Source organism: Eubalaena glacialis, chromosome 19, assembly GCF_028564815.1.
Source record: "Eubalaena glacialis isolate mEubGla1 chromosome 19, mEubGla1.1.hap2.+ XY, whole genome shotgun sequence".
NCBI lineage: Eukaryota > Metazoa > Chordata > Mammalia > Artiodactyla > Balaenidae > Eubalaena > Eubalaena glacialis.
Genome location: NC_083734.1, coordinates 1,110,521 through 1,178,396, shown reverse-complemented (window position 1 = coordinate 1,178,396; position 67,876 = coordinate 1,110,521). Strand labels below are relative to the sequence as shown.

General features: G+C 45.1%; 1 protein-coding gene, 1 long non-coding RNA gene and 1 pseudogene across 2 annotated transcripts; 2 read left to right on the top strand and 1 right to left on the bottom strand.

The window, feature by feature from the left end:
- The first annotated feature begins 13,524 nt into the window (after positions 1 to 13,524).
- Positions 13,525 to 21,448, top strand: LOC133080690 (uncharacterized). The gene is made up of 2 exons (XR_009698581.1): positions 13,525 to 13,714; positions 21,126 to 21,448. It is a non-coding gene; the product is annotated as an uncharacterized LOC133080690 (long non-coding RNA).
- Positions 21,449 to 21,697: 249 nt separating this feature from the next.
- Positions 21,698 to 33,840, bottom strand: LOC133080394 (uncharacterized; annotated as a pseudogene).
- Positions 33,841 to 34,743: 903 nt separating this feature from the next.
- LOC133080393 (disintegrin and metalloproteinase domain-containing protein 29-like) lies at positions 34,744 to 39,050 on the top strand. Its single transcript, XM_061176284.1, has 2 exons — positions 34,744 to 36,705; positions 39,027 to 39,050. Exons 1-2 carry the CDS (start codon positions 34,744 to 34,746, stop codon positions 39,048 to 39,050), a joined length of 1,986 nt encoding a protein of 661 aa, XP_061032267.1.
- The last annotated feature ends 28,826 nt before the right edge of the window (positions 39,051 to 67,876 follow it).

The following is a 67,876-nucleotide window of genomic DNA, read 5'->3' as shown; positions in this document are numbered from 1 at the left end:
GGGTCCACGTGTCCTGCCCAGCAAAGAACAGGTTTTTATCAATATATGCATCGCACACACACACGGGACAGCTCAGTGAGGAAAAAAGATAGATAGATATGTACATAGATAGATAGACAGACAGGCAGAAAAAGCAGACACAGAGACAGATAGATAAAGTGACAGAACAAAGAACATACAGCCTGATAGATGGACCAAGAGATAGCATCAGAAGGACGGACACATAAACAGATATATTAACAAAAAGACAGACAGAAAGACAGATGGACAACACATAGAGAAAGATGGGCAGGAATATGGATCGAGAGATACAGGTGGACTAACAGACAAGTGAGGCAGACAGACAGTAAAACAGACGGACAGGTAGACATGTACATACACATCTGTACATAGAGTCATACACACACACAAGTAGAGACAGAGAGAGATGCACAGCCATTGGAACAGAGGGGCAGACAGCATTTTTTTCTCATTTTTTTTTTCTGCCTTTGAATAGAGTTCCTCTACTGGGGCCTCTGGGGACGAGGCCCTGTGTGGGGCACGGGGCCCGAGAAAGCCACTCCCACAAGAGGCGCCATTATAAGCTCACTGTTAACTGGGAGCCTTGGATTCTGGGTGAAACGTTTTGATGACTTCGAATGATGTGAAGGGCAAAACAGTGTAGATCTGACATCTCGTATGGCATCAGAATGCTTTCTGCTCTTTGAATATTTGACTAAGGATATACATCAAGAATTGTCATATTTTTATTTTATTTGTGCTTGTTTTGTGTTTAAGAGGAAACATCCAGAAAAATTCTACCCTGAAGCCTTTTTCCTGGAATATATCTACTGGAACCAGCAGAGGGCAGGAAATCATTAGTCACTAGATGATGTTTCTTGGTCTGTGGACAGTGAAGTCAAGGTTTTCTTGAGCACTTGGTTAATTAACTCCAGGAGCTGCGCACACCCATCCACCCTTAATGAACGTGCCGAGTCGTCAGTATTTATAGCACTCAGCGTTTGTGCCCCTTCTCAGCAGTGAGATATCAGAGGACACAGCTGTTCTTCAAAGCAGGGTGGAAAATCAACAAATATCCACTCAGTATTAACTTTATGGATGGTCCAATGGGGTTATATTGGATAGAATAAATAACAACCCAGAATGAATCTCCTACTGAGATTACCAACTTTAAGCTTATTCTTTTTCCTTTATATTGCATTATTTACTAAATTCTGCATTCACAGAAATAAGTTGGCTGTTCAGAAAGAACGACTTTTGGACGATAAGGAATCAAAGTGTATCTGAGCTCGTTACAATTGACGGCCCCCCAGCAGTGTGGTCTCTTCATCCAATTGCTGGCAACAATTAGACAGGTACTCATCAGTATTTACAGGTGACCCCTCACCCCCCCCGCCCCCCCCCCCCGCCGTCATCTCTAATGTAATTTGCAATTATAAATGCATCCTTAAGTTTTTACGACTTTGGAATAAGTAGGGATAGGCTGATCTTATCATATGAATAAGATCAAGCATGTTTCTCTTTGAACACGGAAATTACGAAACAGAAGTATTCCCATTAAAATTAGCTTAGCGTCAATAAAGTCTGCTGGAATACTGATGAATGTGAAGAGTTAAGAAACAAACAGGAGGACTCAAGCTAGAACAAGCAGACAATACGGTGCTTCAGGTAAAGGAAGGCACTCTGTGCCCTCTTGATGAACCTCACCCTGTCCCAAAGCTAGCCACACTTGTATTCTCTATTGGCCTTTGCCAGTTTCTGGACCTCCAAGCAATGCAAACACACATTAGGTACGTTTTTATATCTAGCTTTTCCACTCAAGGTTATGTCTGTGAAACTCATCCATATTATTTCATGCAGCAATCTTTCATTTCATCATTGCTATGCACTAGTGTTTGAATATATCAAAATATATGTGTCTGTTCGATTACTGGCATAAAATTTTTAATTGTCTAATTTTTCTAGCTTTTGCGTACTTGCACGTCTTTTCTTGGACATAAGCCATAATCTCTGTCGGGCTGTGTCAGAGGGGCTATGTATGTATGCTCAGCTGTATAGATACTGCCAAGCAGTTTTCCAAAGTTGTTGTACTAACTTACACTCCCATCAGCAATGCTTATCTTGCCAGTTTTAAAATATTTTATTTAGTCTGTTTAATTTTAGTCATTCTGGTGTGTGTGCTGTATATGACATATTCATTTGAATTTCCTGAACAGTAATGTTGTAGAATTGGCTGTCTGAGGCTTCTTAGCCATTTGGATATCATCTTTTCTGAAGGGCTTGTTCAAACTTTTGATTATTTTTAATCGGGCTCTCTTTAAAAAGAAAATTGATTTGTAGCAGTTCTTTAGACGTTCTGGGTATGAATCCTCTATGGGATAAATGCATTGCAAATACATCGTTCCCGTTTGTGTCTATTGTTTTTACCTAAAGTTCTTAATCTTAACAAAGTCCAATTTAGCAATCTTTTACTTTATGGTTATTGCATTTTTTGGGTCCCATTTGAGAACGCTTTTCTGACACCAAATTCACAGCTACTGTTACAGAAAGAAGACGCACTCCTATGTTTCTTCGAGAACCTCTGTAATCCCACCTTTCGCCTGGGCAGGACCTTCTCCAAGGTCTGCGTCCCGGCTCTGAGTAGCCCTCTGCCTGCCCAGCCACAGAGGTCTCAGCGCAGCCAGGTGACGGCCCTTCCCCAAGGGCATGGGCTCTGCGAGCCCGAGCCCTGTCCTTTGTCCCTGCGGCCTGGCGGGCGGCGCCAGCTCCCCAGAGTGTGGTCTTTCTTGTCTCGGGTCCCCCCTGCGTGCTTCTCCAGCTCCCTACGTGCCCTGGTCTCTGTTAGACTAACTGGTACGGTTTCTGTTTTCCCAACTGGACAATGACGAAACGATTACTAACCTGGAAAATGTAAACTAAAGCTACTTGCACTTCTTGCTACCTGTCTGATGGGTAACAACTGAGAAGGTCAGCAATATCCAGGGGTGGTCAAACCATGGGTAAATATATATACTTCTACGCTATTTTGAGTACATATGAGTGCTATTTTTTGAGGAGCCATTTGGCGGTACACAGTAATACTACAATGTGTATGGATTTGACCCGTAAATTTTCCTTCATGCCACCCCTGCCTCTAGAGAAAGACGCTCACCTGAGTAGGAAGACTCTTACTGGCATGATCACCTACACGTGGTGTGGATGTAAATCGTCATAACAGGACAGTTGTCAAACTGGCACCTCCGATGTACAACATGAGGTCAATCTATACGGACCGAACAGGGCAGATAGGGTATGAAAGTGTTGATCTGTACAGAGAAGCATCTGGTATAGTTGTATAAAATTATGGCCCACAAATGATCTTGTCCTGCTGAGAGTTCCAGGCACTAACCACTCAGTTCAGTAGATGAGTGGTGCCCTAGGTCATCTGATGTTTGTAGGGGACCGGGGCTCTCGTGGGGGTGCTGCTGGACCAGGGGACCACCCAGCTGTGCGGCCCCTGCAGCACGGCCGCTGGCCAAGCCCGTAAATTCAACACTGCTCAAAATCTTTACTTGGTTGTTCTGGTCGTCCTAATCATGCCGTGAGCAAGTGTGTCCCCGGGTAGTCTGAGGGCTGGGGCACAAGATAAGGAGCCTGCTGAAGGCCCAGCAGGCAATGCACAGCGGCCTCCGTGGACAGCTGGCAACACGGAGAGGTTTGCCTCCCAGCGTGGCTGCCCCTGCTGCTGCTTCTGTGATTATGTCATTTTACAGAGCGAAGGGATTTTGCGGATGTCATTAAAGTTCCTGATCAATGACCTTTGGAGGGATAAGACCCCAGTGGGCCTAATCTCATCACACGAGCCCTTGCGAACTGACTGCTGTCTCTGGCTACAGGCACAAGGGCAAGTCCGGAGCGTCCGGAGCTCAGCTGAGAGGGAGCTGAGCTGTTAGGTGTAAGTGATTAAAGCCACAAGCCACGAATGGAAGCGCTAAAGCTTTAATCACTTACTGTGATGAACGATGCAAGCATCTACAGCTGTTCCATTTTCCCCCAGGAAATGGTGCGCCTGTTGAGGGCTAGGCAGGGCAGAGCCGCGTAGGGGTCGTCTTACTGCAGGGGGAGGCTCAGCAAAAGGCTCTGTCGGTTCTACGGACCCAAGTATGAGGGTGGGTGTGAGGGGGTGGGCTCGGAGTGGAAACGTTCTGGGTACCAAGTCAGAGTTGGGAAAGTGCCTTCAAGGTTTCCCCTCCTCCCCGAAGGAGGCCTCATAGAGGCGCCTGGAGAAGACCCCTGTCCAAGGCTTCAGATAAAGGGACCTGGGAATGGAGGTGCTGGGGCTAGAAATGTACATCTGTGAGGAGCACTGCCAGCCAGGGGGCCTGAGTCCTTGACTGTGGAGGGGAGCAAAATCTGTCATCCCAGAATGTATCTCTCTGGCATGAGGATCCATTTAGGCTGATTATTTTAAGAAACAGAAGACTCAGGAAGTGTTTTTTTTTTTTTTTTTTTTTTTTACCTCCCTCTTAGCTGCCTGTAGAATTTAGATAAAGGCTCTGTTCCTGGAACAGAGCTGTCACCAGAGAAATCTGCAAAGAACGTGGGTTATGTGTGGTGGGGAAACTCAGCAGAGCCCGGGGGCCAGAATCCAGTCTGCGTCCCACTGTCTCCGCAGGGCCCAGGAAACGGCGATTTACCAAACATCTGCATGTCTGTCACCGGGTGAACTGTCTGCATTCCCTTTGAAGCCCCAAATCCCTACCCAACATCCTCTATGGTCTTTAGCTGAAGATGGTATTTAAGGTGAAGGTTTGGCCATTGGCGAGTTACTCAGTTTCCCTGAGTCTCTCCCATGTATACATGTTATTAAACTTTGTTTGATTTTCTCTTGTTAGTCTGCCTCATGTCAACTTAATTCTTATACCAACCAGAAGAATCTAGAAGCGTAAAGGAAAATCTTCCTCTCGGACAGCTGAGTATTTCATTATATTTCTATATATATGTATATATACATATCTCAAGTTTTCTTTATCCACTCATCCATCGATGGACACGGGTTGTTTCCATATCTTGGCTTTTGCGAGTAACGCGGCCATGAACATGGGGCACAGATATCTCTTTGAGATACTGATTTCATTTCCTTTGGATACATACCCAGAAGTGGGATTGCTGGGTCATATGGTAGGTCTATTTCTAATTTTTTAAGGTACCTTCCTACTGTTTTCCACAGTGGCTTCACCAATTTACACTTCCACCAACAGTGCACAGGAGTTCCCTTTTCTCCCAAGTGAGCGTTTTCAATCTGGGGAGATCATCAGTGGTGCCTCCACAGAACCTCCCTGCTGGTTCCTTCTGGGTCTGAGCACCAGACTTCCCAGCATCGCTGCCTTGGAAGAGACCCGTGGGCGAGAGGGAGCTTGTTCCGCAGAGAGAAGCAAAGGCTGTGGGGATGGGGTGCAGGACCCGTGTGGGGAGGGGCAGGGAGGCATCATCACCTCCTTCAGCTGCAGCTCCTCAAAGGGCCCTGGAGGGCGCAGACACGGCCTGGTGCTGTCTTGAGAGCCGCATTGGAAGAGTCTGCCTTGAGGGGTTTACTCCATGCTGGTGGCTGGGGTCTCAGTGAAGTCTTGGGGACTCTGGCGTCCATTGCAGGCCACTGGGAGAGCAGCCCTATGTCCCCCCGGCCCTGGGCCTATCTCCTCCATGCTGGTGGACACCCACCCTGGTCCCAGAAGCGCACCTACTCTGAAAACACCTGCTTCACATGCTTTCAAATTGGAAAACGTCTGATTTGGACTTTCCTGGGTAAGTCAAAGTTCCTCTTTCATTTTTACCTACATTAGCCATTATTTCAACGAAGCATGTCCCTGTGGCTGGGGGACTGAGGTCTCTAAGAATAAAGGACCATAGTTTAAAGTTTTTTCCTCTTCTTCCCGTGCCCCCACCATGTGATCATGAACTTCTAGAAATAAGTTGGCAACTCATGTTGTGTGTCTTTTGCTGCATCCAGAGAGATGGTTGTATCCATGCTCTAGCACGTGAGTAGATATGCATGTGTAGAACATTGCTTCCGGCTGTCACCTGCTAATAATTGACATCTAGTAAATGCTAGCTTTTTATTAAGTGGCTACAACACACATAAGTCGATCTTTAGGATAATGAACGTGACAGGTGTTGTATGTTCTTATCAAGACACTCTTTGCAACGCCTTTTAAAATAAATGTGTTAAATTCTATAATTAATCTACCTAGACCTCGTTAGCGGGCTGACATTTTCAGTCAATAAAGGGCAGTGAGATGTGTCAGATCCCTTACTCGGACCCCACTTAGGAGCAGCTCCATTAATTCAACGGTTCTTTATTGAGCACATACTGTGTGGCAGCTTCTGTGTTTGGCTCTGGCCCTGGTTAGCTCCTGTTTAATAGATGCTTAGATCTGTGGCTGGAGGACAAAGGCCAAGTGGTCTTGGGGATGTTGAGCCCATGAATGAGTTCTTTTGTCTCCTACACTACCTTCCTGCGTTCACTGCTCTCAGGAAGCACATCTAGGTTTGGGGGGAGATGGGCGTTCCCCATGGAAACCTGGCCCCTACTTGAGGTCACTGTTGCCTGACATCAGAACCCCTGGCCCGTCCCCAGACTTGGTCCGCAATTGTCACGTAACTTGTCTTGCACGTGCAGAACCAGGCACCTCTTCACATCTATTCTACAGTCTTTGTGTTCTTCTCATCTCAGTAGCACCGTTACGTGAGCATCTTCTCTTTGTGTGCAAAGGTTCCAGAGCGTTCCTTTATTCGTGCCATGCTGCTGGCTATTCCATTTTTTAAGCTATGATAAATAACATTAACCTTCTAAAAAATACATTCGAGTAGTATTCGGGATGAAGATATCATCTTAATAGGTATCAAATTGCTTCACCTGATTTTGCTTATCTTTTCCAAATAAAGGGTCCGTCGTGTGGGCTCCTCTCCTTGTGGAAGAGCACACGCCCGGTCCAGGCAGGGAGGCGGGATGCCCTGCCTTCAGGGAGCCTGCAGTGTTGGAGGCGTCGGCTCCCTCTCTGACTCAGACACAAGGCCCCAGTGGCATCTGTCCCTCTCGGTTGTGAACCTCAGGAGATGGTCACCTGGCGTACAGGTGTGCAGCCTCTCTGAGATGAGACGCTTTGTCTGATGAGACAAACGAGGGCAAGGAACAGCAGGCCCTCGCGTACGTGCACGTGACCAGGTGACGCCCGTGTGCAGCCGGCCCAGACATCCAGGAAGCCCTAAGGAGCCACACCACATCCCGACGGTCACAGTAAGGCCGCCGCTTTGCTCACAATGCGTTCACCAGGCACTTGTTCGCTGTGCTCTGTTATAAAAAGTTCAGCTGCAGCACGGCTGGAGCACAGAGAATGGAAGGCAGGAGGCATTCGCTGTTGTAGGAGAGGCATGCTGGCGGTGGTGACCAGAGGAAGAGACCGGGAAACTGTGAGCAGAGGATCTGAGAAATCAAAAAGCCCAGCAGACAGGGCAGGTGGTGTCAGGGCTGCTTCCTTGGGTCCAAGAGCCGTTCTGGCACTGTTGTTCAGTGAGCTGTGGCCTGATCTTGCAGACATGCGTGCCATGGCCCCGGTGGGCAAGGGATTTCCCAGGCTCTGTGCCAGGTGCTTGGCAGCCGTGACTCAAGCTGGTGTCCTTCTCACTGTCCGAGGAACAAGGGCATCAGTGGTCTCTGCAAACTGCACCCCAGGTCTCCAGGTCTCCGGGGGCTTCAGCAGAGACAAGGCCTCCAATGCAGCGCTTTCACGGGGTCCCCTCCTCGGCAACCTTTGTGCACTTTGGAAATGGGCCTGACGTTAGCTAATTCAGCCTCATCAACGTTAATAAGATCAAACTGGGTTCTATCATATTACGTTAGTTGGCAGCAAATCAAAGTAGATATTTTTGAAAATCTGAGTTGACAGAGAAGGCTGCCCCCACAAGTAAGTTTTCCAGAAAATAAAGCCACGACTTACGGAGCAGCAACTCACAGCCCAGTGACTTGGCTTGTAGCTGAGAACCTCCTATAAACTCCCCTCCATGGCTCGAGTCACACTTCCTGCTGCTGCCAGGTGGCGATCAACCCCCAGGGCTGGCCTCCGTCCATGGCACGTACACGGCCTGAGTGCAACCAGATGGGTCGCTGGCATGGAAGCTGGAATGGAGAACTAACAACCTCTGAGCACAGATGTAATTTCTAAGGGGATCCAGCCCGCAGAGCAGAGCTACCTGGGCGTGTGGCTCTGACACAAAGAGACATCCGTGGTGCTGAAATGACCCCCTTGACCTCCCGCTACCCCACCTCCTCCTGTCATAAACGGATGACTAGAAATTCCAGTTCTAGGTGAGTGAGGGGGTATTAACCCCGGGAGGTGGAGGGCAGCAAACTGCCCCAGGTCCGACTTCTCCCCACTCTGGCCCATCCCTGGCAACATCAAGTCATCTTTGGCCCCAACCTTCTGCTTCAGGACCAGAGGGAAGGAAACCACTTGAAAAAGCCAATCTCACAGAATCAGCATTTCTTTCCGAGACTCCAAGTCATGTCTGAGAAAGGAAAGACCACCTACAAGGCAAACAGGAGCTCTCAGCTAGTGCTTCTCCCCAGCCCTGGCTGGTGCTCCAGGGCTCCAGGTCCAGGCGGGAGGACTCATGGGGTCGGGGAGTGTAACCGAGCAGGATCCTATGGGGCCTTCCTGGGACGGACCCCTCCCCATGTCCTCTGCTGTAGCTCCTCCCTGAAGTACCTAGATGATAGCATCTGAGGCACATTCCTGAGTTGTTTTACAGATGCTGAAACCCCCACCAAATGGAAGAAGTTAACTACTGATGACCATGAGCATGTAGCCCCCAGACCTACTGGAGTCTGAGAATCGATAATGTTCACCCCTGTGAGCCCGCCCTGTGACCTCATCATCAGCCAATCAGAACTGTGCACAAGCTGATCCCACACCCTGTGACTCCCCTCCCTCACCTGGCCTTTAAAAATGCCTCCCTGGGACTTCTCTGGTGGCGCAGTGGTTAAGAATCCGCCTGCTAATGCAGGGGACACAGGTTCGAGTCCTGAGCCGGGAAGATCGCACATGACGCGGAGCAACTAAGCCCGTGCGCCACAGCTGCTGAGCCTGCGCTCTAGAGCCCACAAGCCACAACTACTGAAGCCCGTGCACCTAGAGCCGGTGCTCTGCAATGAGAGAAGCCACCGCAATGAGAAGCTCACGCAACAAAACGAAGAGTAGCCCCCGCTCACGGTAACTAGAGAAAGCCCGTGCGCAGCAATGAAGACCCAACACAGCAAATAAATAAATAAATAAATAAATAAATAAATAAATAAATAAATAAATAAATAAATAAAAACATAAAAATAAAAATTAAAAAATTTTAAAAAGTAAAAATGCCTCCCTGAAACCCACTGGGGAGTTCCAGTGTTTTGAGCATTGGCTGCCTTGGCCTCCTTATCTGCTGCCTTACAATAAACACTGCAGGTTCCTTCACCGCAACCTGGTGTCACTAGATTGGCTTTATTCTTGCACGGGTGAGCAGACACAAGTTTGGTTCGGTAACAGGAGGACAGCTGCTCCCAAAGGTCTAGGGCGTCTTCTGGTCATTTCCACCACTGGCTGATATTTTCTCAGCCGGTCACCCATTCAGGCTGCCAACCTGTTCACTAGAACATGTGGGGTCGCTGGGCACTTTGGGACTGCGAGGGGGTGGTGTGGGAAGGGCATTCCCAGGCCTGTGTTCCTTAGAAAAGGTGTCCCCATGGTTATAGACCCCAGTCCTGGGTGCTCTGGGGCTGGGCTGGCTCTGGGTGTGGTCAGAGGTCTGGGTCAGTACTCAGCGCTCTAGTCAGTGGTGGGTCTGGGGTCAGTGGTCCCCTTCAGTCCCCCCTTGAGGGCACTCCTCTGTCCGATCACAGAGACTGGGGGTTTCCTCTCTCCCCAGTGACTGGCCCAGGGCTTGATCCATGGTAGCTGCTCAGGAGATGTTAAAAATCTAGTAATGGAATGAGCCCAGCCCGGTATGGTCCCCACCTGCATGTGGGGCCCCCCATGATGCCTGCTCGGCTCCACACACCTGGAGGACCAGGGCCTGGGCAGAACCTGTGCCCCTGGGTGGTCAACGAGAATTCCTTGATCTACTGATGCATTAAGGAACTTCCCTTATCCTGGTGTGGAGTCTGAGGAGACACTTGCTGGGGGAGAAGGTCAGGCAAGCAGGGGAGGGATGGGGTCCAGCAGCTGGAACCTTCTGAGTCCTTGACACTTGGAGGGGCCCAGAGATGGCATCCCTCCCGGTAAGACCTGCACACTCTCCTTCCAGCCCACTTTACCCCGCTTGGACCCACCTCTCAGAGGTCTTCATGGGAGGGTCCCCTTGGAGGTGGCCTTTGATGTATCACATGACCAGAGTGTCCCCTGGAGACACGTGCTGGGTGAGGGGTCCCCCACCCCAACCCAGACTCCAACCCCAAACCAGGAGATGCGTGTGGTTCTTGGGACCGCCCTCCTCCAGGAGGGCATACTCAGTCAGGAACGAGGTCCTCTGTGGTCCAAAATGGCCCATGTGCGAGGGAGGTGCTTGGTGGAGGCTGCTGTCCACCAGTTCCCTGCTTTTCCATCCCTGCCTCTCCCAACAGGGGCCCTTATAGGAAAAGCTCCTCAGATTCTTCTCTTTCAATTTCACTCTTCTCTCCCTCATTTTGGAAGGTTCTGAAGCACGTTCTCTTATTTCCTTGTAAAGCTGTTGTGTCAGGGTTTGAGACACCACCAGGAGACTTCTGGGCCCAGTGTTGCTGTGGCTTCATCAAAAGGGCCCGGCTGGAAAATAGAACCACTGCAGGCCCTGCAGATGTCCCCACTGGGAATGAATCCCATCAGGGCACCAGGGCTCACAGACTTCAGGGAACCCCTACCCTCAGGACTGGCCTCCTTTCTTCCAACCAGCTGCTGGTCAGAGGCCCAGGCACCCCCATCCTGGTTCCACCCTCCAGGGCCTGGATTCTGGGGCAGCCTAGGGGTAATTCAAGACCCTCACGTTCCTTTATCTGGGGGCGAGAATGTCTTAAAAGCTGCATTTGGCTGATTTCGGAGGTCTGATTGTTTCTAGCCCATGTGGGTGGAAAGATGGGGTGTGATGTTCCTACCTCTGCAGGACCTTCCCAGCGTGAAGATCTGTGCATTTCCCCAGCCAGTAAACTCCTGACACCATCCTCCCAGGAAGCCCAGATCCAGGATTACGAGGGCAGAGGCTCTCCCCTTGCTTATCTGTAACTTCCCACTCCCACAGCGAGGAGCCTGGCTCCCACCATCTGCCATTTATGTATACATTGCTCCTTTCTAGGTTACATGTGCAGAGGTTTCAGAGTTGTTAGCTACTACACCCTGGAAAGAACTTCGTAAAATAAAGCCCACTGTTTATGTCCGGTCCATTTTGCCTTTAGTCTACAGATTCCATTCATTTCCACAGGCAACTTAGGTCAGCACCTTTGCCCCCACCCTTGACAGTTTTTTCCATACATTTCTAATACAGTTAGATTCTGTCACATCATGTATCCCATCCTGCAACACTCCTACACCCTAAATAACTAAATTTGAATAGATTATGATTGACCCCTTGAGCTATACAAATCTATGGATTTGGGCAAATGCTTAGCGACAAGTATCTGTCCTAAAGAGTCACATGGAATACTTCAAACCCCCCAACACATGGTCTGCTTATCATCTATGTAGCTTTGCCTTTCCTAGAGTGTCTTAAATGGGGTCGTACTCCGTGCAGCTTCTTCAGACTGGATTCTTTCACTTAGCAATAGGCACTTAAGATTCATCCATGTCTTTCCGTGGGTTGATGGTTCATTTCTTTCTATTGCTGAGTCGTGTTCCATTGCATGTGCATGGGAGGAAAAACAATTTTCCCTCTACCTTTCTAGGTTCTTGGTTGAGATCCTCCATGTAATAAAAGACTAATAGGAGAAAAACAAACAGAATTTTAATAACACTCATACCTCTTGTATATATGGGAGATACCCAGGAAAACTGAGTAACTCCTTGAAATGGACCAAGCCATCACCTTAAATACCATCTTCAGCTAAAAACAAACAAACAAAACAAGACTTTGGGGGAAGGGGAGAAGCCAGTTATGACAGGTTATCATGCAATGCACAGTAAACAAGGGTATGGTTACTATGCAGATTTAACTCAGGACTTCTCCATTGATGAGGGTTTCTTGAGATTTAATCATCCTTCTATTCTATTCTATTTAATCATCCTTCTATCTAATTATCTTTCTACAGAGAGGGACACACCCTTGAAATGGAGATTTCCCTTATAAATGTAAATGTCCCTCAAAAAGGGCAAACTCTACTCAGTTTTCTGAAATTCTTCAGTGTCATTTTATTATAAAGAACCAATCAGATCAAAATAATCCCTACGCCTAAGAGCATTTTGGGGTGGCATATTCTGTTCCCCATGACATGGATGTACCCCAGTTTGCTTATGCATTTATCTATTGAAGGGCATCCTGATTTCTTCCAGTTTTTAGCCATTATGAGTAGAGCTGTTACGTATAATTCCATCCTTGTTTGTGTTTAGATATAGTTTTTCAAAGCAGTTGCCTAAATACTGGAAGCACGATTGTTGGATCCCAAAGTAAGACTTGTTTAGTTTCGGAAAAAACTGCCAAACTGTCTTACAAATTAGCTGAACATGCATTCCACCGGTAAGCAGGGAGAGTTCCTGTTGTTCCTCACCCTGCAGTAACTGGTATTGTCATTTTCTTGGGGTTCAGCAGTTCTAATAGATGTACAGTGATATCTCATTGTTGTATTAATTCTTAATTCCCTAATGGTGTATGATATTGAGCATTTTTAAATACTATCTGTATATCTTCCTTGTCCAGGTGTCTGTTCATATCTTTACCTATTTTTAGTGGGGTTGTTTGTGTTAGAGGTCTTTGTATATTTGAGACAAATCCTTTATTAGATATGTGTTTTCAAATATTTTTCTCCCAGCTTCTGGCTTGTCTGTTGATTTTCTGAATAAGGTCTTTCACAGAGTAGAAATCTTTAAGTTTATAAAGTCCATGCTATTACTTGCTCTTTTTTTGTGGATTTCCTTTTCGTGTTGTGTGTTAAAACTCAAAGCTCATGATCTACCTAACCAAACACAAGTTCATGTAGATTTTCTTCTATGTTTTCTTCTATAATTTTGAAGTTGTGCCTTTTAAATGTGTCTAAGAATAATTTTGAATGAGTTGGCATAAGTTGTAAAGTTCGTGTCTACCTCCATTTCATGTCGTACGGTTTCCAGTTAACGGTTCCTTAACTATTTTTGGAGAAGTTATGGGACACAGTCTCCGTTTCAGTGAACGCCCAAAGTTGAATGGGTTCCGCAGTTCTGCCTGCAGGGAGCGCTGTGTCCCGTGAACTGTGAGGGACGCGCGGCCTGCAGTTCCTGCACTGACCACACGGTGGCGCTGAGCTAGCCTCTCTGACCCAGGGCGCATGCGTGTTCTCCCCCACTGCCTGCAGCTGGGAGCAGTTGTGTCTCCTCAGGCACCGCCGAGGCTTCGGCCGGGACGCCCGGCTCAGCGTCTCTGCTGACAGGAACTCAGTCTCCTTAGGACTCGCTGGGCTTTCGGTTTCAGGACGACGCAGGGCTGTGTCCACGCTGACGGAAGCTGGGTTTCCTGAGGACCCAGGCGACGCCGGGAGGAAAGGGTGAGAAGAAGTGGGGAGAAGCTTCCTGTGGGCGGCTGACGGCTGAGGGGGTCCGTCTTCCTGCGACCCAGGAAGGGCTTGGTGTGGAAAGCTGGGTTTTTAGTCACTTCGGTGTGCTGTGTAGCCAGCATGTGGTATGGGGTGTCCAGTTTTCCCAGCACCATTTACTGTGGGGCCTGTCCTTCCCCTCGGTGTGTCCGTGGCCCCCTTGTCGTAACTTAACGGACGCCCCCCCCCACCCCCCCAGCCCCCCTGCCCCCCCGCCCCGTGTGGGTTGGATTCTGGGCTCTCTGTCCCGTCCCTCTGGACCGTGTGCCTGTTTCTGTGCCAGTTCTGCCCTGTTTGGGGACTGTAGCTTCTCAGCAGAGTGTGAAGTCGGGGAGGGAGGTGCCTCCAGCCCGTTCTCCTTCCTCAGGGTCGCTTTGGCTCTTCGGGGTCCACTGTGGTTCCACACAAATGTTAGGAGGATTTGCTGTTTCTGTGAAAAATACCCTTGGAATTTCGGTAAGAGTTACGCTCACTGTGTACATTGCTTTGGGAAGCATGGACATTTTAACAATATGAATTCTTGCGTTCCATGAGCACGGGATATTTTTCTATTGATTTGTGTCTTCAGTTTCTTCACCAGTGCCTTAAAGTTTTCAGCGTGCGGGTCTTTCACGTCCTTCGTTAAATTTATTCTAGGTATTTTGTTCTTTTTGATGGAATTGTAAATAGCTTTTGTTTGTTTTTTCCCTCTTTCTGATGGTTCATGATTAGTGTTCAGAAATGCAGTTGATTTTCTGTGTATTGATTTTGTAACTTTACTGAGTTCATTTATTATTTCTAATAGTTTTTTGGTAGAATGAGGTAGAAAACTGGAACTGGAAAATCCCACTGTTTCTATCATATTTAGGTCATCCACAACACCAAAGACGCAGTGTCTCCTACCAGAATCTTCCCACAGTGCCTGTCAATTCCGCGTGGACTCCTATAAGGGCAGTTAGGTTCCTGACTTTGTGGGAAGTGGATCTGGGTTAAGGCTTGGCCTCTATAAGAAAGTGCGATATTTTCTCTACCTTTCTGGTGTGGTCTTGACATGGTGTTTTGGAAAGTTATTGACTTTGCAGTAACTCCAAACCTACAGAAACTTGTAATAGCAGAACAAGGTACTGTGTATCTGCACACTCAGATTACCCAGCCTTCCTTGCTTTACTGCTTTAGCCACTGAACACAAAATACTCCAGTGCATTTTACCCAAAACGGGGGCACTCTTCCAGGGAACCAACACGTAACCTCCAAATGAGGAAATTATGATGGTTTCCGCATTGCGGTCCAGAGTCCATAGGCCCACTTCAACTTTCACCAGCTGCTCCAGCTCTAGGGCAATGTCTTTTTTAAAAATTAATTAATTAATTAATTAATTAATTTTTTGGTGCACTATATACATTTATTTTATTTTATTTATTTATTTATTTAAACATCTTTATTGAAGTATAATTGCTTTACAATGGTGTGTTAGCTTCTGCTTTATAACAAAGTGAATCAGTTATACATATACATATGTTCCCATATCTCTTCCCTCTTGCATCTCCCTCCCTCCCACCCTCCCTATCCCACCCCTCTAGGTGGTCACAAAGCACCGAGCTCATCTCCCTGTGCTATGCAGCTGCTTCCCACTAGCTATCTATTGTACATTTGGTAGTGTATATATGTCCATGACACTCTCTCACCCTGTCACATCTCACCCCTCCCCCTCCCCATATCCTCAAGTCCATTCTCTAGCAGGTCTGTGTCTTTATTCCCATCTTGCCACTAGGTTCTTCATGACCTTTTTTTTTTTTTTTCCTTAGATTCCATATATATGTGTTAGCATACTGTATTTCTTTTTCTCTTTCTGACTTACTTCACTCTGTATGACAGACTCTAACTCCATCCACCTCACTACAAATAACTCAGTTTCGTTCCTTTTTATGGCTGAGTAATATTCCATTGTATATATGTGCCACATCTTCTTTATCCATTCATCCGATGATGGACACCTAGGTTGCTTCCATGTCCTGGCTATTGTAAACAGAGCTGCAATGAATATTTTGGTACATGACTCTTTCTGAATTATGGTTTTCTCAGGGTATATGTAGGGCAGTGTCTTTTCCCATTCTGATCCAGGTTTCTTTTTCTGGAACAATTACTGGTACTTTCCCTCATTTTCACAACCTTGATGGATTTAAAGCACACAAGATGAGTATGATCTGGGTGGCTTTTCTGTATTGTAACATGTATCAGTACTTCATTTATTTTGTGTGTGTGTGGATTAAATGTACCGATCATTTACCATTTAAACTATTTTAAGTACACCATTCTATGGCATTAACCACACTCACATTGTTGTACAAATATCCTCACCATCCACATTCAGATCTTTTCAGTTTTCACTGGTGAAACTCTGTAGCCATTAAACATGAATTCCCCTCAGCCCCTGGCAACCACATTCTACTTTCTCTCTCTGAATTTGACTTTTCTGGGTACCTCATATAAGTGGAATCATATCATTTTTGTCCTTTTGTGACGGAGTTATTTCACTTACCTTAATGACTTCAAGGTTCATATATGTTGTAGCACGTGTCAGAAGTTCCTTAATTTTTAAGGCCAAATGACATTCTTTTGTGTGTATACCACATTTAGTTTATCCACTCATCCATCAATGGACACTTGGATTGCTTCCACCTTTTGCTATTGTGATTAATGCTGCTGTGAGTATGGGTGTACCCGTATCTCTTCCAATCCCTGCTTTTAGTCTTTTGGGTATATACCCTGATGTGGAATTGATGGATCATGTGTTAATTCTGTGTTTACCTTTTTGAGGAGCTGCCATACTATCTTCCACAGGGGCTGCACCATTTCACTTTATTCCTTTCATGGCAGAATAACATGGCGGTTTATGGATCAACCCCATTATGTTTATCCGTTTACCCACTGATGGACGTTTGCATTGTTCCTTCCTTTTGGCTCTTGTGAACAGTGCGGCTATATATATATATGTACACCTGTTTTCAGTTCTTTGGGGTCTCTATCTAGAAGTGGAGGTGTTGAACTATATGGTAATTGTACATTCATATTGTAAACATAGGTTGCACCCTTTTCCATTTCCACAAGTCATGTTTAAAGGTTCCAATTTCTCTGCATTGTTGGCAACATTTGTTATTTTTAATTCTCTTGATTATAACCATTTTAGAGTGTGTGAAGGAGTTATTGCATTGCGGTTTTAATTTGCATTTCCCTCCTGTCTTGTCATCTGCTTGTTGACCATTTTCATGTCTTGTGCAAAGAAGGGTCTATTTAAGTCCTTTGTCCATATTTAAAATTGGGTTGTTTGTTTTTGTTGATGAGTTATGAGAGTTCTTGATATACACTGGATAAATAAAGACTCATCAGATATATAATGTGGAAATATTTTCTTCCATTATGTGGGCTGTCTTTTTACTTTCTGTATTGCATCTGGTCATTGTCAAGCCACGGAGAGAGGCTTGACAGACAGGGCTGTGAGGGACGATTATGTTTGACTTGGCCAACACGTCAAATCGACTTGGCCGACACGTCACATTTCCTTCAAGCCTCCAGATCTGTGAGATAATAAATTTCTATTGCATATAGCTGCTCAGTGTGTGGTATTTCATATGGCAGCCCAGGAAAATAATAAAGATTTTGGTATCAGGAAGAGGAAGGCTGCTTAACACTTACCTACACATGTGGAAATATTTTTAGATTTGGGTAATGCAAAGAGGCTGGTGTTGGTGTGCTTAATAGGAAAAGCTCAGATAGACTGGAAGACCTGTTGGTAGAAAATGTACGTTGATGGAGATTATGGTGAGGGATCAGAAATGAAAGAGGAAAGCTGAGAGAAAGCTTCTGTAATCTTAGAAATATATATATAAGCATAAACAAATGAATGTTGGTGATACCTCAGATGGAAATGGAGAACATGCCACTGAAAACATGTGGAAAGGTGAATCTTGTAATAAAGTGGCAGAAAACTTTTCTGAATAGTATTAGGTTGCGTGTACAAATTAGAACTTGAGTGTGATGATTTTGGATGTTTAGCTGAAGAGATTTCTAAGCAAAGTATTGAAGAAGGTATGGCCTGATTTCTTCTTGATGCTTGCAGTTATGAGAAGAGAAAGTACACTGAAGAGAAAATTGTTAAGAAAAGCAGAAAGAAATCCTGAAGTTTTGGAAACATCTCAGTCTATCCAGATAACCTGCTTTTGAAATAGAGCCAAGGGTGTGCCTGGAAAAACTTTTGCTAAAGGGTTGATGCGTGTGATTCATACAGTCAACCATCTCAGCAGAACCAGGAATAGCTATGTGGTCATACAGGAAAGGCCTGTGGAGGATCCTCTTGTCTGAAGACCTGAATCTCATGAATTGCATAGAAGGCCAAGAAGGGTTTTGAGAGTCTGACAGTAGCAGACACAATGTTGCTCTGGACTGAAATAACCAAATCGGATGAAGTAGAGAAAGACTGATTTGAGGACAGGGACAGACGGAGTGGCTTGCTTGGTTGCTACTGCCACCAGGTGTTCAGAGGGCACAGGCTGAGGTACCAGGGTCACAGACAGGGGGGCCCAGAGGACAGAGCATGCAGATGAAAGGGAGCAAAATTTGCCACCCCAGTGTGTCTCATTATCTTGAGGATTAAATTAAGGTCATTCTTTTTAAGAACAGAAGAGTCAGGAAGAAATTTTGACCTCCCCCTTAGCTACCTATAGGATTTAGATAGAGGACCTGTTACCAAAATGGAGCTGTCAGCAGAAATATGTGCAGAAAACATGGGCTAGGTGTGGTGGTGTGGGGGCCAGGAGACTCAGCAGCGCCTAGAGCTCAGAGTCCACTCTGTGTCCCATTGTCTCCACTGGCCCAGCAAGTATTTACTTATCAAACATCTGCTTTTCCATTTTCATGTGAATTGCCTTCTTCCCCTTTGAAGTCCCAAACCACTAACCCCAACCTCCTCTTTCGTCTTTAGCTTAAGATGATACTTAAGGTGAGTTACTCAGGTTTCCTGGGTCTCTCCCATGTATACATATTATTAAGTGTTTATTGGAATTTTTCCTTTTAATCTGTCTCATGTCAATTTAATTTTTAGACCAGCCAGAAGGACCTAGAAACGTAGAGGGAAATTTCTTCCTCCTTGATAGAGCCAGTACATTTTTTTTCTTATCTTAAAATCCAATAGAATTTGCTCTGTTTCTTTCTGACTTGCTTGACACCTTGTTTACATCATTTTGCTTTTTTACTTTGGGAATGGGAAACTCTATCCTATGCCTGCCCCACCAGTGTAATTTGAAAGCAAAGAACTTGGGTTAAAGAACAACAAATTGTAAAACTTATAAAAATAGCAAGTGAGACTTTATTCAATACTACTGCAACACGAGGCAGACTGGACTAAACTCCAAATACAACAGGGACGAGTGGGGATTTATACCAACTGGCAGAGTGATGAGATGGAAACTCACTTATAGGAGGTAACAGAGGTCAGAGGATCTTCTTAAACTGGCTTAAGAGGTTCTTGCTAAATGCAGTCAAGGTCTTGTATCTCAAAGGTGGAAGATCAGGAATTTGATCACATATCAAGGGTGGAGAAATTCTCAGTAAATTGACTTAGCAGGAGTCTTACTAAAGGCAGGCCAAGGTTGAGGTCTCCTCAAGAAGAGAGCTCAGAGGAGCCTCACTAAAGTTTGATCAAGGAAGGAGTCTTTGTCCATCCGCCTTTCTGGCTCAAGATAAGAAGAGGCATTCTTCTTTCCTCTGTACAATAGAAGTCCATTTCTTGTTCAGTGGTCTTTTGATTGTTAAGGGCCTCCTGTACTGTATGTTGAGAGTTTATAGTAGAGGATATTGTTTGTATGGTGTGAGCCTTTAAACCTGCAATAAGGGGGATTATCAAGAGAGTAAAATAAAAGCAAAGATTAATGGTTGAGGCAGACTGAAATGACAATTTCTGAGTCCAGAGTGCAGCTAATCAAGAAAATTTCTAGACATTTGGCACAAAATATCTTTAGATGGTGGAGTGACAACATCAGTGCCAGTCTGATGGATTTCTTGGATGGATTTACTGAATGTTCCAGGTGGTGGCATAGACATCAGAGAGATTTTGATAAGATTGTCCACAGTCATGGTATTTCCTGGAGCAGAGACTAAAAGGTGCAGAAATTAGGTGAACTCCCTGAGGGGCCTACACAGCAGCAGCTCCAGGCACCAAGGTTATTCGCATACCATCTTCTGAAGTTTCTTTGAAGTTTTTGTCAAGTTGTCCTGCATCAGCTCACACGGCTTCATTAGGTACCGGGTCAGGGGGGGAGTGGGAAGATCAGCTATAGACAACTTAGAGTCACAGTGAGGATCTGGGTAGTCACGTTTTGGTTCTTCATGATGTGAATTCTGGAGGGTGGGATAAAATTCGGAACATTACTTTGGAGAGACGTAGCCAGATAGTGAAGGAAGCTACAAGAGGTGAGAATTTGTTAAGGACCAACTAAATATGAGAAATGGCAGGATCAAGACAAATTTACAGGTAGATAAATACCTTCTAAGAAAATTAACTGGGCTAGAATCTGATAACCCAAAAGGATTGGCTGTAGTTTTCTACTGAAACATAAAATTTCTCCATATAGTCACCCTACTTGTGATCAAACCTTAACAAAGTAAGGTTATCCTTTTTCACAAAATTCATCTGTTCTAATTAGATTTGGCCTGATTATTCACACATGTTCAGCAAGAATGATTACTGACCACATGAACATTTTAGTTTGTTTTGGTTGAATTTTTCATAAGGAATCTCAGGTTGTAGTCTTAAAAGCCTCTTGAGGTTTGGAAGACATGCCAAGAACTTACCACCAGACCTCATATGCAGTAGCTATAGATTTGGGTGAATTCCTCTCTTCTCTCATTATTATCTCTTCTGTAAAATATTCTAAGGTTCCTGGTCCTATCAAGAAGTGCCTTTCCTTACTTTCCTGTAAGGCTGAGTACCACATGAGCCAGGATGCAGGCCAGTTATCCTGAGATGTCTTTGTAACCATTGGCAATAAAAATCAACCTTAGTGTCTTGAACTCTCAGGACACATCTGATTTTATACACATCACTAAAATGTGACAGTCCAGTCAAAGCCTTGGTTACATGGCCAATATTTCCAAGTGTATTCTGTTATAAGGAGGGTAGATTCTGAATAAACCCATGCAAAAAATCAAATTCTGGTAAAAGTGGAGGATTACGAACTTGGAAGACATTTTAACAGTTTCTTATGGAGTTAAACATACACCTACCATGTGATTGAGGAGTGGGCTACAAAGTACTTACCCAACTGATTTAAAATTTTATGTTTGGACTTTTCTGGTGGCACAGTGGTTAAGAATCTGCCTGTCAATGCAGGGGACACGGGTTTGAGCCCTGGGCCGGGAGGATCCCACGTGCTGCGGAGCAACTAAGCCTGTGCGCCACAACTACTGAGCCTGCGCTCTAGAGCCCGCGTGCCACAACTGCTGAGCCCGCGCGTCACAACTACTGAAGCCCGCGTGCCTAGAGCCCGTGCTCCGCAACAAGCGAAGCCACCGCAATGAGAAGCCCACGCACCGCAACAAAGAGTAGCCCTCACTCGCCGCAACTAGAGAAAGCCTGTGCACAGCAACGAAGACCCATCGTAGCCAATAAATAAATAAATAAATAAATAAAATAAAATTTTATGTTCACACAAATGCCTTCATGGGAATGCTTATATCAGCTTTATTTATTTGAACCATTTTCCAGTCTCTGAATTTTGCTCCTATGGTGATTGGTTTTTGGAAAATTTCCAAAATAATTAGTGCATACTCATATCTATTGTGTAATTTCAATTACATAAACCCATTTTCTGAGGCACCTTCAACCTAAACATCTCTGTCACCTCCTCAGCCCCAGCACAGCCAACCTCTCCCTCGGGGTTTCTGACATACTCAGGAGGAGGTTTATCGCACTATGTGTCTTGCACAGTAATAGTACATGACTGTGACCTCAGATCTCAGACTGCTCAGCTCCGTGTAGGCTGTGGATGTATCCACACTCATGGTGATTGGCCTGGAACTTCTGGCCATACCTTGTTTCACCATCTTTGGGGTCAATTTGTGCCATTCACTAAAGCCCTTGTCCAGAGGCCTTTTGAACCAAGTGCATAAAGCAGCTGGTGAAGGTGTGTCTGAAAGCCTTGCAGGAGACATTCACTGATGCCTTGGGCTTCTTTGCCTTAGTGCCAGACTGCAGCAGCTGGATGTGGGAGTGGACACCTGTGGAGAGGGGTCAGGAGTGGATGAAATCCACTTGACTTGTCCTGATTCCCTCCCCAGCCCAGGGACTGGGAAGTTCCTTACACGTAGCCACTGCCACCAGGAAGAGGATCCTCCCGGTCCAGTCTGTGGCGAGGACTATGAGACTTCCGTAGAGGACGCTGTATGGTTGTTGGATGATGCTCTTAGGGCAAGACATACCCATATTTAACCTAGGGTATCTCAACTTATTTGCCCATTGACGAGGCAGAATATTTCATATTCAGTGCCTGTCTAGCCAGGAAAAGATGGACATCCCATGGGCCATGCTCAGTGGGATGCCAAAGGCCCAAGTCCTAATCCTTGTCTGAGAATATGTGTCCCCCATCACATCCTTGACCTCTGTGCAGACAGAGGTCTTCAAACTGAGAAAGAAGCCCCACACGACATGCCCCTCTTTTTGAGCCCACCTTTGAATGACAGGGAAACAACCTGAACATGTTCTGAGCTTTGATAACTAAATGTTACTCCTAGGGTCAGACTGTCTCCCCAAACTCTGCAACCATTGGATTAAAAAAATCCTGTTTTCCACTTCTAAGAATTAGGATATCTAGAAAGCCTACAAATTTACCTGTTAAACACAGTTCTCATTGCCTCATTGAGTTGGGTATGTGTTCCCAATAGAATCCAATATTAATCACACAGGAGTAAGCAGTCCTTAACAACTCTTAATTTAGATTTGTTTTAGCTGAAAAGAGAAGACTCAGTGCCTGAGAGGAAACCACTCCCCTGTTCCTTCTGCATCTTCTCCTGGGGCTGCAATCCTGTGCTGGGTGGGTCCTGAGCACCCCCAGTACCACCCTGCAGGGAAGGGTCCTGCCTGGTCTCACATTGTATCTACCTCAGTATCTCTAGTCCAGTATTCAATGGCTGTGCCCTGCCTTCAGAATCCTTTTACAGTGACACCATATTCTTTCTACATCATCTCTTGAAATAGTGAATCGGCCTTACTAAACCCACATACTTTACAGGGAGACCCCAAGCAAGGATTTTATGAAACCACAAGAGAGCCCTTTCCCTGGAGGTGCCAGATGCATTGATACAGTTGACAGTCGTGTGAGTCCAGAGTCTATCAGGGGCTTTGGGGGTTCCTCTCATTTCCTTTGGGCTCCTCTGGTTTTAATATTATGTCAGAGAACACCTGCACATAGAAGCCATGGATCTCAATGCACACATAACATCTAATATTCCAATAATACAGACACACACACACACACACAGTGGCTAATTATCATAGTAATGTACTTGAAATTTCTTCTTTTCTATACCTAGCACATGGGCAGTGCCCTCCGTGCCCTGACACACACTGACCCTAGGCTTGAGTGTGTGACTTGCTTTGACAAACAAAAGCAAACACAGTAAAGTGGAAACTGGCGTGTGCATGCACGTTGGGTTTGCCTGTTCTTGAAGAATCTGGATACGGCAGTTGCCCCATGGGAAGGGTGCAGGCTTGCCCCACATTGTCAGAAGCGGGGCACAGTCACAACATTTCTCACTCATAGTGCCTGCACCTGAGGGACCCCAGAGACCCCCCCACCTGCAGGAAGGAAGACCTGAGAAGTCTGAGGAGGAAGAGGAGGATGAGGCAGCCTTGTTGTCAACTGACTCAGGTGATGCTGTTCTACTGGGTTACCAGGTGGGTGGGGCAGTAGCGGGAAGATGAGCTGGGTCAGCTCCATGAGGGATGCCCTGGCCTTTGCAGGGCACCTCGTCACCAGAAGTTTCTCCGTCCTCGGGCTCAATCCTGCTGGTCATCTTTCTTCTTGACCGCCTGCCCTGTGGACCTAGGACCCCAGCATCTGACAGGTAGATAGACTCACTGCTTAATCACCCACAACCGCGCCAACTGTGGGAAACCTGCGTCGTCTTCTACGTCTGGTGGAACCCGGATTGTGATTACACCTGGATCCACCAAAAACTCCTGGAAGAGGAGGGAAACTTTGTCATAGAACACTAAGGAAAGAGAGAAAAACAGCCTGAGGCTGATGAGTGAGGATCCTGAGTTTGGTCTGTAAGCTGCAGGTGTCAGAGGCTTCGACCTGATCTCCTTTTCTGGACTTTGTCTCACTGTGGTCTCTGGGCATCCCTAAGTTCTCCTCCTTGGAGAGTCTGCATCTTGTAGCACTTACAGCTTTCATCCACTAGTGTTATCCTGGAGCCTCATTACTGTGGTAGTCGTCTGGGGGAGAGGGGTCTTATATATTCTTATGATTAAATCTCAGTGAGGCAGTTATCCCGTGTCTCTAATCTGTGATTCTCACAGGGTTTCCGCAGTGGTGTCAGGGTGGGACTTGTTCCCTTCTGATTACCCACCTGATTCACAAAAAATTATGACCAGGGAGCTTGACATTATTAGTTGCACAAAAATGTTTCCTAATTTTAGGGAGAAAGAAAATAGAGATATGTGACTCATGAATACTTAAAAAACTTAAAAGAAAGGCATTTCATAAATATAAACAGTATCAGAAATTCTCTTTCAAAAAGAAAATGAAACATTATGCATCTGTTATTTTTTTAACTTGTCAAAGTATGTTTTCTGCTAAAATATACGTAAAAACCTGTGTGTGTGTGTTAAAATGTAGCCAGATTTGTTTTCATCAGGTATGGTGAGACACACGGACGTGGAAGTGATTGTCAGTTTACACTCACAGACCCCTAGAAACAGGGGGCACACACCACACAGGGGCCACTCAGGGAGGCACTGGGGTTGGTCAGGAGACAGAAGAGGGGGCGGGACATGCATCAGAGACCTGACTGGGGTTTTGGAATGGATGAGGCAGGGTAGGTATGCTGAGTAAAATTAGCACTGGATAACTTGAATAATTTTGTCAGGCTCTTGGGCAGGTGTGGTCTCTGGTTGTCAGAGACCTGGCCCTGGGGTGACCCAGGTCAGGAGGAATATGGAAAGGTGTGTGAGAGCTTGTAAGAGAGATAGAAAATAGAGATGTGCTCTGGATTGGTGGCTTGTACATCAGAGGTACACCTACAGGAAGGTGTCTGATATCTGCAGGAATTTGCAGCCCAGGAAGGGGCAGTCTGTGCAAGATCAAGGCCCCCCATATCAGAACATTGAGAATACAGAAATAGGAAAATATAGTTGCTACAATTGTCCCTGTGGCGCTCTGGCTTCAAATTAAGGGAACTTTGGGTGAGTGAGTTTCAGGGAATATGGCAGAAGTCACTCTAAATGGAATAAAACATTTTACTGTGAGAATAGGAAGAACAAACACAAGTAAAAGTATGAAGATTCCTTGTAAACTGGCTCGTCACCAAGTCCCCACTTGTATGGCATTAGCCAGGAAAACAGATTTGAAGTTTTGGGGCTCTCTAAAAATACCTGGGCGGAGTTGTGAAGAGTATTAGAATATGCTCAGGCCAAGGAGACGGGTCCAGAAGTTACGCCCTTTGAGAGTATGAACTGTAAGTAAGTTTATGCAAAGACAGTAGTATTTGTTTATAGCCAAGGCTGTAGTAGGAGCGGGTGGTCCTACTCCATAGGGGTCAAGGTGTTGACTGAAAGGAGGCTGGTGCTTCCTGGAGACAACATTTATGTCCATTATTTTCTTTCTTTTTTAAACTTCTGCTCCCTGCATTCATTCATTCATTCATTCATTTATTTATTTATATTTTTGGCTGCGTTGGGTCTTCGTTGCAGCGAGCGGGGGCTACTCTTTGCTGCGGTGCGCAGGCTTCTCATTGCGGTGGCTTCTCTTGTTGCAGAGCACGGGCTCTAGGTGCGCGGGCTTCAATAGTTGTGGCTCGTGGGCTCTAGAGTGCAGCCTCATCCGTTATTTTCTTTAAATTAAGACTTTATTTTTTTGAGAGCAGTTTTAGGTTTACAGCATAATGGGGGGGGCAGTACAGAGCTATCCCATATACGTACTGACCCCCCACATGCACAGCCTCCGCCATCATCAGTACCCTCAGATGGCACATTTGTTACAGCTGATAAACTGTCATGACACATGGCAATTACCCGAAGTCCATAGCTTACCTTAGGGTTCACTCTTGTACATTTCACGGGACTTTACAAATGTATGACGTGTGTCCAGTATTAAGGAATCATGAGGAGTATTTCTCTGCCCTAAAAGTCCTCTGACTTCACCTGTTCATCCATCTTCCTCTTCCCGAACTCCACACAATCACTGATCTTTTTACTGTCTCCATAGTTTTGTGTTTTCCAGAATATCACAAAGTTAAAAGCATACAATATGAAGCCTTTTCGGATTGGCTTCTTTTACTTAGTAATATGCATGCCTCTTCCATGTCTTTTCATTCTTTTATTGCCAGATAATATTCTATTGCTTGGATGCACCACAGTTTATTTATCTGTTCACTTACTGTAGGACATCTTGGTTGCTTCCAAGTTTTGTCAACCATGAATAAAGCTGATATAAACATTTGTGTGCAGGTTGTCACGTGGACCTATGTTTTCTATGTCTTTGGGTAAATACCAAGGTGTATGATTGCTGGGTCATATGGTAAGAGCATGTTTCCTTTCATAGAAACTGCTGAAATGTCTCCCAAAGTGGATGCACCATCTTGCGTTACAACAAGCAGTGAATGAGTTCCTTTCCTTCTATAGTCTTGCCGGCATGTGGCGGGTAATTGCGATGTGTCATGACAGTTTATCAGCCTTGCCGGCATGTAGCGTGGTCCATGTTCCAGATTTTGGCTGTTTGAATAATTGTGTACAGTCATCACATCATGGTTTTACTTTGCATTTCCCTGATCACATGTGAAGCAGAGCTTCTTCTCATATGCTCATTTGCTACCTGTTTATCTCCGTTGGTGAAGTTTCTATTCAGGTCTTTGGCCCCCCTTTTTTTTTTAAAATAAATTTATTTATTTTTTATTTTTTTTTATTTTTGGCTGTGTTGGGTCTTTGTTGCTGTGCGCGGGCTTTCTCTGGTTGCGGTGAGTGGGGCTGCTCTTCGATGCAGTGCGCAGGCTTCTCATTGCAGTGGCTTCTCTTGTTGCAGATCATAGGCTCTGGGCATATGGGCTTCAGTATTTGTGGCACACGGGCTCAGTAGTTGTGGCACGCGAGCTCTAGAGCACAGGCTTAGTAGTTGTGGCGCAGGAGCTTAGTTGCTCCGCGGCACCAGGGCTCGAACCCGTGTCCCCTGCATTGGCAGGTGGATTCTTAACCACTGCGCCACCAGGGAAGTCCCTTTGGCCCATTTTTTAATCAGGTTTTCTGTTTTCATATTGTTGAGTTTCAAGTGTTCTTTGTATAATTGGGTAACAGTATTTTACCAGATGAATCTGTTACAAATAATTTATCCTAGGCTGTGGCTTGTATTCTCATTGTCTTGACATTGTCTTCCACAGAGCAGAAGTTTTAAAATTTAATAGAATCTAGCTTATCAAAGATTTATTTTATGGATCCTAAAAAGTCATCATTCATTCTACCCTAAATCATCTAGTTTTTCTCCTGTGTTATCTCATGGAAGTTTTAGAGTTTTGAATTTTACATTCAGCTCTGTGAACCATTTTCAGTAAAGTTCTGTGAAGACTATAAGGTCTTTGCCAAGACCTATCCACTTTTTTGCATGTGGATATCCAGTTGTTCCATTTGCTAAAAAGCCCCATTAATTTTCAGAATGGCACAGATAGGAGTAATCTCTTCCAGACTTTGCTTTAATCTTGGGAAAACGGGGGTGTACATTTTGGCAGAGAGCAAGGATTATACCAGGATTGTGGTCTAAGCAGAGAGTGAGCCCAGACACATAATAGAAATACCAATATCAAAAGAAGAAAAGCAGTAAAAGTTATGTGTTCATCATTTGTGTTTTAAGAGGGACCATCCACAGGCTTTACTGGGGCTCAGGATTTAGCATCCAGGATGAAGTCATCACCAATGGGAAGGTCTTGAGTTGGACGGTTATCATCTGGGATGTGGACTGGAGAACCTCCAAGTGAGTTCCTGCTGCAGTGGATGTGGGTCTCAGCATTTGCCATGGTTGTCTGAAGTAATGTCTCTGTGGCAGAGTGGGCTTCCAATTATAATTTAATGAAAACAACTAGACTGTTACTAATTAGATCAGCAATCATCAGGATGATGTGAGCTGTGCTTGACCAGTCTCTGTTATTGTTGTTGTTTGCGGACATATAGGGTCCTGTATCAAATGAGCCACCTGCCCTGTAGGACAGGTTATGGTTAGTGCTTCCAGGAGAGTATGTGCCCTAGATCTGGTGTCCAACCCTTTTGGTATGGGGGAAAGATAGTAAAATATATTAAAAAATAAATCAAGCCATGGGGAAAGGGAGAGAAACATTCAGGGGATTATGTGCCAGACTGGAATTTGGAAAGGAATTATTTGAGAAGAGCATTATGTTTCTAATAGCAAACATCTGTCTAGGACTTATCAGGGACATGATGGTTCTACTGAATGATATTCCAAGACCCTACATTGTGTGTATTGAAAATGAAATGTGTAGTTTAGTTACTATTAGTAAAGTCTATAACTCCAAAGGAAATAAGTAGTGCCCTACTTAGTGCCCTAAGTAGGTCTTAGCATACATGGAAATATGTGTCATTTTGATTTATGTTTTAGGTATCTTTGAGGCAAGAGATTCCCAGATACTTTTACACCAAAGGGGACAATTTTTGGACAGTGGCCCAATAGTTTATTATAAATGAGCAGATGGGGTTATTTGTTGTCCAGGGTGTCCACTGCTAAGGCCACTGCACCTGCCCTGTCCCTGGGACTTGACCTCGTGCTCCTGAGTCCAGAGCACTCCTTGGTGTCCTGATTACACCCTGCAGCCCAGCCCCTCCTGTCTCCCTGCAGGGAGGTTTGTGTCTGGGCTCACACTCATCTCCCTTTATTGTGTCTCTTACACAGTAATGCATGGTCCTGTCCACGGCTCTCAGGCTGTCCATTTGCAGATACAGCATGTTCCTGGCATTGTCTATGGAGATCACAAATCAGTCCTGCACAGAGTCTGCATAGTTAGTGCTACCAGTACCAGTATTAATGGATGAGACCCACTCCGGCCCCTTCCCTGGAGCCTGGCACACCCAGCTCATCCAGTAGCTACTGAAGGTGACTCCAGAGGCTGCACAGGAGAGTGTCAGAGACCCCCCAGGCTACACCAAGCCTCCCCCAGACTCCACCAGCTGGACCTCTGCAAACACAGAGACATCCTGGTCAGGAGACTGTCACACATCCACTGATTCCCTCACTCATATCCCCTCACATCCTCAGTATCTCTTGTTGTCCATCAGTTACCTTGTAAAATAGCAACAAAGACAAAGCAGCTCAGCCCAGACTCCACGGTGAGTTGTCTGTATTCAGTCCTTGCACAGCTGATGCCGAGGCAGGGCCATAACAGTGAGGTGTGGGGGTCCTCCGAAGGACGACTTGGGCTCGAAGATGCCCCAGCTGGTCCTTCCTTGGACTGAAGGACACTTGATGTCCCATCCAATCTTACTTCTCTCTCTATCACTCAGGGTCAGAGCTGCATCAGGACTGACATCACTCAGCATCACAAACATACTTTCCTAAAAACAAATTCCATGCAAATGGAATCCATTTTCGATGACTGCTTTTTAGGTGACCTGAAATAACTGAAAAAATACCTTAGCATAGTTATTGATAATATGAACCTGCTTCTTTAGGCAAATATAAAATATAAAATAACAACGGCAATGGTCAGTTTTATGTGTCAGCTAGCCTGGGCTCCCTCTCCAGTTATTCAGTCAATCCCTAATCCAGGTGTTACCCTGAAGGTATTTTGTAGATGTTGTTAAATTCTATCATCATTTTACTCTAATCTAGGAATATTATCCTAGATAACCTGGTTGGGCTTGATTCAATCACAACAGACCTGAAGAAAATGCAGTTCCACAGTGGACAGCAGCTTCATCTGCTACTCGAGATTTCCAGCCTGGCCTTCCTGACGTCTGGCCCCATGAAGGTTGTATGTCTCCAACCGGCCACATAGCCTCCATCCTCCAGAGCTCGCAGCACAGCGGGGTGTCCATCAGGCTCTGCTGGAAGCCACAGGTCAGGGTGGTGACCCCACAATAGTTTGATCAGGACAAGTTCAAACTCCACATCCCGTTGTGTCTAAACAAACATCACTCCCTTGAGTACTTATGTCCACTTACCTTCCCCAGCGAGTGCACGTGCAAAGGACAGCAGGCACATCCTGGTCCACAGCAAGTCTGAAAGTCCCATCACACCTTCCCAGGTGCCTGCAGGAGCCACAGCCTGGGCCACACCTGAGCTCCAGGTAAAGGGTCTGCCCCTGGGGTTTAGACCACAGAAAGGGCATGACCCCTTTTCAGAGAGTGGAAGGAGAAAGGGTTTGGGGACAAAAAGATGAAGGAGAAAGAAAGCTGATTCACAGAAGAGACAGCCTGATCAGTGTTCACAGTTCAGCGTTGAGTCTGGTGAGAGGAGGGTTAGATTTAAAATCCATCAGCTTCTCTCAGGGACTGGCCCAGCCTTAGGCTCCGTCTGGCTGGGACCAGGACAGCAAAGACTGTCCTTGTGTAGGATTTCTGTTGAGGTCTGCTCTTCCAGTCTGATAGGAAACCAGCAACCAGCTTCCTCAGGCTCCCTCACATCCCTGCTCCTGGTGACCATCAGCAGTCATTTCTGGCTCTGTACGTGGCACTCTGCATTGGTGCACGTGAGACTGTGTGCTCGTGTTAGAGCAGAAGCTTCTAATCAGAAATCTGTAGTTGACAAACAATTACAAACGTAGAGAGGGTCTACGAGAAATGGTGAGACGCAGAGGGAACCACAGGCTCTGGCAGGAAACCTCTACCTTCATCCGCACCTGCTCCTGTGGCTGGTCTCTGTGCTCAGTGGGTCCTGAGCATCCCCTGGTGGCCTCAGCCCTGCCTCATGGTCCTCAGTGAAACCTGCAGCCCAGCCCCTCCTGTCTCCCTGCAGGGAAGTTTCTGTCTGGGCTCACCCTGACCTCCCCTCCCTGTGTCCCTCGAACAGTCTGCAGCCATGCCCTCGGTGGTTACAGAGCTCAGCTGCAGGGAGAACTGGTTCCTGGATGTGTCTCTGGAGATGGGGAGTTAACTCCTAGGGGCTGGGGCTGGGGCTGAGTCATCATTCTAGCATATTCCTGATGACCAGTGCAGCCCCTACCCCAAGGGCTGATGGATCCCAGCTCCAGCAATAACCACTGGTTGAGATGAGGAATCCAGAGACAGCACAGGTGAGGGAGAGGGTCTGCAAGGTGTAGTCCTGGGCCCAACTCCTGTACCTGCACCTGGGACAGGACACCTGGGCACAAGGAGAGTCAGTCGCCGTCAGTCACCTGTGGCCACAACCATCCCCGCAGACGCGTGTCTGACACCTGCGACCCTCACTTTGGGGAGGTGTCACCAGGCGGAGGAGAAGAACCCACAGCCTCCTCTTCTTCCGGACCACAGCTCTGCTTTCCCCAGAGACCTCAGCCCTGTCTGCGGAGGGAGCTGTGAGCTCCCGCAGCCCAGGGGTGGACTTTACCCTCGAGCTTGAAGAGGAATTTTCATATTGGAAGCCTTGTCCTTAGAAGTGGGGAGGGACTGAAGAACTCCTTTTCTGTTATTTCTTATTATTGCTAACCAACATATAATCATTCTTCCCACTTTCTAAGGACTCAGATTGTTTTCTATCCATAATGGTCCTTTTCTCTTTTCTTTTCAGTTAGTTTCTGCAGGTGTTAAGTGGAAGAAATAGTCCTACTCTATTTTCTGATGTTTGAGAGCTGACACCTTAAAGTTCACTCCTCTCTTCTTCCTCTGCCCACTGCTGGGAAATTTGGTAAGAAGCACAGCTTCTCCCTCCTTCCATGCAGGTGGGAGATCAAAACCACATGAGCCCCGCCTGTGAGCACAACACTTACCCTCCCACGCCCAGGAACCACATTAAAAGCCCTAATCCGTCTCCATTGCTGGTGCTATCAAACTATTTCTGATGTGCTTGAGAGGTCTGCCCTGCTCTCAACAGACACCTCAATAATGGATGTGATACATTTTTCAAATTCCTTTCATGTGTGCCTGTGGCATCATCAGACTGAACTTCTATCTCGAGCTTTGGTCGGGGGTGGGTGTCACTGTGCATTGCCTTGATGTCCACTATTAGTACTGTTGGTGCTGTGAGTGTGGTGTCGAGTCAGTAACCACCACCACCAGGGCCTTCCTTCTCTCGCTTTGGGTGTGTGATGCCGGTGTTGCCTGATACCCATCATGCACTTTAAGGCGCTGCTTGCTGGCTCGTTGTGCTCTGAGCTGCGCCGTGCACGGCCACGTTGCTGACTGCAGCAGAGCCTCTTGTATGGATTCAGCCAACTTCCTTCAGAAGGTTTGATAATTAATTGGTATTTATGGACAGGGGTAAACAGTCATAAGAGACTCTGCCTTCTGTGCATGGGAGTGTTTTCCTCCTATGGCAGCACATCTTCCTAATTCAGAGGTTTCAGAGTTAAGCATAGAATCATGAGGCAGAGATGGGCTGGGGGAGACTGCTCTAAGGAGAGGAAGCCCCAGACCCCGGCAGGGAACAGCCCTGAACCTCCGTCTGCGCCTACTCCCGCGATCAGCCTTGTGTTGGCAGCGCTGACCTCCCTCTGAGGCCCTGAGATCTCCTGGGAGACCCTGGCTGTTACCCGCAGCCCCCACACCTGTCCCTGCGAGGAGGCTTGTGTCTGGCTCACCACGCACTCGGACTGCAGTGTCTCGGGCACAGCCGTACCTGCCTGCACTCCTGGCCTTGGAACTGCACAGCTGTGAGAACACTTGCTTCTCGGTTGTGTCCCTGGAGATGCTGACTCAGGACTGGAGGTCATGCTGTCCTGAGTGTGCCCCTGAGCCCAGGCCAGAGCAGCCGCTCCAGCCCCTTCCCTGGGTGAATGTGGATCCACCACAGGGAATATTCTGAACCTGGGAACATGTAGATGACACAGGTGAGGCTGAGCCTCTCCATGGAGACCACCTCTCCCTCATGCCTTTGTACAATGTGGTTCTCAGCCTGGGTACCTGGGAAGAGAGAAAACTCCTGAGTCACACAGGCACATGGCCTCATCCCATCATCCCATTTCTGAAGGAAAAGTCTGATTCTCTTCAAGTGGTTTAAGATACGCAGCTAAGTCAGACTTCTCATCATGATGTGTAGGCAGACAGAAGGGCTTGTGGCCTCCGGATTCTGAGGGGGGAATTAGTGCAAGTCTGTAGTACTGTACCTATGAAACTGGGCCTTAAGAAGGTATTTCATGCTGAAGAAAGCACTTTAATGGAAGACATAGGATGAAAAAACAAGTTGGAGTTCATTGTCAGCTAACAGGCACCAAAGGAGATTGTGAGATGTAATTTTACAGTAGAATGAAAACAGGCCCAGATAGAAGATGGGAGAAGAAGAAAGAAATGAGAAGCAAAAACGTAAAAGCCATATGTGTAAGCATAATTAAATGGTGAGTAGAGGGAAAAGAGTACATCATCTTGTACAGGGTATAAATTAAAAGCGTAGAATTAGCATTCGGAAGGTCAGTGGGAACTCGTTTGAGAGAGCAGGACTGTGGGCACTCAGAGCGAAGCCCTGGGGCTGCACGGGGGGTAAGGGGAGCATCATTAGATTTTATGGGTCAGGTATCCTCATCCTATGCTCTGCGAAAGCCCTAATGTGGGAGTGAAAGAGCGTCTAACTCTCGCCCTATCAGGGGGGAAGATTGGCCAATGTGTTAGGTCCATCAGGGAGGAGCAGGCCCAGTTGGGATGGGGAGGAATACAGAACAGCAGGCAGATGGCAAGGAGTAAATGTCCTACCTTGGAAGTTCATCCCCGATCACATTCGGTTTAAATGGCGGGACTATGTTTGTAAATTAAAAGGGAAATATTCATAGTCTGGAGGACAATGAAATTTTTCTTCTGATCATGACCTGGTACTAGATTTTTTTCCTCCTCTCAAAACAAGTACAAAATTTCACAAGAGTGAAATATTTGTTCTCTCACATTGGGCACCAACAGAAAGAAGGGATCAGCACATGCATAGGAGGAACCTACCACGTCCAGGAAAGAACCACGGAAAAGGGCAGAGGGAACGCCCCCTGGGGCTCTCACGTGGTCAGGAGTGGTGTCTCTTCTCACCCGCTGGGGCAAGGAAAATAAAATCTGATGATTAAGGGAGCATTAGATGGTGCACTCTGAAGGGTTTCACAGAGCACTGAGGAACGATGACTCCTACTCTAGATGCTGACCCAGTAAGCCCTCAATTCCACGGTAGCACTCATGGACATAGCCCTCCGCTCTCCCACCTCAGCCCTGGCTGAGTTCATATCCAGACCCATCCACTGCCACGCCCTGGGACTGTTACCTAATCCCATTAGGAGACCCACCCAGCAACCTCTTTTTCTCTGTCACTGTCTCCTTTGTAGGAAGTGGCCACAGCAGATGGTGTAGACTTGGCTCCTCTGGGATCCTGCTTTTAACTCTTTGGTAGATGTCCCTGAGCAGGGCCCCAAGGCTGGCAGAGGGCCAGGTCACCCTGGGGGCAGCCGTCTTGCTGCTTGGACTCTGGGCAGTACTGGCTCCAGTCCAGTGCTCTCAAGGCCGTCCCTCATGGCGCTACGTCTCTTCGGAGTTGGTGATACCCAGGAAGGAGTTGCACCGAGGCAAGGGTGTTCAGACGCCGGGCTGGCTCTCCTACAGCCTGCGTTTTGGGGGCCAGAGGCACGTTATCCACATGCGGCGCAAGAAGTTATTTTGGCCCGGACACCTGCTGCTGATGACTCAGGATGACCAAGGAGCCTTGCAGATGGACTACCCCTTCGTCCCTTCAGATTGTTACTACCTCGGCTACCTGGAGGAGATTCCTTTTTCCATGGTCACCGTGGACACATGCTATGGGGGTCTTGAAGGTATTATGAAGTTGGATGACCTTGCGTATGAAATCAAACCCCTCAAGGATTCGGAAAAGTTTGAACATGTGGTTTCTCAGATAGTGGCAGATGCCAATGCAACAGGACCTGAGTATGGACCGGGACACAAGGAGGATAGACACCCACTGTTCCCTGAAGCAGATGTCAGTGTAGCCCCCAGGAGTGGTGCTAGGGTGTTTGCAGCACGTAAGGGAATTATGAAAGGATTTTTTCAATATTCTAATTCAATGTATCGTGTATACAACAATGTGTCTAAGTGTATAGAAACCCTGGTACATATGTGTAGTATAGTGGACTCCTTTCAACAAGGTCTTGCTGTAAGGTTCTATCTAGTTGCAGTGGTACTATTTAATCAAAGAGATCCAACTGTCATGAATGACTATAGAGTACCAGGTGGTGCATATGCTCGTTATCATGCAAACAATTTCAGACTAGTTAGAGAAACCACTTCATCCTTGATAGTAATTCGTGATGGACCACGACAAGGTCTGTTTGAGCCAGAGGCCAATACTGTGTGTACAACTCATCGTAGTCTACTCTTCGTTGGTTATCTAGGCAGACATTATTTAATATTAGCTATTGTATCAACCCAACTCATTGGGAGAAGTTTTGGTCTGCAGTATGATGGTGGTAACTGCTATTGCATGAGAAGGAGCACCTGCCTTATGGCAAGATACCCAGCCTTGACAGATGCCTTCAGTGACTGTTCCATTGGGCAGTGGTGGAACATAGTAGGACTACACGGCAGTTGTATATTTAACACAACGGTGAGCTATTTTAATGAAAGCCTGCTACAGATGCGTTGTGGAAACTATATAGTGGAGGATTGGGAGCAATGTGACTGTGGCTCCTTCAAGCAGTGTTACAGCAACAAATGCTGTGCGTATGACTGTATGTTGGAGGGAGGGGCTACTTGTAATGAAGGACTATGCTGTACAAACTGTACCTACTCTGAACCTGGGACACTCTGCAGACCAATCCAGAATACATGTGATCTTCCAGAGTACTGTTTTGGAACAACCAGTCAATGCCCAGAAGATTTTTATATGCAGGATGGAACGCCCTGTACTGAAGAAGGCTACTGCTATCATGGAAACTGCACTGACCGCACTATGCACTGCAGAGAAATCTTTGGAAGACACGCTATTAACGCTCATGACGTCTGCTATACAATAAATAGAAAAGCCAATCGATTTGGACACTGTACAAGAAATGATAGGGTGTTGAACCATGCTGCTTGTAGAGAAGCAGACATAAAATGTGGAAGGCTGCAGTGTAGCAATGTCACTCATGTTCCCCGGTTGCAGGAACATGTTTCATTCCATCAGTCAAAGATCTCAGGGGTCTGGTGTTGGGGAGTAGGCAGTCACTATTCCCCAGAAACAACTGATGTTGGTCATGTGAGAAGTGGTACCCCCTGTGCTCCTGGGAGGTTCTGTCGCAACAGCACCTGCAGTGCTCAAATAGATGCAATAACTTATGACTGTCCCCCTACGAAATGCAATCATAGAGGAATTTGCAACAATAGAAGGAATTGCCATTGCCATGTAGGCTGGCAGCCTCCACTGTGCTTAAAGAGAGGTCCTGGAGGGAGCATGGACAGCGGACCCAGTTCAAGAAGAATTCGCTCAGTAAAAACAAGCCAAGCATCGATCCTATATTTGAAACTGGTCTTTGGTCGCACTTATGCCTTCATAGCTGCACTCCTCTTTGGTGTGGCCACCAATGTTAAAAATGTCAAGACCTCCAGAGTTAAGGAAGTGACAGTAGGTGATAAATAAATTATAAACCAGCCTCCCGACCCCTGTACAACCATTGGTAATATAGAAGTAATATCAATATATATGATGAAATCAGTAATAAGATGGCAAAGCTGAATATCATGTTCTAGAAGTCTGCAGGAGATGACGGGGGATTTCCGTACATCAGGGGCGGTCAGGAGGCATCGATGTTCTCACATCAGGTCTCTTTGATAGGTCGCTGATCAGCGCTGTGAAATAAATCTTGAAAAACCACTTGTTGGTGCCCTCTAATGTTTTGTAAACTCTAAGAGAGCAAATTGAGCTTGAGACTTTGGCCCGGAGAGAGACCTGAGTCAGCAGCTGGGTCTTGACCTGAGTTCACTGGTCCCAGTAATAACAAAAATTTTCATGGGCTTCTTTAGGGGCAGATTCATAACAATTCTCCAAATTAGTGCTCTTGAACACTGGGGTTTTCCGCTTCCTCTATTTAATCTCTTCTTCTCTAAACCCAAAGTGGGTTCAGGGTAATAGAGGGCCCCTCCCAACCAGCACTGTCTGTCTCCTTCTGGGGTGGCTGTGGTCTGTGGGGTGAGAGTGATGTGGGCTCAATTCCCACCTAGCATAAACTAGGACACTCTGGAGAGCATATTTCCCAAGGTGGGACACGGAGATCAGGAGGCTGAATGTAGCATTCACTGAAATTCCATCAGAAAGTTAGGTAGAAATGGCTATCAGTGACTCTGGCATTCAGAGGGAGTCCTGTGAATGTTAACCCCTCCCTTCCTTCTTGCATCTACATTTCAGTGCACTTTCAGTGAATGTAAGCTGAGTAATTCCTGATGAATAACAGACACTAGTCTTTATTTTATTTTTTATTTAACATCTTTGTTGGGGTATAATTGCTTCACAATGTTGTGTTAGTTTCTGCTGTATAACAAAGTGAATCAGCTGTACGTATACATATATCCCCATATCCCCTCCCTCTTGTGTCTCCCTCCCACCCTCCCTATCCCACCCCTCTAAGTGGTCACAAAGCACCGAGCTGATCTCCCTGTGCTATGCGGCTGCTTCCCACTAGCTAGCTATTTTACATTTGGTAGTGTATATATGTCCATGCCACTCTCTCACTTTGTCCCAACTTACCCTTCCCCCTCCCCATGTCCTCAAGTCCATCCATTCTCTACCTCTGCGTCTTTATTCCTGTCCTGCCCCTAGGTTCTTCTGAACCATTTTTTTTTTTTAGATTCCATATATATGCAGACACCAGTCTTTACCCCTGTGGGGGAGGAAAACCAGTCTCCTTCTGTATCTAAATAATGTTCAATGAACTAAATATTATTTTATAATATGATGTAAAATTAATAAAATAAAATGTATAAGTAAAAAGAAGCATTTTTATTATAAATTAACACAAAATTATATTGACTTTTCCCCATGTAATACAGGTACATGACATAGAATTAAAAAGACAAAAATCTCCCACCAGCCGAAGGACTTACACTTCCCACATAGTCCACAGAAAACCAGTTTTGGTCATAACATTTGTTTCCAGGGTTTTCCTAAATGCACACCGTTATAGCTGTGCTGCTTCTACACACACTTTTGAAACCCTACCCTCTCATCTTCAAGTGCATCTTGATGGCCTGTCTTTGAAACTCCTTCCAATTTCCAACGTTCCATCTGCACTGAAGTCCTCCATTGTTCTGCCGCTGCCAGTGCGTTCCATTCTTTCATCGGTGAACATTAAAGAGAAATTTAAATGAGAGATCAGATGAATTCAGTACCCACCCACTTCCGCACCCTTGACGTTAATTGTGTTGTTGATGCAGCGCCACCCTCCTCCTGCCTTTTGCTCCTGCAGCCTTCGGAGCAGACCTCCCCACCGGCTTGTGTGTGTGTGTGTGTGTGTGTGTGTGTGTGTGTGTATGTGTGTGTGTGGGGTCTCCCTACCGGGGATCATCTGCCCTCTCCCTGGGGCTCTTTTGCATTTCAAGCTCAGTGTTGGATGAACACCAAGTCCTGATCTCCTTTGAACTCTTTCCGTTGTCCCCTTTTCTTCTCTTTCTGACTTTTGGTCCTCACATCATGTCTCATGGTTTGGCTAACAGATTCAGACTGAAGTCCAGAGATGTGTCTGAAAATTTATGGAGGTTCTGAGTAATGTGACTTTCCTCCAGAGAGGAATGACCCCACCAACCCCCGTAGATCACCTTGCTCCAGTTAGGGGCTGAGCTACTTCAGGCTGGGTTCCAGGGTGTTTGAGGGCTGCTCTGTTGATGGTTTTCTCTCATTCACAGCACAGCCTTCCAGGGACTCCAGTGAGAGTCTCGGCCTTTTCTCCTCAGGAAGCAGTGAAGTCCAACGTCTGACCTAATCTCTAACCAGACTATAGAGCACTTGGCTTGGGCTGGCTGTTTACTTCCCTTTGAACCGCCTTTTATTTAAACTTTATTTATTTAAAATTAATTTTTATTGAGATAGAATTGACATATAACATCGTATAAGTGTTCGTGTACAAAGTGGTGATTGCATACATTTATACATTGTAATATGATTACCACCATAGCTTTAGCTAACATCTCTATCACCTCACATAATTATCATTTCCATTTTGTGGTGATAACACGATTTAGTCTCTTAGAAACTTTTAAGTTTACAATACAGTGTTGTTGACTATAATCACTGTTCTTGCCTTAGATCTCCAGGACTTGTGTACCTACAAGTTGCAAATTGTACCCTAAAACCTGTCTCCCCAATTCCCCCACCCCCTAGCCTCTCTTAGTCATAATTCTACTCTCTGTTTTTACATTTCATCTTTTTTTTACCTTTCACATAGAAGTGGTATCATACAGGACTTCCCTGGTGGTGCAGTGGTTAAGAATCTGCCTGCCAATGCAGGGGACACGGGTTCGAGCCCTGGTCCGGGAAGATCCCACATCCCGCGGAGCAACTAAGCCCATGCGCCATAACTACTGAGCCTGCGCTCTAGAGCCCGTGAACCACAGCTACTGAGCCCACGTGCCGCAACTACAGAAGCCAGCGTGCCTGGAGCCTGTGCTCTGCAACAAGAGAAGCCACTGCAATGAGAAGCCCGTGCACCACAACGAAGAGTAACCCCCGCTCGCTGCAACTAGAGAGAAAGCCCTCATGCAGCAACAAAGACCCAACGCAGCCAAAAAAAAAAAAAAAAAAAAGAAAAAGAAGTGGTATCATACAGTATTTGTCTTTCTCTCCACATCCTCACCAACACTTGTCATCACTTGTCTTCTTGATGGTGGCCATTCTAACGGGTATGAGGTGATAGCTCCTTATGATTTTGAGTTACAATTCTCTGATGATTAGTGTCATGGAGCATTTTTATGCACCTGTTGGCCTTATGGATGTCTTCTTCAGAAACATGTCCATTCTGTTCCTCTGCCCTTTTTATAATTAATTGGTTTTGGTTTTTTGTGATTGAGTGCATGAGTGCCTTATATAATTTTGATATTAACTCCTTATCTGATATATGGTGTACAGATAATTTCTCACATTCCATAAGTTGCTTTTCATATTCCTGATGGTTTCTTTGGCTGTGCAGAAGCTTTTTAGTTTGATGTAGTTTCCCTTGATCCTTTTGCTTTCATTGCTTATGCTTTTGGTGTCATAGCTAAAAAATCATTGGCAAGACCACTGTCAGAAGCTTCTTCCTTAGGTTGTCTTTTAGGAGTTTCATGGTGTCAGGGCTTATGTTCAAGTCTTTAATCCATTTGAGTTAATTTTTGTAAGTGATGTAAGTAGGGGTCCAATTTCCTTTTTCTACATGTGGTTATCTAGTTATCTCAACACCATATGTTTTTTAAAAAATATTTAATTAATTAATTTATTTTTATTTTTGGCTGCGTTGGGTCTTCGTTGCTGCATGGGACTTTCTATAGTCGCGGCGAGTGGGGGCTACTCTTCATTGCGGTGCACAGGCTTCTCATTGCAGTGGTTTCTCTTCTTGCGGAGCACGGGCTCTAGGCACGCGGGCTTCTGTAGTTGTGGCTGGTGGGCTCTAGAGCTCTACAGCTCAGTAGTTGTGGCGCACAGGCTTAGTTGCTCCGTGGCACGTGGGATCTTCCTGGACCAGGGCTCCAACCCTGTGTCCCCTGCATTGGCAGGCAGATTCTTAACCACTGTGCCGCCAGGGAAGCCCCTCTCAACACCATATGTTGAAGAGACTATTCCTTCCCCATGGATTGTTCTTGGCTCCCTTGACAAATGTTAGTTGACCGTATACCTGAGGGTGTGCTACTGGGCTCTCTTTTCTGACCCATTGGTCTATGTGTCAACTTGTATGCCATTACCATACTGTTTTAATTACTATAGCTTGGTAGTATATATTAAAATCAGTAATGCAGTGCCTCTGGCTTTATTTTTCTTTCTCATGATTGCAATGGCTATTTGTGGTCTTTTGTGGTTCTGTACAAATTTGAGGGTTGTTTGTTCAATTTCTGTTTAAAAAAGGGATTGCATTGCATTTCTAAATTGCTTTGGGTAGTATGGACATCTTCATAATATTAACTTTTCCAACCCATGAGCACAGAATAACTTTTCATTTATTTGGGTCTTCAATTTCTTTCATCGATGTCTAATAGTATTTCAGTGCACAGATCTTTCATGTACTTGGTTAAATTTATTCCTAGGTATTTTATTCTTTCTGATGAAATTGTAAAAGCATTGTTTTCTTTTTTAATAAATTAATTAAATTAATTAATTAATTAATTTTTTGGCTGTGTTGGGTCTTTGTTGCTGCGCATGGGCTTTCTCTAGTTGTAGTGAGCAGGGGTTACTCTTCGTTGCGGTGCATGGGCTTCTCATTGTGGTGGCTTCTCTTGTTGCAGAGCACGGGCTCTAGGCACACGGACTTAGTTGCTCCACGGGATGTGGGATCTTCCCAGACCAGGGCTAGAACCCATGTCCCCTGCATTGGCAGGAGGATTCTTAACCACTGCGCCACCAGGGAAGCCCCAAAAGCATTGTTTTCTTAATTTTTAGTTCTAAAAGTTTGTTGTAAATGTATAAAAGTACAATTGATTTTTGTATATTAATTTTGTATTCTGCAAGTTCCCTGAAATTGTTTATTAGTTTTCACAACTTTTTGATGGGGCCTTCAGGGTTTTCTATAAATAATATCATGTCTTCTGCAAACAGAGACAGTCTTTCTTTTTCCTTTCTGATTTGGATATATTTTGTTTATTTTCTTGCCTAATTGCTCTGACTAAAACTTCTGGTGCCCTGTCAAATAAAAGTGGTGAGACTGGGAATCCTTGTCTTGTTCCTCATCTTAGGAGAAACACTTTTAGCTTTTAGCTGTGGAGTATGACGTTAGCTTTGAGTTTATCAAATGTGCCTTGGTTATGTTGTGAAATATTCTCTCTGTACCCATTTTTTAAAATATTTATTTATTTATTTTTATTTTTTGGCCATGCTGTGCAGCTTGTGGGATCTCAGTTCCCCAACGCCAGGCCCTGGCAGTGAAAGCCCGGAATCCTAACCACTAGGCCACCAGGGAACTCCCTCTCTGTTCCCATTTTTAAAAGAGAGTTTACCATGAGTGGATGTTGAATTTTGTCAAATGCTGTTTCTGCATCTATTGAGATGATCATATGGAATCACCGTCCCTGGAATAAATCCCACTTGATCATGGTGGATGGTCCATGCAATGACTTGGTGAATTCAGTTTGCTGAGAATTCATGCATCCATATTCATCAGCTTTATTGGTCTGTACTCTTTTTTTCTCAAGTAGTGTCCTTTGTGGTTTTGGTGTCAGAATAATGCTGCCCTCATAAAATTAGTAGAAGTCATTCCCTCTTCTAGTTTTTAGAAGAGTTTGTGAAAAATTGGTATTAATTCTTTTTTAACTGTCAGGTAGAATTCATTAGTGAAGCCATCTGGTCATAAAATTTTATTTGTTTTAAGGTTTTTGATCACTGATTCAATCTCTTCACTCATTATTGGTCTTTTCAGATTTTCTATTTCTTCATGAACCAATCTGGGTTGGGCCAAAAGTCAAGGAGTTTGTCAATTTTTTTTTCTAGGGTATCCGCTCTGTTGGTGAGTTATTGTTGATAGCAGCCTCTCATGATCTTTTGTATATCTGTGATATCAGTTGTAGTGTCTCCCCTTTGATGTCTACTTTATTTATTTTGAGTCCTCACTCTTGGTGAGTCTACCTAAAGGTTTGTCTATCTTCATTACCTTTTCCAAAAATACAGCGTTTAGTTTCATTGTCTTTTTATCTCGATTTCATTTATTTCCACTCAAATCTTTGTTACTTCCTTCCTTTTACTAACTTTGGGCTTAGTTTGCTCTTCTCTTTCTAGGCCTTGATGTGCAAAATTAGTTTGTTTCTTGAAGATCTTTCTTGTTTCTTAAAGTAGGTATTTATTGTTATAAACTTTCCTCTTAGAACTGCTTTTGCTGTGTCCCACAAGTTTTGGTATACTGAATTCCCATTTTTATTTGTCTGTAGATGTTTTTTAATCTCTCTTTTGCTGTCTTCTTTGACCCACTGGTGTTGTTCAATAGCATGTGTTTTAATCTCGAATATTTATGAATTTTCTACTCTTCTCTTTCTAATTGATTTCTAGTTTTGTACACTGTGGTCAGAAAAAAATGCTTGATGTCATTTCAGTCTTCTTAAGTTTATTAGGACTTGTTTCGTAGTCTAACATATGGTTATTCATCTTGGAGAATGTTCTTTGTGTGCCTGAGAAGAAAGCACATCCTGCGGTTTTGGGGTGCAGTGTTCTGTAAGGGTCTGCTACGTCCGTCTGGTTTCACGTGTAGTTTAAGAGCATTGCTTTTTTAATTGATTTTCTGTCTAGATGATCTGTCCATTCTTGAAGGTGGGGTATTGAAGTTCCCTACTGTTATTGTGTTGCTGCCAATTTCTCTTTTGAGGTCTGTTAATATTTGCTTAATATCCTATGTTGGGTGCCTAAGTATTTACAAATGTTATATCATCTTTTTGGGTTGAGCCTTTTTTCATTATAGGCTGAACAGTCTCTTATTATAGTTTTAGGCGTAAAGCTTTTTTTTGCCTGAAATAAACATGGCTACCCCTGCTTTCTTTTGGTTTCCATTTGCACAAAAGGAAATGCAAATGGAAATTCCTTCACTTTCAGTTTGTTTGTGTCTTTAGAGCTGAAGTGAGACTTTTATTGGCAGTGTATAGCCAGGTCTTGTTTTTAATCCAATCTGCCACTCAGTATCTTTGCATGAGAATTTAGCCCAAGTAAATTTAAAGTAATTATTGACAGGTAAAAACTTATATGGCCATTTCATTCACTGCTTTCTAGCTCTTTCGTACTGCCTTTGTTTCTTTCTTTCTTTTTTATATCTATCTGTCTATCTGTCTATCTATCTATCTATCCATCTATGTATCTATCTATCTATTGGCTGCACCACCTGGCTTGTGGGATCTTAGTTCCCCAAGCAGGGATTGAACCTGTGCCCTCGGCAGTGAAAGTGCCAAGTCCTAACCACTGGACTGCCAGGGAATTCCCATGTTTCTATCTTCCTTATTCTCTTCTGTTGTGATTTGATGATTTTTCTATAGTGATATGCTTTGGTTTCTTTCTCTTTCTCTTCTGTGTATCGATTATAAGTTTTTGCTTCATGGTTCCTATCAGGCTTGTATAAAATAACTTACAACACTCTATTTTAAACTGACAACTTCCTAAATTCGAATGCATACTAGAGCTCTCCTTTTTTATTCTCTCTCCTACATTTTATGTTTTTTATATCAGAATTTACATCTTTCATCATGTATATTCACTAGTAGTTTATGCAATTATAGTTAACCTTATCACTTTTGTCTACAACCTCCACGCTAGATTTATAGGTGATTTAGCCACCAGCATTATAACATTAGAGTATTCTGAATTTATACATTTTCCTTTGCTGGTGAGATTTGTATTTTTATGTTTTTCTGTTACTAATTAGCACCTTTTGTTTTGGCTTGAAGCATTTTCTTTAAGAATTTTTGTAAAACTTCTCTGGTGCTGATGAGCTCTTTTATATTTTGCTTGTCTCCAAAGCTCTTACTTCTGTTTCTAAGCTGAAGGACTGCTTTTCTGGGTGGAGTATTCTTGGTTGGCAGGGTTTTTTTCTTTCATCACTTTGACTATATCGTGCCACTCCTTTCAAGCCTTCAAACTTTCTGCTCAGTAATCTGTGGATTGTCTTATGGGGGTTCCCATGTACATAACATCTTGCTCTTGTTGCTTTTAAATTTTGACAATTTAATTATAATTTGCTTCAGTGTGGGTCTCTTTGGATTCATCTTATTTGGAACTATCTGGGCTTCCTGGATCTAGATATCCCTTTTTTCTCCAGGTTAGGTAAGTTTTCAGCCAATTAAAAAAAATAAACTTTCTGCCCTCTTCTCCCTCTGTTCCCCTCTGGAACCTGTATAATGTGATTATTGCTCCACCTGATGACGGCTGTATGTCCCTCTAGCTAGCTTCACTCTTTCATATATTTTGCACCTCTAATTGAATATAATCCACTGCCCTGACTTTGAGTTCACTGATTCTTTCTTATGCTTCATCTAGTCTGTTGTTGAACCTCTTTACTGAATTCTTCAGTACAGTTATTGCATTCTATAGCTCTGTAGTTTTTGTTTGGTACTTTCTTATATTTTCTATCTCTTTGTTGAAATTCTCACTTTGTTCACACATTGTTCTCCTGACCTCAGTGAGCATCTTAATGACCATCATTTGGAACACTATCAGGTAAATCACCGATCTCCATTTTTTTTAAGGTCTGTGTCTGGACTTTTATCCTGATCTTTCTTTTCTTTGGCACACAATCCTCTGTTTCTTCATTTTCCTTGACTCTCTGTGTTGGTCTGTGCAGTAGGTAAAACCCACCTTCCTGTCTTGAAGGAGTGGCCTTGTGGAGGAGACAGAGCTTATTGTTCAACCTGCCCTAGTTCATGGTAAACTCTCAAACCTGTGTGATTGTCCAAGCTGTCATCTGTGTTCTCGGAGGCTCCTAGTAGTTGAGAGTGTGCTAAGACTTGTCATTATCCCAGAGTGATGGATCTCAGTCATCACTTAAAAGCAGACTTCTTGGCAGATGTATCTCTCTTTGTGGTATGGAGGCATCTTTACAACACAGTTTTCTCTTATGCTTATAAACTTCCTTGCAAAAGGGGAAATGTATACTTTATTTTTAGTCAGGGTGAGTTCCCTGCATCAGTCTGTCCTCAAGCAGCTTCAGCTCAAAGTAAGCATCGTGCCAGAGCAGCATATTGTGGGATGGCATCCTCTGAATTCCTTTATTTCCCCCACATCAAACTTCCCAGGATGTTTCACACAGTAAAGTTTTAGTTGTTGTCTGTGGAGAGAAGAATCAGGTTAGTTGCTGAGAGTCAGAGGTCAGCAAAGGGAGGTAAGTATTTCGATTTGAATGAGAATAAATAAGAAGAAAAGAACAACTCTAAATACATTTTCCACATCCTCTTAAACCAAGCTCCTAGCCCTGGGAGTAGGTCCATACAATAAAATGTTTGACATTTATTTATCTCATGGAGACTTTTCATCTCTTTTCAAACATGTAAAGTAGACACGATTCGTCTTGTCTGATTCACATAGAAACAGTATTTATTGCCAGTTGTGACTGTTAATCTTATGTGTCAAATTGATTGGGCTGAAGGAGGCCCTGATAGATGGTAAAACACTATTTTTTGGTGTGGTGTGAGCGTGTTTCCAGGAGAAGGTAGCATTGAATTATCTGACTGAGTAATGATGATCAAAAACACCCGTGTGTGTGGTCACTGTCAATTGATGTAGGCCTCGAAGAACAAAACAGGAGAGAAACGGAAAATCCTTTCTCTCTCCTGCTCCCAGACATGAGTACTTCTGGTTCTTGGACCTCCATATTCAGACTAGGACTTACACATTTGGCTCCCCTCGTTCTCTCCTGGAATTGAAACAGTTTTCCAGCTTGCAAATGGCAGATTTTAGGGCTCCAGCCTCCATAACTGCATGAACCAATGCCTGTCTGTCTATCTATCTATTTATCTATCTATCTATATATCTATCTATCTATCTATCTATCTATCAATCATCATCATCTATCATATGTATGTATGTGTGTATAATCTATGTATGTATATATGTATTAATATGTATGTATGTATGTGTGTATCTATATGTAAGATCTATCATCTATCTGTATGTATGTATCTATCATCTATGTATGTATGTATGTATCATCTGTATATTTGTATCTGTGTATTTATATATGCATGTATGCATCTACCTATCTATCTACATTGGTTCTGTTTCTCTGGAGAACCCTGACTAATACATCAACAACTGCACAAGCTTGTCCTTACTGGATAGGTAATGTATCTAGGGGACCGTGATTTTGGAGTATGACAGAAACTAAACAATTAAGTTCTAATTGGAGTGCTTCCAGTGTTTACATAGTGATATTGAACTTTTTTTCTGTTACCATAGAGATATTTAGGATCACTTTTTCCAAGTCGTAATCTCCCAAACTTGGAAATAAGGTTCTAAATCCTGAGGAGAGCTTGAAGTGGTGATACAGAGGTTGGTTTCTATGGAGTTGTCTTGTCTGAGACTTTTATGTGGCACCACTTTATTCAGGAAGAAGCCCAAGCTTATAATTGGCTGGCATTTAAGGTGGAGTATCTGGTGACAGAAGGAGCCCAGTATCCGATTCTACATTGTCCTGACATTTAGGGAATTCTTTATACCCCTTGTCTCCACATAAGATGAAAAGACTGGTGTAAGATCAAAGTGGAAACTGAAATTCCCCAGGTCTGGGGCAATTCAGCCCTTTGTCACTGGTCATACTGGCATCCGCACACCTCCACTCCTATGTGCTCCTGCAAGTTTGTAAGGGCAGAACAAGTTGTGAAGCTCTGATCTAGAAGGACTGAAGTCCAGCTTTGGCAGCTCTCTTTCCCTCTCATATGCTTTCTGTCTCTCTTCATCTCTGTCTCTCTCTCTCTCTCTGTCTCTGTCTCTCTCTCTCTCTCTCTCTCTCTCTCTATGTATATATATATATACATATATGAATGCCACAGCCACTTTGACCTTTACCCCATATCTTAAATTCTCTTAAAGAAAATGATGGGGGCTTCCCTGGTGGCGCAGTGGTTGAGAATCTGCCTGCCAATGCAGGGGACACGGGTTCGAGCCCTGGTCTGGGAAGATCCCACATGCCGCGGAGCAACTAGGCCCGTGAGCCACAACTACTGAGCCTGCGCCTCTGGAGCCTGTGCTCCGCAACAAGAGAGGCCGCAATAGTGAGAGGCCCGCGCACTGCGATGAAGAGTGGCTCTCACTTGCCGCAACTAGAGAAAGCCCTCGCACAGAAACGAAGACCCAACACAGCCAAAAATAAATAAATAAATAAACAAACAAACAAACAAATAAAAAAAATTAATTAAAAAAAAAAGAAAATGATGGCTCTTTTTTTTTCTTGGTATTGGATCTGGAGTTCAGGCTTAATTATTGTTACCTGTATAGTTGGATAAATAATACTTAATTATCTCCAAACTAGATTGTGACATAAATGGAGGGGAAATGGCATTAGTATTAAGTGTTTACCATGGGCATTTACATGTATTGACTCATTCAGTCCACCCCCAAAACTTTGTAAGTTATGTATCACTGTTTCCATTTTATAACTGAAGAAACTTAACTTCAGAGGGGTTAATTAACTCACCAAAGGAAAAACGATAAATATGGTGCTGAGAATCCAAACCAAGATTAACATCTAGGCTTCTGTGGCTCTAGAACTCATGTATTTTCTACCAAAATGTTAAAAAAAAAAAAAAAAGAAAAAGGGAGGAAGGGAGGGAAGGGAGAGGGAGAGGGGGAAAGAGAGAGAAAGAAAGAAAGACGGAAAAAGAGGGAGAGAGAGAGAAGGAAAGAGAAAAAAAAATGGGTCCCCTGATGAGCTAATCAGTTATGAAATTTCTAATTTATTCTAGACTGCAGAATTAGCGTGTGTTTTCAGCATAATTAAAGGTAAAGGCTGAAACATTTTTGTTTAGCAGGAGGCCAAAAAAGACAGAAGAGCTGCAAAACCTACATTTTGAAATCCTACCTTTTTTTTTTTCAGTATCCCCCATTTGGACCTGACAAGTATAATAAGAAATATGGTTTAGATGACAGTTTGTTTGGAACCGTATTGAAAAACATTTTATGTGAAAGAAATAAAAACAGGCCTCTCGGGAATTCCCTGGTGGTCCAGTGTTTAGGACTCCAGGCTTCCTCTGTGGGGGGGGCCACGGGTTTGATCCCTGGTGGGAGAACTAAGATCCTGCATACCGTGCGGCAGCGTGGCAAAAAAAAAAACAAACAAAAACAAAGCCTCTGTCTTTTTAAAAATTTATTTATTTATTTATTTATTTATGCTGTGCTGGGTCCTAGTTGTGGCACGCGGGATCTTTAATTGCAGCATGAGAACTCTCAGTTGTGGCATGGGGGATCTAGTTCACTGACCAGGGATTGAACCCGGCCCCCCTGCATTGGGATCACGGAGTCAGCCACTGCACCACCAGCGAAGCCCTTCATTCATTCTGATTGCTGTGTGACCCTGTGTGGCCAGAACCCCACGCAGCCTCCTTCCCGTTTCCATTCTCCCACCGGCCATCTTTGTGAGTGTTTCCATGTCTTTACTGTTCGGGGTGAGGTTGCTGCAAACACCCCAGTGAACATACCCTGATGCTCACCACACTCTTGGGTTTATATTTGAGAGGATTGACCAGGAGTTCCTGCTAGTTTCCTGAAGAGTTGCACCATTCTGCACTCCCACCAGCAAAATGTAAAGTATCTTGTGGATCTAGAGGCCCACATGTGGTATGTTGTCTGGTGTTTTTGTCTTGCTGTTGTTGAACAGTGCAGAGTATTTTCTCGTGTCATCTTTTTTTGTTTGTTTGTTTTTTTTGGGCTGCGTTACGCTGCTTGTGAGATCTTAGTTGAGAGATCTTAGGGATCAATCCCGGAAGTCCATGGCAGTGAAAGCGCCAAGTCCTAACCACTGGACCGCCAGGGAATTCCCTTTCTCATGTCGTTTTTTTGTTTTTTTTGATGTGGACTATTTTTTAAAGTCTTTACTGAATTTGTTACAGTATTGCTTCTGCTTTATGTTTTGGTTGTTTGGCCAGGAGGCATGTGGGATCTTAGCTCCCTGACCAGGGAATGAACCTGCACACCCTGCACAGGAAGGCGAAGTCCTAACCACTGGACCGCCAGGGAAGTCCCTCTCACCTCATCTTTTTTTTTCTTTTTTTTTAACATCTTTATTGGAGTATAATTGCTTTACAATGGTGTGTTAGTTTCTGCTTTATAACAAAGTGAATCAGCTATACATATACATATATCCCCATATCTCCTCCCTATTGCGTCTCCCTCCCACCCTCCCTATCCCACCCCTCTAGGTGGTCACAAAGCACCGAGCTGATCTCCCTGTGCTATGCGGCTGCTTCCCACTAGCTAGCTATTTTACATTTGGTAGTGTATATATGTCCATGCCACTCTCTCACTTCATCCCAGCTTACCCTTCCCCCTCCCCGTGTCCTCAAGTCCATTCTCTACGCCTGCATCTTTATTCCTGTCCTGCCCCTAGGTTCTTCAGAACCTTTTTTTTTTTTAGATTCCATATATATGTGTTAGCATATGGTATTTGTTTTTCTCTTTCTGACTTACTTCACTCTGTATAACAGACTCTAGGTCCATCCACCTCACTACAAATAACTCCGTGGCCTTGCTGTCCTCTCTTAGGGACTGTGGCATCATCTCCGTAGAAGGAGGTGGGTCAGCTTGAAGCCCGGTTCCCTCTTCTGCACGTTTCTTCTTTCTCTCCCAGCGATGGTGCCGGCCGAGCTGTGCCAGAGCAACCAAGGCAAAAGGGTCATGCACAGAATGACTGAGAACTCTGACCAGGTGCCGTGGGCTCCTCAGAGACAGTGACCCAGAACTGAGGTCCCAGAGCCTCCTGCTGAGTGTCGTGGCCCCGGTGCCCCTCTCACGGGAGTTGTTGTCAGGCTTGATGGTTGAAGCAGCCATGGTATCGCGATTTCACTGGTAGAGACTATTCCTTTTCTTCCCTGGGAGAAGCAGGTCTCCTTCTACTTTGTTGGGGAGACCCCCTTTTTAATAAACAAAAATGATGAGCTGTAAGTACATATTAAGGATTAGGTTATATACATGTAAAGAATAATCATAAAGATCAAGAAACAGAACATGATGAGTGGACACCCAGGAGTGCCCTTCCCTCGTCCCAGCCTCCTCCCCACCGTGAGGTAGCTGTTCTCCTGATTTTGTGTCAGTGACTTGTCCTCATACTTTACGCCCGGGCACGCATCCCTAAATAAGGCAGCCCAGCTTTGCCTAGTTCCAAAGTCTGTAAGTGGGTGTACCGTGCATGCTGCTTTATTAATCTTGATGGCTCAGCATTGTGTCCATGAGATTCTTTCATCTTGTGAATATAGTCTTTTTTAAAAAATAATTTTTATAGTTTTACTACCTTTAAACAAAATGTACTCCATTGCTGTGGAATATTCCTTCATAGGAGCGTGCATGGTTCATTTCTGCATCCGCTTGTGATGGCCTTCAGGTTCTTTCAGGTTTGGCTCCTGTGGCTGCGGAGTCCATGTCCGTGTGTCCTGGTGCAGGGCTGGTGGGTTTGTGTTCAACCGGGAGGAGCACTGTGGGTCTGTGTGCACGGACTTCGCTATCTGAGGCCCGATTGTTTCAGAAGTGGTTGCATCCCCCCCGCTGCGTACCAGGCTTTCCATTGCTCCACATCCTGCTGATATTTGATACTATGTCTTTCATGTCTGCCATTCTGGTAGGTGTATGCACAGTATTTTTCTTATGGCTTTAATCCCTCGGTTGTTAGTGAAGCTGTGCATCTTGTGGTATTCATGGACTATTTCCTGTTGTTTTTAAAAAAGTTTTAAAAATTGTGGTCAAATACACATAACATAAAATTTACTATCTTAACCATTTTAAAGTGCACATTTCAGGGTCATGAAGTAATTCGCACTGTTGTGCAACCCTGACCGCCATCCTCCTCCAGAACTTTCTCATCTTGCAAAACTGAAACAGTCCCCATTAAACACTCACTCCCCATTCTCCCTCCCTCAGCCCCTGGCACCCACCATCCTACTTTCTGTCTCTATGGTTCTGACTGCTCTAGGGGCCTTATATGAGTGGATCAAGCACTGTTTGTTTTCTTGTGCCTGGCTTACATCACTGAGCATAATGCCCTCAAGGTTCATCCCTGCTGCAGCCTGTGTCAGAATTGCCTTCCTTTTTAGGCTGAATAACATTCCCTTTTATGGATGGACCATGTTTTGCTTCTCCATTCATCCGTTAATGGACACGTGTAATATCTACGTTCATTTCTCATGTCTTATAATATTTGTGGAATAACGTTGGAAAGTCCTATGAATCAAAAGTCATTTGCCATTAACGTTTAAACTTTTTATTGTGAAAAACATCAAAGCTAAGAAAAAGGGAAGAATACATGTCCGCTTCACTTGTGTTCAGGAATTAATGCTTTACGGTATTCACTTTATTCCCTGTGTGTGTGCTATGCGTGTGCATGTGCCTGTTTGCATACATGTGCATAGGTATGTGCACTTGCACACGTGAGTGTGTCCATGGGCATATGCGTGCATGCGTGTTCACATGCTAGTGTGTGAATATATTTGTGGTGTGCACGTGCATGTGTTTGTGTGTGTGCTGTGCCTGCCTGTGCGCACAGCTGTGTGTTTGCTGGAACCACTTGCAAGTTGGTTGCAGACTGAATTGTGCCCCAGATATATCCGCACGCAGCTGCTCCAACAATCCTGCGTAGCCACGTAAAGGTCACAGATCTCAGAGATTTAAATGGATGGAGCAGGATGTCCTGACACAGCGTCTGTCTTCCAATGACTGTCACTGTCTCAGTAACATCCTTCACACCTTCTTTAAGCCCCATTCAGGGTCCAGCTTAGGCCCCAATTACATTCAGTCACCTGCCCCAGGTCCTCTGTAAGCTACAATGTCACAATGGGAGAGCCCGGCCAGGGCCTGGGGTGTCCCTCCTGTTGGCCTGGCCTCCAGGCCCTGCACTTGGCTCCTGTGTTCCCATCTCTCAGCCAGGCCCCGACTTGGATGGGGCCGCCACCTCTTTCCTCACAGGGGCCCATCGCCCAGTCAAGGGGGTGCATTCTCCCAAACTCAGCATCAGGAGCGGGGGTGGGGTGACCGCCCCCACTGGGTCTCCTTCATGTGAGACCCTGTGCTTTTGAAAGAGCAGGCGCCCTGCCCTCGGGGGTGGGGGGCTGGGAGGTGGCATGGGGCCCACGATGGGCAGGCAGGTCCCCGGGTGGGGCGAGCCAGTGTGCAAGGAGTTCCGCGGTGGGTTCTCCTCTCCAACGGCTTCTGTGCCCCAACCTCTCCCCGTGCCTCCCCTGGAAGACAGCGCGGCGCCCTGCTGAGTGTCAGCCCCAGGGCATGAGGTCACCTGACCGGGAGCCATAGGAGCCATCAGCCACCGCCCCCTCTACACGCACGCGCACACGCACGCGCGCGCACGCACGCACGCTGCAGGGAAGCAGGACCTGAGTGCAGGGCTCTCAGCGGCGCTGAGCGGCCCGCCTGGAATCGGCCAGCCGAATGGACAGACCGGATCTCCCGGCCCGGACCATGCAGGACTGTCCTGCCTGGGCTTCCAGTGTGGCCGCCTCCTTCTGGAAGCCTGGGAGGCTGGAATCAGGCCACTTCTTGTCTGTCCTGGCAGCAGATTGGGCTGCACTCTAAGAAGTTCGTGGCTCGCCCGTGGATCCTGACCATCAGGTGGCCAGAGAAATTGGGAACGTTTCTGTTTTGCCTGTTGAAATGTTTAATGACAAAGATTTTGTTCAGTTTCCTGATGTGGGTGTCCAAAGATGAGAGACCCATGTGTGTGACCTGTACCTCCTATGACATCAACCCTAAGCTAGTTTAAACATGATCAAGTTCTGTCTACACGGTAGATTTAGACCTCTGCATGTCCTGTCTCCTGTTTAGAGCTGACCATGTGCTGTCTATAGTAAGAAGATTTAGACCTGACCATGTTCTGTGTACGCTAGGACTATGGGGACCTGGGTAGAGACCCGGCCTGGCCTCAGTACTGGGAAGCTCCGTGCCTGCATCTGAATGTCAGTGCTTAGATGTCTGGGGTCTGGAGCTGAGGTGGGCTTGTCTACGTAACAGCCTCTCTTCTGAGTGTGGTTACCTGGTCCTCCCAAGGGTCAGTGCTATGGTCGGGGCCTTAGTCTTAATCCCTGCAAGGTTCACCTTCCCTGGGGCTCGTGGAGAATCCTCAGGAGGGCTACCTGGCAATAATTCCAATTTACCAGCACGTGCATGGTGCGTAGGGAGGCAGGTTTACCTGGTGAATTGATTGCAGGGCACGCAGATCGGGCAAAAGGCCGATGGGTAACAGCTGAGGCTGCTGCTGAGCACTCCTTTCAGTCTACCGTCCCTACTCAGCAGAGTCCAGAGCTGCCCCTCGGCTTTCAGCCCTGCTGTCCTGTGAGTTTTCTCAACATGTAAGTGAGACGAGAAAGGACTGAGCCTGCCAGCACAAAGGTCGTGTGTTCAACTCTAGCATGTAAGGTTTAAAAACAGTTAAAATCACACAGAACCAAAATGGGAAGAGGAGGACTCCTCTGGGACAAGTGTGGGGAGAGGAGACCCACCTTACACTTCTTTTGCCATCCCAGGAGGTCCCAGGAACCTAGCTTGTTTCCACATTAGGGGAGCAACCAGCAGAGCCATGGTGTCCTGACCAAGGAGACGTGTGACCCCAGGTGCAGGGTCTGGGGAGGTGGAGTCACCTGGTGAGTGTGGATGTGTGACCCCAGGTATAGGATGCGGGGACTGTGTGGGTCTCACCACACCTGCATGGGTCAGGATCACATGTACGGGGAGACCGCATATGCGCTCTTTGCCTGCAGTGTGTCCTGTCCCCTTTGAGGTTTCCAACCTCTGCATTAAGGGTGTTGCCCTGATTAACCTGTGGTTCCTTTTCTTCTCTTAATCTTGTCACAATCATATGAGGTCAGGCATGTTTGAGTGGGTTGCTGCTCTGTGTTCTGGTGAGTGACAACACTTGGTGGTATCATATTAATATCCTAGCATATCATATGTCTAATCTATGGGGGTTACCACTGCCTGGGTCCCCCTGGACAGAGGTCAGGTGAGCACAGACTAGCCCCCCCTAAGAATGGTCTCCTACGTGCTCCGTGAGGGTACCATGATGGCCCCTCAGGTGGGGGACTGTGTTTGGGCCTCCGACAATTGTGATGAAAGGGAGTCGAAATGGAATCTCAATTAACAAGACATCATTTTAAGAATTTATTTTAAGTGAAATAAAACACTCGTCACATACCCTTTACCGTCATCACCATTTTAAGCACACGTTTCTGAGGTATCAGATGTACTCACCTTCTCGTGGAGCCATCACCACCATCCCTAGAACTTTTCATCTTGTAAAACCAAACTTCCACAACCATGAAAGTCTCACTCCCCATTCCCTCCCACTGCCCCTGGCACCGATATCCACTTCAGTCCCTGAGTTGTCGACTCCAGGGCACCCACTGGAGTGGAATCCTGCAGTGTTTGCTGACGGGTCATTTTGGAAGAGCTGACTTTCAGTCTGAAGCTCTGCCTGTTTGCATCTGAAAAATCTTCATTTAAGGAGAGGGTGTATGAGGAAGGGGGTGTATGAGGGACAAAGGTGTCCGGGGTGCAGATGAGCCAGGACCTGACCAGCTGCCTTTTGGGTCCTCTGGTCCCATCTCTTGGTCTGTGCCTCATCTGCATCATCACTCTCCCCGCTGGCACCCCTGGGGTGTTGTTGTCTGAGTGAGATTCCCCTGGTGCCCCTGCTCTCCTCCCCTCCTCCTGCTGGTTGGGGAGGGAACTGCTTGCTGTGTGGTCTCTACTCCTGAGGCAGGAAGGACCCTGTAGCATGGACCTGTAGAGTGTGGGGTGTGGTCCCAAGAGCATGGGGCCCACATAGGACCCAACATCAGGGCGTGACAAGCGCTAGGGCTGCCTCATCACTGACAGGGAATGTTGCCAAGATCCTGCTCGGGAGGGTGTGGTGGGTGGCCTGGGACCCTAGAGGACCCATTCCTATCCTGGAGCTTGGAGAGTGCATCCCCATGGGCTCCAGATTCACCCCATATCTCAGCCGTATCCCTCTGTCCTGTCTTTGAACTCAGGAAAACGAGCTCTCTTGTCCACAACATAGGCCTGGTCCTGTTGGTATTAGGATTCTTTAAGTTAGGCGTCCTGGGATAGCAGCTCTTTTTAGGCCTGAGAAGGAACAACTCAGGAGTGTACAACAATTTCAGATGAAACTAATATTCAATGACTATCTCTAACTACTCGGTTGTTGACTTCTATTAGTCATTATTCTCCTGGTTTTAGTTCTGATGTGGGGATTACAGGGGAGTCAACATTTAAATCTTCATAATCTGTGTATTTGTAGCTTCAGTATCATTACTGACCCACAGTTTGTATGGTTTGGGAAGAGTTATTGATTTCATGTGTCATGTAAAGGATTCACAATGATGATAGGGCAATTAAGATTACAATAGTGGCTAGTAAATTGTTCACATTTTCTCTACCTGTGCATCTATTGTATGCATATGAGTTAGTTTAGATGTCAATATTAGGGAAATGATATAGAGGACTAGAGAACTTATTTTAAAAATCACTATTAATGTGTGATGATGAAAATGTAAAAGTTCTTCCATAATCGGTGATGTTGTATCTTGAGAGCCTAGAGGAAATGGATATGCCTTAGTGATATACAGGATTTTAGCCTATGATTTAACTTTGACAAAGCTACATCACTTTTTACTTTTATCTCATTTATTGAGAAAGATATAATTGTTATGGTGTTGGCTTGAAACTGGTTGAAAAGGACTTGAGTCCTTCCTTATTTTACATTTACATAGGTAGGATCTTGAAACATAGGGTATGGTGGAGGGCATTCGTGTAACCATTCTAGGTTAGGAGTAGCAGTTTCCACTGGTAAGACTTCTTGTTTAGATGCAAATGCTTTTCAAAGTATGAAGATTATTAGCATTCCTGCTGCTACTGAGATGAATGAGCCTAAAGGCAAAATATTTCATGTTGTGTGTGCCTCAGGGTACTCAGACTAACATAGTGACATCCCTGAGAGGCCAAGAAAGTGCTGCAGGAAGTCATATTTACTACTACAGATATACTTGTGAAGTGAATTTTTGCTCATGCTGAGTTAGCTGTGTAACCTGAGAATAGTGGGAATCAGTGTAGGAAGCCTCCTATAATAGTGAAGACTGCTCCCATGGGCATTAGGTCATGGCAGTGTGCTACTACATAGTATGTATCCTGGAGGACAGTGTCTGGGGATGAGTTGGCTAAGATGATTCCTGTCCAACCACCTACTGTAAAAAGAAAAACTAAAGCCTAAAACTCATAATATAGTGGGAGGTCATATAATACTACCTCCGTGAACAGTTGCTAACCAGGGACTTCCCTGGTGATGCAGTGGTTAAGAATTCGCCTGCCAATGCAGAGGACACGGGTTCGAGCCCTCGTCTGGGAAGATTCCACACGCCGCAGAGCAAAAAGCCCGTGAGCCACAACTACTGAGCTGCCCTCTAGAGCCCGCAAGCCACAACTACTGAAGCCCACGCGCCTAGAGGCCGTGCTCTGCAACAAGAGAAGCCACCGCAATGAAAAGGCCGCGCACCGCAACGAAGAGTAGCTGCCGCTCACCACAACCAGAGAAAGCCCACGTGCAGCAAACAAGACCCAACGCACCAAAAAAAAAAAAAAAGAAAAGAAAAAGAAAAATTAAATAAAGAGTTGCTAATCAGCTAGATACTTTTACTCCTGTAGGGATAGAAGTAATTACGGTAGCTGATGCAAAGTATGCTCCTGAGTCGACAGCTATCCCTATGGTAAACATATGATGGGCCCACAAGAGAAATCCTAAAAAGCCAGTGGACATGACTCATACTATTCCCAAATAGCTGAAAGGCACTTTTTGTCCTAAATAGTATGTAATGATATGTGAGTTTATAACAAACCCTGGTAGGCCATGAATACAGACTTCAGGGTGAGAAAAGAATCAAAATAGGTGTTGGTGTAGGATTCGGTCTCCTCCTGCAGGGTCAAAGAAAGTAGTGTTTAGATTTCTATCTCTTAACAGTATGGCAATTCTGACTGCTCGGACTGACATTGGTAATTATAGTAACATGGCTATAGTTGGGGAAGATTAAACAAATAATGGTGTTTGGTATTGGGATATGACTGCTGGTTTTGTATTAAAGACTATAGTAATAAAAGTAATAATACCAAGAATTGAAGAGACACCTGCTAAATGTAAGGAGAAAACAGTTAGGTCGACAGAGGCTCCTGCATGGGCCAGATTGCAGGCTAGGGCTGAATACACGGTTCCACTGGTACCAGAACCAGCTTCTACTACTGGTGATATGAGTAGGAGTAAGAATGATGGGGGAAGTAGTCAAAAGTTTATATGATTTATTTGGGGAAATGCTACTTCAGGTGTCCGAGTTATTAGTGGCCCAAGTCAGTTTTCAAAGCCTGCAGCGATAATGGGTACAACTATAAAGAAAATTGTTACAAGTGCAGGGACTGTTATGACTACCTTACAGGTTTGGGCATCTCCAAGTAGCGCTCCAGGTCAGCATAGCTCAGCCTGGATTAATATACTCAAGGTGCTGCCTGCTACTCCAGCTCAAGCACCAAACAGTAAATATAAAATGCCGATATCTTTGTGATTTGTTGAAAATAATCAGCAGTGTATGAACAGAGGTAAAATGACTGAGTTAGCATTAGACTGTAAATCTAAAGACAGAGATTGAGCCCTCTTTCTGGCAAACCCTGTGCTGAATCAACAAATTGAATTGTAACTTCAGAGAAGCAGCTTCAATTCTGCCGGTGATTTTCCTGCCTTTTTTTTTTCTTTTTTTCTTTCTCACATGAAGGAGGAGTAGACTGAAGCCAGTTGACTAGAGGATTTGCCTGTTAACTAAAGTTTCCTGGGGTTAAAACTCATCAATCTCGTAAAGATTTGGCTTAAATACAATGTTTGCTTTACATTCAATTGATGTAGAAACAAGTCTTGCAATCCTTATTTTTAGGAATTAAGTAAATTTTACTTGTTTAGGGCTTTGAAAGCTCTTGGTCTGAACTAACCTAAATTCCTAGTCCAGCACCAATAGAATGGGTGTTGTGTGTAGTAATCGTGTGGGTATTAGGATTGGTAATGATAGGAAGGTTATTTCTTTGTATGTTCAAATTGTTTTGTCTTTGTGTTGTTTAATGAAGGGAATATAGTTATTGATGTGGAGTATGTTAGCTGCAAGTAGAAATATATGCTGAGGACTGCTATGATGGCTATTAGTGTTGGTAGAATGATGTTGTCATTTTTGTTATCTCTTGGATAATTATTCATTTGGGTAAAAACCTTGATAGTGATGGGTGATGTCCTAATGATACTATAATGGTGAGGAAAAGGATTGTGATGGGAGGTGTTTTATCACATGTGTGTGATAATGATACTCTTGTAGTACATGATCTGGGCATAAATAAGAAGAAGATAGTGTTGTTATGATATAAATTAGTATGTTTAGGATTGTTATAATCTGAATATACATTATAATAGCTGTTATTCATCCTATATGGGCAATTGATGTGGAGGGTGTAATTTTTTCCAGGTGAGTATGGCGAAGTCTGCCTCAGCCTCCAGCTATGATTTATAATATCACTATGATTAATAGTATATTTAGGAGGGAGATGCAAGAGGGAAGAGGTATGGGAACATATGTATATGTATAACTGGTTCACTTTGTTATAAAGCAGAAACTAACACACCATTGTAAAGCAATTATACTTCAATAAAGATGTTTTAAAGAAAATAGTATATTTAGGTTGATGGATGGTGACATGTGGTATAAAACTGATAGGGGTGCAATTTTGTGATGTTGATAGCATCAGGTCTGCTGTTCACGGGATGCCTTGTGTGACTTCAGGTACTCAGAAGTGAAATGGGGAAAGTCCTACTTCTGTGACAAGGGCGATTGTCATGAGGGTGGATGCTGCTGGGTTAAAGATTTTTGTTATTCATTGTGTTCTTTGACCAGAGTATATTAGATTAATGATAATAGCCATTATAAGTAGTATTGATGTGGTGGATTGTTTTAGGAAATATTTGTTGGATGCTTCTGTAGCTTATGGGTTCATGTTTTTTATTAAAATGGGGATACCATTAACCAGTGTGAGCTTGTTATACAATTATATTTCCTGAGAAAATGGTCAGTAGAATGATAGTAAAAACAATGAGAGTTTATTAGCACAGGAAGGATATACAAAAACATTTTGGGAGTATGGGCCTGAAGCTTACTTAGAGAGCCTTACTATATAGCATGTGGTGTAATGTGGTAGCATGGAGAATGTAAAATTCTTAGGAAGAATTCAATTTCAGGAATAAGAGCATTGAAACCTCTATGATTTACTCTATCAAAGTAACTGTTTTGTCAGACATATTTCTTAAGTTTGTGGTGGGTTGCCTGGTATGATGACAGGTAGTGAAAACTCTCATATACATAGGGCTAATGTTAGTAGTAAAAAAACTTTTTATAAGAGATGTGTATGTTGATCATATCAAAATTGTGGGTAGGATGCTCAAATTCATAGAAAGGAGATTTTTAGATGTGTTTTAATGATGACTTGGGCTGTATATAATTCTGGCACCTAGGGATTGTTGAATGCTCCTAAAAATAGATTGTGGTGGAAATGTTTATTATAGGGAAATTGACATATTCTCTAGGAAGGACGGGGTGAATGGGCCTGCTACATTTTCTACATTGAAGACATATACAGGTTTTGATTCTACTTCTGTTAAATCAAGTGGGGCTTCATTGGATTTCTGCTACTGCGGAGATAATCAAATTCTGGGTAGGGGTCAGGAGAAAATTAGTCATAGGTGTTCTTGTGTAATAATTACTGTTGAAAGTGTAAATGATCCATTTATCAGTAAGACTGAGAACAGAATAACTGCTACATTACTTCATATGAGATGATTGTCTGTGCTATTGTCCCTAGAGCTCCGGTGAGTGAGTATTTTGAACGTGAAGCTCATCCAGATCTGAGGATGGACTAAATGGCTAGGTGTGATATGGCTAATATAAATAATATGCCTACATTTATATTAATTAGTGGATAAGATATGGGAAGAGGAATTCATGTTGTGAGAGCCAGGGTTAAGGCTAGCATTGGGGCAATAATATATAAATTGATGATGTTGATGGACATAGTGGTTCTTTAATAAGTAATTTGCATGCCTCAGCAATGGGTTGTAATAATCCATGGGGGCTGATGATTTTTGGCCCTTTCTGGATTTGTATATAGCCTAGGATTTTCCATTTAGTTAATATGAGGAATGCTATGGTGAATTAAATTGGGTAATTTGTGAAAGAATGTTGATTATAAACATATTCTTAGGAAGAGGACTTGAACCAGTGCAGATAAAGGTTTCAGTTTTACATAATTATCGGGCTCTGCCACCGTAACAAACCCTGTTCTACAGTAGGGTATGTATAAATTAATTGAATGTAGATTATATCATCATTTAGTTTGAAGACATTTTGTAAAGTAAGCCGTATTGCTCTTGTCCTTTCATACTGGAAGAAATCTGCAATAGACAGAAACCAACCAGGATGACTCCAGTCTGAACTCAGATCACGTGAGACTTTAATCGTTGAACAAACAGACAATTAATAGCAGTTATACCATTGAAATGTCGTGATCCAGCATCAAGGTCATAAACCATATTGCCCATATGAACTCCAGAATACAATTACACTGTTATCCCTAGTAAAACTTGTTCCGTTGATCAGTGTTTTAGAAGAACAGGTGATAAAGCATTTTGACTAGCTGGTCTAAATTTTAATCACTCGGAGGCGGTTTTATTCTCCAAAAAATAAATGGCGCACGGGCTCAAGGCACGCCGGCTTTAGTAGTTGTGGCTCGCAGACTCAGTAGTTGTGGCCCACTGGCTTAGTTGCTCCGTGGCACGTGGGATCTTCCCGGACCGGGGATCGAACCGGGTCCCCTGCATTGGCAGGCGAATTCTTAACCACTGCATCACCAGGGAAGTCCCAGAATCGCAGTCTCCCTTTTAATATACCTTAAGCCCAAAGAATCCATGGAAAAGTGTTACAGAAAATAAGACAATAAAATATTGTAAGGACTATAACAGAAGCATGTAGTACACAGTTCATATAGACACATCCCAAGCAGTTACAAAGTATATTAAAAGGGAGGCTGCAATTTTAAAAGAATAAGATAAATTATACCCACAAACTCCCAATCTTTCCTGAAACGTTGCAATCTGAAACCCTATTGTAGGAAGCAGAAGATTCCAGGAGACATTCTACAAATGAAGGACTCTAAACCCTGTGGTTGGATAAGGAATTCTGGAAGGAAGGTATCCTCACCCAAGGAGAGCAGGTTCCTATACTTCTCTAACATCGCATCCCTGTACAATTCCCATTGATCTTGGTCCAGGCATTCTCACTCCTCTTGAGAGAAATCTATGGCCACATCCTGGAATGTCAGCAGTCCCTGCAAGTAAAAGTACACATGCCATGTGGCCACGGGAAGAGTTCATAATGTGACCCAAGAAGAAAACAGCAAGTTAAGAGAACTGGTTTTAATTTAGAAGACTGTCTTCAATTATCCACTAATAATAATATATATATATTATATATAATAATATATATTATTATACATATATATATATATATATATATATATATATATATATATATATATATACTTACAAAGTAACTTTCTCTACCTTATTTCTAACTACAAGAAAAGAGTATGGCATGTGATCCACGAAACCAGTATAGAGACTATACTTGTCTGGAAAAGAAATGATAAAATGATGGTTTCAACACAGGCATATGCATTTTTGAGTGTTTTATTTATATCAAACTGGATAAAATGTATTTCTCAGACAGAAAAGACATGTCGAGGTAGAAATGTACCTTTCAACTATTCATGGGTACACAAGTACACTGGGGAGATTGTAAAAGTGCAGGTTGTGATTCAGTAGGTCCGGTGGGCCTGAGTTCTATTTTTTTAACAAGCTCATTTTTAACTAGTGATGCCACAGTCTCTGATTCATTAACCACAATTGTGAATAGAAGAGACATAATTAGAAAGGTAAAAATTCAAATTTAATTTTGAACTTAAAGCGTTTTATGGATTTTACACCTTTAATAGAATAGTAAGCACAGCAGCAACAATCATTTGTGAATATTTACTATAGACCGTGTATCTTTCTAACTTTTTTGTGTAGGATTCCAGGAAAAAGGCCTGGGCTGCGGCCACAGTGGGCGTGGCCTCCAGGCCGGGCCGCCCCTCCAGGACCCCCGACGGGGCCCTGCGCTCCTGGCGGCTCCTCCCCCGGCGCCCCCGTCCCTCCCGGAAGGCCTCGGGGCAGAGCGGTCCCACCCCCTGCGCCCAGAACGGAGCCCGCGTTTCCGCAGAGCTGGAACTCCCGGCTCGGGGTCTCTTCCCTCCGCCGTCACGGAACTGCCCCGGAGCCCGAGGGGAGGGCGGCCTCACTGAGGCTGCCGGCTCTGGAGGGGCCCCGGCGGCCGAAGCCGCGACAGTCGTGGGGACGGCGGGCCGGGTAAGTGGGCACCGACCCTCCGCCTGGTCCGGTGCCCGGGCGGCAGCGCAAGACCAGCTTCTGAGGGGCAGGGGTTTGCTGCCACCCGCCGCTGCTGTGCAGAAAGAGCGGCCCCCAGCGTCTGGTCCCGGGGAACTTCGGTCCCTCCTCTCGCCCCTGCCCTCGGCCTGGCTCGCGGGGCCTGGTGGGCGTGGGGAGGGGGTCGGCCTGAGCGTCCTGAGGGGAAACGGGGAAAGGGAGGTGCAGGGTCCGGCTGCAGCGTCAGCGCCCCTCCTCCCAACTGCGGGGAAAGCGGCTGAAAACTCCTCCCGAGGCTCGCAGGCCCCTTATTCAGCCGAGTCCCTCTGCGCTCCTTCCTCCCTGAGCTAAAGTACCGGGGGGAGGGGACAGGGCAGGGGACTGGCGCAGGTAATGGGGAACATCAAAAGGTGATTGTTAACTAAGGAAAACCAGCTCTCCCAAGGTGAGGAATGTAGCGCTCTTCTTTGTATGGGAAGATGCAAGAGTCTGGGCTCACTGAAATCCTTCCTTTGATATGCACCTCAGCTCTCTGGGGCCAGCATTCTGTATTTGCATATCCTGAGTGCCTCAGGGCCCGCCGGCTCACATTGGAGGGCTGCAAGTGCTGATGCCTGTGACATCCTTTGTTTACTGATATGGCAAGAAATATTCCATTTCTCACAGGCTTGAGGGGCAGACAGTGAAGAAGAGTCGGAGAATCTCACTCGGCATGTACTTTGGTTTACATATAGATAATATTTATACTTAACTGTGCTAATGGAGGTTCTCAAGTCCAATCAACTTGTACTACTGCCCTCTATGTATCAATTTCATCAATATCATAAGATAAATGCCTATAGAATTGACTTAATCCATTTAAATAGGATAATGATTTTTAAAGGAAACATAATAGAAATATAACAACAAAACCTTTACCACTAAAGGCTGGGTGTGGAACAACCTAAATAAATGTTCCATTGTTAAAATATTGAAAGATGTATTCAATAGAAATATCAACAAAAATGACAAATAATAAGGGCAGCAGAATGTTGAAATGTTCTATCTTTATCATTAAAGTGGCAGAAAATCATTTATTAGTAGGCACTGGGGGCAGAAGATGCCTGATTTTATATCTTTGTCGTATTTGTGCAGTTGTTTCAACAAGTAACTTAAAGACACAATGGAAAAACAAGGAGGTTTGTGCCTGAGATCATGTTGATGTGAAACCAGGGATGGCCACCTTGTGCCAGGTGAGTTAAGTTTACCTGGCAGGTAGACCGCAGAGCTCCTGGGAAGCAAGGGTTGGAATTTTTCTGCTGGGTGCCCCTTAGGGTCTGTGACTTGACTGACTGTGAGTCATGTTTCGGGAAAGACCTGATCACCGGAAAAGGGTGGGAATAGAGTGATTTGGGGAGCAGCTAACAACATTCATCACACCTCACGGCCTGAATGAATTTTAAAGAAACAGGAAAACAAATGCTTCTTATGGAATCAGAGAATGTGAGGGCTGGACAATCCCAGAAAATGAGGAACACCCATCCCATTTTCCAGATGAGAAAACAGAGGTCCAGCAAGGTGAAATCCCTCACCCAAGTTGCACCCGTCTCTCCTCCCCACTACGTGGTTCATGAAAGCAGGACTCTTCCTGTCTTGATCACTGCTGAACCCCAAAAAGGGCCAGGCATCTAGCAGCTGCTCCAAAAATTTTGGTTGACTGTAGGAACAAGGCTATTTCTTTCTTTCTCACTCTTATTCAGGATTGTGCCAAGAACTCCCCAGGTTGCAATGTAATTTGATAAATGTAAATATTAATTGAGTTTTGTTGTGATGAGGACTTAGGCTTCGAAGGTGACAGACTTGGTTCAGATCTTGGTTCTGCCACTCAATATCTGTTTGGCTTTGGGAAAATTACTAAACCTCTCTGAGATTATTTCCTCCTTTGTAAAGTGGGGATAAATCTATCTGAGCCAGCAGAGCACCTGCATGAGAGATGTGCACTAAATATTGGTCTTTCTCACTCTCCTACGCCATCTCTCTGTTCTTCCCAGAGAAGTTGTACAGAAGGATATAGTACTTTTTGAAAATAGTTAACTAATTAATTAATTAATTTGTTTTTGGCTGCGTTGGGTCTTCGTTGCTATGTGCAGGCTTTCTCTAGTTGTGGCAAGCGGGGGCTGCTCTTTGTTGTGGTGTGCGGGCTTCTCATTGCGGTGGCTTCTCTTGCTGCGCTTGTTGTGGAGCACCGGCTCTAGGCGCGCGGGCTTCAGTAGTTGTGGCCTGCAGGCTCAGTAGTTGTGGCGCATGGGCTTAGCTGCTCCGCGGCATGTGGGATCTTCCCTGACCAGGGCTCGAACCCATGTCCCCTGCCTTGGCAGGCAGATTCTTAACCGCTGTGCCACCAGGGAAGTCCGATATAGTACTTTTTAAAGAGGGGTTTTAATTTATTTCAGATTGTGTACATTTTTCTTGTAGAAAAGATTATTCCACTGTAGAAACATAAACACGCAAAACCACTCCAAATGCAGTATTCTATGGGTTAGATATTATCAGTCACATTTTATAAGTAATTGGGCAAATGCCAAAGCACTAGGTACTGGGGAGTAAGAAGACTCAAATCTGGGGTGCCCCCACCCCAATTTCAAGAGCAGGGTGTGTTTTTCAAATCCATGTTTCATCTGGTCTTTGTTTCTCATCCATCCTCTGTGTCTGCCTTTCTCAAGAAGGCTCAGATCCTCGGCTTTCACACCCTCCCGGCTGGCTGTGCCCCAGCTCCCGCCCTGGAACCTCTGCATGCCTGGGTGTGCCTGCTCCCCCTGTGCATCACCAGCTTTGCCAGGGAGCTGCTGTATCGTGCACTGCTTGCTGTACCCAGAGTACCTGGACCCTTCTGGTACATGAAGTACATCCTCCTCACCATGTGTGCAGCCCATCCCCTTACCTTATATCCTGCCTCTAAGCCAGGCTTGGGGGTGACTACAGTGTGCATTCAGCTGTGTGAGGTGCTGGGATCAAAGTGAAGTTCCCAACTTTTGAAGTTGCAGGCTTGAGGGGCACACAGTGATTTAAAGTCGGGTCACCTGACTTAAAGGGGGGACTGATTGATTTACAGCCAAGGCAGCTGACTTAAAGCCTGCGTCCCTCAGCTGCAGGACGAGACCAGCTTTGGCGGTGCACGGGTTCGCTCCAAGCCAGCACTGCTGTTCAGGAAGAGCTTCCAGTAGCGCCTTAGTGCAGGGGGACTTGGTCTGTTGTCTTGCCCCTGCCCTCAGAGGGGGGCCACCTGCTCTTCTGGAGAATCGGGGGGGGGGAAGTGCAGAGTCCCGGCTGGAGTTGCGGCACCCCTTGTCTGATGGCAGGAAAAGGGGGACGGGGCTGTGTGGTGTCCTGGGGCTGGACTCACCAGGTCGACTCAGCCTCTCAGCCTCCTAACCTCCCCCCACACACCCCACAAGAGTTTCCAATAATATGTAATTGCGCCTTAGGTTCTCAGTCTTCAAACTCATACCCAGGCTCCCAGGTCCCTTGATTCAGCCAATTCCTCTGATACAGTCCCAGAGGGAGGGGCTGGGGGATGGGACTGGAGGAATGCCGGCAGCACTGGCCTCAGCTGACCGAAGAGATCCGGGGCCTGCGCTATCACACATGTGCGAGGGCCCTTAATGCGGAATCGAGGGGGCCAGTTAGAGGCAGTGCTTGCTGCCTCAAGTGAGTATGGGTCACCGTCGGGTGGGGAGCACGCTGACCCCTGAGAAGTACTGTTAGGAGGATGTGTTCCTCCCTCGGCTTCAAGGACGTGGGTGGGCTTCAGGGCTCCAGTTCCCCTCCAGGCCTCCAGGTCCGACTGCACCGCAGCGGCCTTGCAGACCCGCCTTCCTGTCCCAGAACTTGCCAGGCTCCAGGAAGAATCCAGACTGCAGAGATGGTGCCTGAGCGCTCCAGCTTAAGAAGTGCTGTCCCCGGGGACCCAACAGTGGCGGGAGGAAGGGTGAAGGGAGTGGGGGCGAGGGGTCGGGAGGGGTGGCTGCCCTGGGAGACGTTGAGAGAGAAATATCGCCCCCCACACCCCCTGCACCTGCAACTGACCCATTGATGCCATAGGATCTCAGGGCCTTTTAGTCAGAGATGCCTCTGCTTCTTTACTGCTGTGTTCAAAACTATGCAAAACCAACTCTTCATCCTCTTGCTGCCTTGCCAGGACTTTTAAAGCAGTGTTCTTTTGAAGCACTCGTTCCCTAAACTGCAGTTTGGAGCTGTCCCAGCTATTTGAAAGTGTTCTCCTTAAACTGAGACTAGATCCTACTCTTTTGGAAAAACGGCCTTCACTTCATTGGAGATCATCTTTTCTGCCCATTCCTTCCTTCTACTGCCCTCTTAAGAACGCCTGTGCTCAAAGAGCTTGGTGATTTATTTTTTGCTTGA

Bases quoted from the DNA above. Each gene is read 5' to 3' on its own strand.
- LOC133080393 (XM_061176284.1), top strand. From the start codon at position 34,744: ATGCGGCGCAAGAAGTTATTTTGGCCCGGACACCTGCTGCTGATGACT. The intron at 36,706-39,026 runs GTAGGTGATAAA...TTTTCTCCTCAG, and splicing joins CCAGAGTTAAGGAAGTGACA to GAAGCAGTGAAGTCCAACGT.